This window comes from Lagopus leucura, unplaced genomic scaffold, assembly GCF_019238085.1.
Source record: "Lagopus leucura isolate 7727_CA_CO unplaced genomic scaffold, USGS_WTPT01 Super-Scaffold_100048, whole genome shotgun sequence".
Taxonomy (NCBI): Eukaryota; Metazoa; Chordata; class Aves; order Galliformes; family Phasianidae; genus Lagopus; species Lagopus leucura.
In genome coordinates, this window is record NW_024962294.1 from 2924043 (window position 1) to 2980870 (window position 56828).

At 53.5% G+C, this 56828-nt stretch overlaps 1 protein-coding gene across 1 annotated transcript; it reads right to left on the minus strand.

Moving 5' to 3' along the window:
- Nucleotides 1–7115: 7115 nt before the first annotated feature.
- Nucleotides 7116–50460, minus strand: RUNX3 (RUNX family transcription factor 3). Its single transcript, XM_042885117.1, has 6 exons — nt 50403–50460; nt 36593–36837; nt 35677–35833; nt 31755–31859; nt 18605–18769; nt 7116–10116 (listed from the first exon to the last, which is right to left on the minus strand). The coding sequence occupies exons 1-6, from the start codon at nt 50458–50460 to the stop codon at nt 9593–9595; spliced, it is 1254 nt and encodes a 417-aa protein (XP_042741051.1). The 3' UTR covers nt 7116–9592.
- Between the last annotated feature and the right edge of the window lie 6368 nt (nt 50461–56828).

The window sequence follows — 56828 nt, forward strand, 5'->3', positions numbered from 1 at the left end:
TGGTCACTGCTGCAGTTCATCTGCGGCGGAGGCACCGTCTGAGCCACATGAATTCGCCTGGAGAAGATGCTCAACTGCGGCTGCTGGGTGGTTCTATGGGGCTCCAGGCATTCTATGGGGCAACAGGCATCATGTTCACCCCAATGGGGCTCTTCCAAGTGGTTCTATGGGACTCCAGCTGTCTTTTGGGACTCCAGGCAACACGCTTACCCTAATGGGTCTCTTCCAAGTGGTTCTATGGGGTACCAAGTATCAAGCTCACCCCAATGGGTCTCTTGGCACCTTGGCCACTCTGCCCTGTATATCACTCCCAATATTTGAGCTCCTCCAGCAACCACGTCCTAAGCAGACCTGTGGAGCCATATCATGTACGAGGCTGGAGCTCAGTACACCAGCACTGAGGAGTCAAATCTCAGCCCCGCTGGGGAGACGGCTGCAAGTCGGGGCTTCATCTGTGCCAGCTCTGCGAGCAGCACTCGGCCAAGCACTGTGATGTAGCAACATCCCAGCACACATGTTAGTGGTTTTGAGGGCTAAATTGGACCTTGAGAATTAGCAGCCTTGTAAGTCAATAACAACATGTCCTAATGAATGCAAGATGTCCCTAGGAAATGAGGGCTCCTGCTCCCAACTGGGATCCTGTGACTGGGAGAGGACCAGTAAACAAGAAGGAATGCTTCAGCCGGAGATGAGCAGGAGATACAAAGCCGACATCTAGATTTCAAACTCGCCCTGAATGTGGGCGGTGGGGGGCACACAGCATTGTGAAACACAGCCCTGTGTCGGTGCCCCCTGCATCTCCCCTGGGTGGAGCAGGCTTTGCAAACCGCCCATTGGATGCCACATTTCCCCCTCACCATCCACTGGAATGCAATCTCCCCAGAGCTGTCCTGCTGAGCCTGCGGCGTCGCTGCTTCTTGCGTAAGGGTGAGGGCTGCGCTTCCCTCCTCTCCCCTCTTTGGGATCACGGGTGCTGGGCACTCAGCAAATGATTTGTATCCATACTGAGTCCTGCAGGCCAGCTGCCTCCAACCCAGCGTGTGACAGCATGCTGCACAACTCCTCGTGGACCCCCAGCTTTCCTCTGCTCTATGATCCCATCAGCTCGCTGCCAGGCTCTGCCTGCTGCGCGGTGTGGGAGGTGATGGCCCCCATCACACCGAGGGAGCATCAGGTTGGGTGATAGGAAACATTCTCCTGAAGAGTGGTGGTGTGTTGGTACTGGGTGCCCAGGGAGTGCTGGGGTCCCTGGAGGTGTTTAAGGAACGTGGAGGTGTGGCTCTTAGAGACATGGTCGATGTGGATGGGTTGAGGTTGGAGATCTCAGAGGTCTTCTCCAATCTGCATGGTTGGAGAAGAATGGTTCTGTTTAGGGTCGTGGTGGGATGGGTTGGGGTTGGACTTGGGGATTGTGGAGGTCTTCTCCAACCCTAATGATCTTACGGTTCTATTTAGGCTCGTGGTGGGATGAGTTGGGGTTGGATGAGAGGATCATGGAGCTGTTCTCCAACCTCAGTGATTCTATTGTTCTATTTGGTGTCATGGTGGGTTGGTGATCTCTGAGGTCTTCCCCACCCTTAGTAACTCTATGATTCTCTCTGGCAGCCCCAAGAGCTGCTCAGAAACAGATCCCTCCAGCACCCGTGTTGGTGCCCAGCTGAGCAGGGGCTGCTGCTGGGCTCACAGCCCATAGTGTGCCCCCACACTGGCTTGCATGCAGCCTCCTCCAGTTGGGTGCCAGCAGAACAGCCAACATACCAAACCTCGCAGCTGGTTTTCCTTGGGAGATGGGCCCTGTTGCACTTCTCCCCTCCAACCAGCTGCTCTCAGAACCCAAGATCTCTCCCATCTCCCCACCTCTGGATGTGTCCTCATGACATCCCATCAGGGAAGGGAGCGCAGAGCAGCGTCCCAGTGGGCGCTCACCCAATCCATGCACGTGGAAAGGAACTGCTTCGTGTGCAAAAAGAGCTGTCATTTTGCAGAGGCGATGGGTGTGTGCGTGTGTGGGCGCTCAGGCTTTGCAGCAGCAACCTTGAATGCCCGGAAAAAAATCTTCTTTGTGCATTTAATTAGTGGTAAATACGATTTACATGCGAGATGCCTCTTGCTCTGCATCTGCCTGCCGATCAGCAGTCGCAGCCCGTTTGCATTGTGCACTTTGTTAGGCTCAGACCACAGCGGAGCTGCACCAACACAACACACCTCTCTGCCTTTTTGCATTTCAAAGCCCCGCACGCAGCCTGGTGCCGCTCCATCACCACGCAGCCCATCTCAGGTACGGCTGCCCCAGGAGAGCTCCTGGGAAACATCTCTGTGGGCAGCAGCAGTGCTGCTCCTTTTGGGGAGAGGAGCAGGGAGGCACTGCTCAGTGCCCAGTCTGTGCATCCCTTCGCTGTGCCCCTATGCTCCCGTCTGTCCCGTGGCAGCAGCTCACACACGTGTGCCATTTCCTGTGGTCAAAGCAAACCGTTCCCACAAACCATCGCTGTGTGGTTTTGGTTCTGGTCCTTTCCTCCTCCTCTCCCCTCTCCAGTGCTGGTGCTAACACGGGCCCTCTTCCCATGCAGGGCAGTTTGCACCACATCCCCACGGCTCCCTTCTGCCCATCCCACATCCTTCTGATCCCTGTGCTGGGGGTAAAGCTGTGGGGAGGTGGGACAGCATCACCACGTGCCATAAGAGCTGACCACAATGTGGTCTTGAGCTTGCACCTTCCCCATCCTCCTCCTGGCTGCATAGAGGCCAGTGCAGGACAGCTTGCATCTGCTTATCTCCCTCTGTGCTCTCATGCTGCACCACAGGTGCACAGGGTCTATTGCAGCCGTGGCCCATTTGCTCCTGAATGCTGTGGGAGTGCTTCTGCAGGTGCATTGCATTCCTCCATGCTGAGTGCTGGCTCTGCTGCTGGCACCAGGTGCGGGCATCAGTGTGTCCAGCATCAGAGATGTGCTCAGAGCAGGAGGGGCTCGTGGTGCTCGGGAGGGATAAGCCGTGCAATGGTGAATTCTTTAACTTTCTGGCAGCTTCAGCTCCTTTCTATGGTGGCAAAGAGCTTGAAAGGGAGACTGGAATTTCCTCCGTTCACTTGGGCTCAGCCCAAGGCTTGTTTCTGTTATAGGGACAAGGCTGGCTCAGATTTGCACCCACTCCAAAATCCTGGACCAAAAAACACTGGTACTGAGACTTGTTTTATTTTTTTCTCCCTTATTTTCTTTTCCTTTTTAATCAGATGTTTATTTCTCCTGTGGTTTTGCTCATCACGCTGGGACTGGGCACCTATTGCTCTCCCTGAGCAAAATGACAGAGCAGCCCCACACGTGGGGAAGGAGAGACCTCAATGGAAAGGAAGAACTCTGAGCTCTGGCCAGCAGATGGGATGCAAAGCTGCCAGTGGTGCCACTGATGTTCATTCTGTGCTCCAACTGACCTGGACTCACAGCCCCCAGCGTGACCCACAGCCCTCACCTGGGGACCGTGCTGCATTTCCTTCCAGCCTTCATTTTTCATCTGCAGAGCTGAACCTATTAATACTTTTGTTGGCAAATGCGAAAGAAAAAAAAATAATAATGTAATCCTCTCCTGTAAAAACAGCTGATTCAGATCCGTGGTATCTTGATGTGGCAGAAAGAAATGAGTTACTGCACGTGGGCTGAGCTGCAACTGGGCTCTGGGTGTTCAGCACTGAGCAGCTGGGATGGAATGGTGCTGCGGTGCCATGGGGATGTGCCGTGGGGTTGCCCTATGGGGCTGTGCCATGGGGCTGTGCTGGAGGGCTGTGCTATGGGGCTATGGGGCTGTGCTGTGGGGCTGCCAGGAGCAGTGCTTGCTGCCCACTGCTGTCCCAGGGAGAAGTCCAAGCCAAGCATTCCATAAATGATCCCATAATTTCCATTCCTGAACTGGAGGATAAGGAGTAAAGGTTTAAAGCACCTGTGCATTCTCCCAGCCCTCAGACAGCATCCAGGAATGCAGCAAACACTGTGTTTAAGGGGTCAGAATTTGCCCAAATGATGCCACGAGTCAAAATGTAAAGCAAAGTCCACCTGCAGAGCTGCAGTTGCCGATGTCTCTCCCATCACTGGGTGAGGAGGCTCTTAGAACCTCCCTCGTGTGTCCTCCTCTGCCTTTGGAAATGATCAGGGTAGAAAGGAGGAGAGGATTCAGAGGAGGTGAGCACCAGCACAACCAGTTGGACTGGCACCAGGTGCTGCACTCCAGTACTGAGCGGGCAGGGATGGGCGATGCTGAGAGCAGATGGAAACGTGGACCCCCAGGTACAGAATGGCCCTGAGGTCCCCCTGTGCACAATGCAGGTCGATGAGAGTTCTTTTCCTGCACTGCAAAAGAAAGCATAGAACCGCCCCAAACCATGAGATCCAATGGGGTTTCCATGCAGAGGGTCTCGAGGGCAGTGGGGGGCGAAGCAAACCCGCAGCTCTCTGCAGATAGAGGATGGAGAAGGTGGGGAACATTTTTTAAAAACGTTCCGAAAACATTCCATCCTCTATAGGAATCAAAGCCCCATTGAAGGCCACAGAACCGCTCACATTCGAGGTTTAATGAAAACCAAACTTTTCGTGCCCCTGTGTTTTTCTTTGCGGGGATTTCCAGGGGAACACAACGGAACCGAAGGGGCGGATGGGGGGAACTTGGCTGCCATTCCTAGCATCCTGATAGGGCTCTCACTGTGCTTTTTGGTTCGGGGTTTACAGATAAGGCAGCCTCACTGCTGGGGGTCTGTCGGGGTGCTCTCAGAGCTGGGGGAGTGGGGGTGCGTGGCCAAGGGGGCCCTACAGCACTGCAGACCCCCCCTGGCTTTTGCAGCATGTTTAATCCCCTCGTTAACGTCCCCCCATTAGAACAATTCATTCTTTCACTCCGGCTCAAACACCCACCTTGGCTTTACAGCTCATTTCATTTATGACTGAGAAATGAAATCACGGTATCGATTTCACGGCAGGCAGTGAACAAACCCGGGTGTTCCCAGCTCTGCCGACCTCCAGAAGCAGCAAAACCCACCAACGGCGACGGGCAGCGGCCCTCGGGACCCATCCCCGTGCCAAACCCATCTTAAAGAATTACATAGATGTGCTTCCAGGGAGCTGGGGGGGCTTTGCAAGTCGCTCCGATGGAAAGGAAATCCTCTGCCGGGCAGCGCTGGTGAAAATGTTCCTCCTGGAGCAGAGCCAGGGGCCGGATGGGAGCCAGGGAGGGGCTGGAGGAGGTGGGGACACCAACCCGCTCCAGGCTGCAATTTATCCATCCCCAAAGGGCCACTGATGTTGTTCCATCCCTTCTGTTTTGCTGCATGGTGCAGCCATGGACACCACCGCTCTGTGCGTTGGGGCGGCTGCCCCACGGTTCCAGCAGGGCTGGGCAGGATGGGCCACGCAATAAGCAGTGATGTCCATAGCTGCATGCACAGCCCTGCAGGAAACCGAGTGCCCAGGAGGTGCTGGGCAGTGGCAGAGGGCTGCTGAGGGTGGCGAGGTGGTGGTGCTGCCCAGGTGTCCCCTGCCACATGGACATGCCTCGTCACATGTGTGTGCTCTGCTCACACAGGCAGGTGTGTGCCCACGGGTACCTTCTGGGCACTGCATACACACACACACACACACACACACTCTTCGCTGCCCCATCACCTTCCCTTACCCCAGACACTGCCTGCTCTCTCCATGCCTAACATGGGGTCACACACCCCAGCTCCCCATCCTGCCCTGCCCTGTCTCTTTGCACCCGGGCTGCTCCCATTGATGGCAATGGAGGAGTCAGCATCCCAACAGCACATTGCCTTTGTAGAGCTGAGCCAAGGGTGCAGAGTGCACAGATGTGCAGAGTGAGAGTGTATTTTAATGCAGAGCCTTGTGATCTCCCGGCCCAGCCCAAGAGAAAACACCTTCCCCGCGTCCCGCCCTGCTGCTGTCAGGGGATGAACAGTTATGCAGTTGGCTTTGTTTGCATGACTTCAATAAGAAACAGTGTCTGTGATTAAATTGCAGCCCTCGTGTGGAGCAGCACGCTGTGCGCTTCGGGGGAAGCTCAGGCTGCAGTTAAATGTGCCCTATGCAGCTGCTGCAGAACCGGTGTGTGCTGCTGCCCGAGGGCTTGGGGTGGCACTGAGACTCACACCCCAGTGACATGGCCCTGTGGGGCAGAAAGGGGCTGGGAGGGTGATGGGGATCCAGGGACATGGCATTAGATTTTGGGGTTTGGGGAGGTGATGGGTTCCAGGGACACGGGGTTTGGTTTGGCAATGGGAAAGATGCTGAGCTGCAGGTGTTGGGGGAGTAGTCACCCTGGCATGGGCATGCAGGGGGATCTGTGCTGGAGCCCTATTTGTGGTACAGCACACAATGGGTGATGGGCACTGGGCAGTGGGCAATGGGAGATGAGAGGTGAGTGATGGGTGGTGGGCAGTCAATGGGGTCAGTGGGTGGTGGGGAGGGATGGGTGACAGGGGGTAGGCAATGAGAGATGGTGATGGGCAATGGACAATGGGCGATGGTGATGGTGATGGGTGATGGCACCCAATGGGGGTCGGAGGTCCGAGGGCTCCTCACATCTGGCCCCACTGCTTCAAAGGGACAGGACTGTGCTTGTGGGGCACTGGCTGCTGCCTTGCACAAGGCTCATTAATGGTTTGATGAGGGAAAGGTGCGGCCCTGTGGCACGGCACCAAGGCGGGCTCCATCCCACCTGCCCTGCATCACATAAAAGCTTTGGGGAAGTGATTTATAAGAAGGGAGACAACACTGCCGTTCAAAGAGGAGCTGTGCTCAGGGTTTGGCGTGGAAGAACACAGCGCTGCGGGTGAGGAGTGAGCAGAGGGGAGGCACCGGGAACTTGTAACCGTACGTTTATTATTCCACATGGAAAACCATTAAAACGATTACACGGAGGCCTGACAATATAATCATGTACAATGGATAAGAACATTGACACCAATAATGGAAAAGCAGAACTGACCACTTTGCTATGGCTTCGTACCAACGGCGAGGAGGAACCCGGCCACCCTCTGGAAGCCAACGCAGCAGCGACGTCCCCAATGACTTCACCAGGAGCAGCCCCTCCTCACCCCCCCCCCCCCTCCACCCACCTCCCCCCACCCCAGTGACAAGTGCTACAGGTTAAAAAGATGGGCTACATATTAAATAGAGGGCACTGCCTTCAAGTAGGGCCGGTACGTTACACAACAACCACATTATTTGGTATCGCTAGCATTTCTTTTTAATGTCCATTGTAAGACACCATTAAAAAAAAAAACCACCACAACAGCTTTGGCCTTCTTTATCTACAGCGATCTCTGTTCTCATCTCCTTAGCTCTTCGTTGTCATTTTACCCTGCATGTACAAGTATTAGAAGCATTCTTAAGAATCGGATCCTTCAACACATTTAAGAATTATATTATTATAACAAATATGACTAAAAATTAGATTTTATAGTTAAATATTCTTTGAGCCGGACAAAGGGGTTCATACTGTACAAGCAATTGTGCATTTTCTTTTTTTTTTTTTTTCTTTAAAAAAAAAAAAAGCAAATTATAGTGCAAAGCAAAAAACATTGGCCTGTCTCGTGACCATCTGCATACCATAGAGGTGCGTATATTTACGCCTTCACATGACAATATGTCATAAAAACAACATCGTTGCTTTTCTTTTTAATTCACTACGAACAGTCATAAATTAAGCTAGTCCTACGAATGCCTTGTTTGCTTGTGCTTTCAATCAGTGGTGCGATTGGATGATCAATATAAATGCATCCAAACACAGGCTGCTCCGGTCCAGTTTCTCCAGCTGGGAGCACCCAAAGGTGCCTGCTGTTGCTTAAGGACGTGAACGTTGCAGTTTTGCTGGGGAAGGGATTTGGGGGTGGGATGAATCTTATAGAAGAGTTGTTTCTCTTGCTGCATGTTTAACTCACTGAGTGGTCATCGCAGCTTTCCAACTAAACAGGGACGCCTCGCTCCCATCTCTACATGGTAGTGCAATTAGAACTGATTGCTGATGAGCTACCAACTGAGATTTGGCAAGAGGTGTTGCGGCCATAAGGGCATAAATTCAGCAGGGAAGGATGGGGGGGCAGCTGCTGGGTTTATGTTTTCTTGCGCTCGTGCACAAAGAGGCACAACGAGGGTCATGGATTCTTTAAGATTGGAAGAGACCTCCCAGGTCATCGTGTCCAACCACCAACCCAGCGCTGGTGGGAATGGATGGAATCGTGGTGTGTGCTGGAGCTCAGGCAGAGCCCCCAAAGGTTCCACAGTGACTCTGAGTGCCGGTCCTTCAGCTGCTGAGCCGACACCAGCACCCCAAGACACCTGGAGGAAAGGAGGGGATGTGGGATGACAGCTGGCATTGCTTCACGACCTTCCCACCATGAGAGGGGCTGAGTAGGAAGCGCTCCTTTCTCCAGATCTCAGTTGGTGCTTTCAGCACACGCTGGTAAGTGCCGGTCGTTGCTTAATAAAACAAGTCCTCGTGTGTCGATCCGCTCCTGGTGAAAACACAGGAAAGAATCACAGCAGAAGGAGGACGCTTTGCCACCAGCTGCGTGTGCAGGCACTCAGAGAGGATCAAAGGAAGACCCACAGACCCACGGCAGCACAGTGCCAAAGGTTCCCAGCCCCACAGCAGCTCACGAGCCGGGAATTTGCATCTCACACATCTCGGCTTGCCCCCAACACCGCCTTCACGTCACACACCACCATCATCATCATCGCTGAGATCTGCTAAGAGGAGCAAAGAATTGAATGGTGAGGTCAAGGCGAGAGAGCAAACAAAACACAACGCATCGTGTGAAAAGTACATCTCATATGTAAACATAGAGGAGAGGGGAGGGCCTGCCGGGCACGGGATCAGCCACGCTACTGCTTAAAAAACGACGACAATGCACAGAAATGAACAATACAGCCTCTGTCGTCAGCAAGGAATAATCACAGCCCCATCACAGCTCCCGTTCGCGTGGCTGATGCCGACCCACGAGGGACACACAGCCTGTAACTTGTGCTGTAAACCAGAGCTCTTTGCTGGGCAGCAGCCCTACACTGCTGGGAGGGAATGAGAGGAGACAAAGGTTTCTTTCCTTTTTTTTTTCTTCCTTTTTTTTTTTTTTTTCCTTTTTTTTCAGTTCAGTCTTTGTGCTTCGGCACAGAGATGGCTCGGATGATTTCCTGCTCTTGTCTCTGGAGCGCTTTGCAGAAGGGCGAGCTTTCCCTGACTCCTGAATGCTTTGTGTGGGGATGAGGGTGCAAGTGAGATGACCGAGAAGTGTTCGGCAGTAAACAAACATCTGAATCCACGCATCTTTTTTTCCCTATGTACAATCCACATATTAAAACCATATGAAAGGAACCACATCAAGCGACAAATTCAAGCCTTGTGGACGTTCATCTTGAAATGTAACGTAGGTCCCAGCCCAGCTTTGCTTGATGTTTGCCCGTGGTTATGTGTAGAGGATTCCTCCTGCTTTGCTTTTGGTTTGGGAGACTTTGGTTTACCTTTTCCCTCAGCATCATTTCGATGGGAAAGGAGTAACGTCGCGGCGGCCGATCCGGTTAAAGCTCTCGGTGCCCAGCTGCCCTCCTCCTTCCTAGTAGGGTCTCCAAACCGACTCATCCATCCTCCCAGTAGTCGTCATGGTTGTTGGTGAGTTACTGTGGCTCCCGTCCGCATCCACCCCGTCGTTCTGATTGCCCAGGTTGGGGTTCATTAAGTTGTTCCCCGCCGAGGCGCTCGTACACGAAGAGAGCATCCGGGTGGGGGAGCGTTCACCACCCGCCACCATGGAGAACTGATAGGAACCCGACGACGTGCCGTAGTACAAATGGTAGGGAGAGGGGTTGGTCTGGAAGGGTCCGCTCTGGTTCTGCGTGGAGCCGGGGTAGGGAGGAGGCAGGTAGGTGTGGTGGAAACGCGTGGTGGTGGGCATGCTGGTCATGCTGATGCCCCCGATGCCCGTGGCTGAAGGGGTTGCGGTGTAGGGGAAGGCGGCTGACATGGCGCCGGGGTAATGCATCCGTGGGTCGGAGAACCTGGTCTCGGTGAGGGTTGGCAGCGTGGGGAAGGAGCGGTCGAACTGCCGCGGGTCCGAGAAGGGGCTCAGCTCTGATGTGCCTGTGGGGTGCAGGGAGAGAGCGGGCGGTCAGAGCGCCGCGCTGGCAGCGTGCAGCTGGTGCTGCAGCCACGCTCTGCGCGAGGAATTAAAGCCAGAGGGAAAGAACATCTCTAGGATCTGCTGGGGATGAGAGCTGGGAGACTTAAATACAAAAACCCCGAACCCATCTTGTTTGAGTCGTTCCCATTTCCTGTCCTGAAATTTGTTGTTTCCCATCCAAGAAGGGACACGACTAAGCTGACTCCTCCCGGGGTCTATTAGTCTCTGGTAGATTAAAAACAACAACAACAACAACAAAACCCACCTCATAAACAAAGAAAGAAAAAGAAATGTTTAGCCATTACATCAGCTGTGTAGTAAATAGATGGATGCAGCCCCAGACGGCCGCTCCCCAGATAGCCATGCTGTGTACACACGCACACACGGAGCCAGGGAGGAAAAGCTGGAGCCCAGACTGGGCTGCTGAGCCTTCTTGTGGGTGGCCTGTTCGTGCTGATACCATCAGGGGATGGAGCTGATAAACACACGGCTGAAAACTCCCAAGCTAGGAGCCACAACATCCCCCTCGCTCGCTTCGTTCTGTGTATTTTTCTCCATCCAAGAGGATAAAGAGAGTGAGAAGTTCAGGCTTTACTCTGCTGGGGGAAGGGAGCCCTGGGTCAGTGTGGGAGATGCTGCCCAGCTCCCTTCTCGGGGGGTATGGATGCACGGTGGGGCACAGCCCAGTGCTGTCGGGTCCTTCCTTTGCAGGAAACCCAGAGGGAAGGGGAGCCCACACCAGCAGCTCCTTTTGGGACCTGAGAGGTTTTCCGTGCCCACCCCTGGTGCCATGAGACCTTTTCCTTACTGAGCCCTCTGTGCAGGGGGCTCTCGAGGCAAAGAGTTTTGCTCTCCAAGGAAGATGTGAAATCCTGCTCCCCGCAGCTCAGCAGCCCTCACCAAGCTCTGGCAAAGGCTGTACAGGAGGGCACGGCCATAAATGCCACCAGTGCACTTTTCTCAGCCTTTCCACACCACTCGTGAAACAAAAACCTCCAGGAAGAGCAGTTCCAGCACAGAGAGTACAGCTGGCACACGGAGCTCAGAGCTGTGGGCTGTCTGGAGGCAGCTTTCCCTCACTAAAGGCAGGGAGCTGCACCTCGCTGCTTTGGGATCAGAATGGCCTTTGGCCGTAGTGACTTTTTCTCCAGGCTCACCTCCTCCCCGTGCTCTGCAGGACGAGACATGCTCTTCCAAACTATGGGGAAATCCCTGCAGTGTTTCCCCAGGAAAAAAACACCCCAGCTGCTTCCTTCTAGCTGAGCAAAGGCTGCGGCTCACGCTGCTGGTGCAGATGGGGGGAGATCAGACTTGCACCCCTCCTGGTCTGGGTGAGTCCTGCAGCCCTCAGAGGAGCAGGCAGTGCTCACTTCCCACGCAGGCTCCACACAGGAGAAAGGAGGAATACCTGCGTGGGGAACATGGCTGCGGCTTTGGTGTGAGATAAGAGAGGAGCAGCTCAAAGCCGTCACGAATTGCAACGCGCTGCCGCCCCTCTGCGCACTGCTCTGAGGGCTGTGTGCTTGGGGCTGGCTGGAAAAGCACCCACAAGTGAACAAACCGAGTTGGTTTCACACTCTGGTTTGCCTGCAGGATGCTCTGTCCCAGTGCAAAGCTGCACTGCTGCAAAGCACACGGGCTCCAAATCCCCCAAAACGCAGTGATGCTCAGCTGCTGCCCCAGAGACAATGATGGCCCCCAGCAATCAGACCGTGCCGCTCTGTTGGCTCCCACACACCCATAAATGATACTCCAGAAAATGGAAATAAAACACGGGTGCTCAGGGCACATTTCCCTTCTGCTCTGCCACACTCAAAGGGTCCTTTAAAAGCTCCGTTGTCTTGGCCAGAATTTGCAACACTTGGCAACTGGTACTTGCTGCTAATTGGGACACAAGAGTGTGAGAGCGCTAATTACAGCCGCGTTCTCATCTTCACCTTTGGGCTGAAGGTACCCCAGAACAAAACTCCATCTCTCTGCTATCCCCCACCTGCCCCAACCCCACGAGAGCTGCTCCAGAACGCTCGGACAGCGGCAGCAGCGGCCGGTCGGGCTTCTCGGGCTTCCCATCCCCGCTGGCCTCCGTCGCACCGCAGAGCAGGGAGCAGCCATGGGCTGTCGGTCCGACTGCAGGCAGAGGGACGGGGCCGCGATCCGAGGCGGAGGGGCCGCTAGAGGGAGCCGGGCGGCCGCCGGGCGAAGAGAAGCTCCGACCCGCTCCCCACGTCGGGGATGCACCGTCGGGGCTGCGCTCAGATCCGACAGCCGCCCCTATTCCCCACGTCCGAAGAGGGACTCCTAGGGGAGGGGGGGGACTTAGGGACAACCCCAGGTGGAGAATGGCCGTAATACTCATCGCATTCACTTCACTCAGCAATAAAGCAGCCCTCCAGCTACGGCTATGCAAACCCCAGGGGAAGCTGCACCCTCTGCCCCTTTGGCATAGCAGACAAAAGTCAGGTCGGGTTGTTCCCATCCCCAGGGTTGTCCCCATCCCAGCACAGCCTCGCAGGGTGCATGCAGTGTGCTCTGCTCGCTCGCCATCCAACCCCCATTTGCTTTTTTGGGCCCTGGCAATCCGAGCTTTGAGTATTTCAGTTGTCCAGTTGCCAATCAAAATATTTGAAGGAAATGTTTATTTTCTTCTCGAAATCGCACCAGCTGCTGCACTAACTGAATAAGCCCATTTAGCTGTAAGAATTTAACCATTGTAAGAAGGAATTGAGCCCCCCCAACTACTCCAAAATCTGACCCAATCTATCAGCGGAAATGTCAATGTTTTGGATGGGAGTTTGGGGAAGTGAGGAATGTGTATTAAATAAAAGCCATGTAAAGGTCAAAGCCCTGATTAGTAATGCCACTGTCTCCTCGTTAGGGCCGTGCTGCCCAGGGGACCGCGAGGCCGGGGCACACCCTGCTATGTAATTGTGCAGCTGTAATAAGCACTGTGAGAGGACCCCATATCCCCCCACTCACAAAGCCCGATGGAAACAGACCCTCAGCCCCTTTGCTGATATCACAACCGTTCTCAGGTGTCACAGCAGCTCTGCTTTCACCTCAGAGGAGATGTGGACTGAACTGGGTCAGGGCCGGTGGGTGCTTGCAGCAGTTTTGGGAGCCCTCGTGGAGCCAAAGCAATGTGATGCATGGAACCTGAGTGACTCCAAATCCCCCCAGGGACCGCTCTCTGGTCCCTGCTTTGGAGATGTGGAGAAGGTGCAATGGTTTCTCCCTTAAGTCAGCAATAAAACAGAGCTTGAGTGTAGGCAGCAGCCACAAACCCATATAGCGCGTGGCACGCAGAGAGAATAAAGGGAATCTGAAGGGAACCTGATAACGTGGAACTTTCCGTGTGTACAGAACACATAAATATCTGCAGCCTGGCCAAATATCACTGCTTTATTTATATGCATATACGTGCCTTGCAAAATTGTCATGAAAAATTTAGCCTGAGGGAAAGCAAGCTCCTTTCCTGCCTTATGCCATGATGATTGACGACAATGTAAACACTAATGATATTTTATGCTCATGTATATAATACGCAGTCGTGCGCGAGACGGAGCGGGGACAGAAATCCTCTCCCCATCTACACCTCCTGCTCTTTTTTCTCCCATCCTTTCTATGATGCTTGGATGGTTTTTTGGCATCTTTCTGACCTCTCTCTGCCTCCTTCCCCTGCTCCCAGGGCTCCATCCCAGCACAGCGGGGCAGTGGCCAAGGATGGGGAGAAGCAGCGCTGCAGGGGAAGGGGGATGGGGTGCACTGAGCCCCCCGGATCCAGCTCATCTCTAGACAAGCATTGCTCTCCTGCCACCCACACACACAGCCACGCTCCCACGGCTCTGTCACACATGTGAACAAGTTCATTTGTTTCCCAGTCAGAGCCAACTAAAAAAGAAAACGGCCTCTTCCTCTCACCCCGCAGAAAATAGAGCGGGTTTTATTTTGGGGGGGGGGAAGGGGAGGTGTTGAGAAAAAAAGAAAAAAAAATAAATGAGGGTGTGAACAGCATCCGTTGTTACACACCCATAGAGCAATTGTTCTGTATCTGATCGAAGCAGAGCACAAAGCCGGTGCAAATACTTCCTCTGCAGAGCCTGACAAAAAAAAAAACCCGAACCCAAACACGGCGCTTATCGCCAGGCACCACCTCGAGATCACCCAGCACCTTTGCTTCTTGCTTTTCTAACTGCAAGCCCAGCACCCTGCAGCACAGCTCTGCTTCCCCCCCCCACTCCCCCCTATTGCTCCATCTGGGGGCAGCCCCCAGTTCCCCCCCTTCACAACTCTTTGAGGTCCATAGGACGTTTGTACCCCTCACTGCCCTCCCCCTGCCCTCTTCTCCCCCCCTTCCAGCCGGCTGAGCCCCCCCTGTTCTGTGCCACCACTGCTTACATCAGCTCTCCCCATCCCTGCTGTTTATGCCCTGGATGTATTTACAGAGCAACGCACTCTGCTCCCAGCCTGCCCTATGCTAGACTAAACAAGCCTGCTGCCTGTCCTCTCTGCCCCCCAGCCCCCCTTCCCTCACCATCCCCGCACTGCCCCGCACGGCTGAGCCACCAGCTAACGAGCTAACAGTGCTAATTGGCACGGGTGGGTGGGCCGAGCAGGAGCACAGCCCACACTGCAGACCCCCCAGCAGCTTCCCTGCACTCTGTTCTTTACCTGCATTCAAAGAGCACTAAAAATAATAAAAACCAACCCAACAACGACATTAAAACAAGCCCTGACGACATAAAAGGAAGCAGCAGGATTTACAACCCTGCCTGCACCGCTCTGCCTGCACCCACAGCACGTGGGATGCTCCCAACCTGAGCCCCTCTGACCATCAGCCCCAGCACCCATCACACAGCAGAGGAGCTGCACAGACATGGGTGCATTCGGAGCCCGGAAGCCATCCTTGCAGTGTTCCTTCCTCCGAGGCTGAAGCCGAATCCCACAATATGTTTTCTTCCCACTAATGCTTGCCTGGCTTCCTTTGGAAACAATTTAGCCTCTGCCCACGGTAGAATGTTTTTATCCATTAAGAAACGGATATTTTAAAGAAACCATAAGTCGATCTGGACAGGGATTAGGAAGCAGCAATTCAGTGTATTTGCTGGGCCCATAATTCAGGACTTAACCTCAGAGCAGCCACGTTGCATTTCGGAAACAATGGGGCACTCGCTGGCTATGCCAAGAAGCTGCTTAAAAGTAATCTAATACTTTAAAATGTATATTTAAAAAGAAAGAATGGGAGAGAGAGAGAGATTTTACTTGAACTGCATATGAAGTGCTCTGCTGCTGAGCAGCCTGTGTTAAAAACACTGCATTTGAGAAATGGGTTGTTGAGAAACGGATCACAAACCCAACTGGTTCTACTGGGCAGCGTCCAGATGAGAGCTGAGGCTGTTCACCAGCAGGCACCAAGGCTGGGAAGGGAGGGATGCAGTCTGCAAAAGCATCCAGCAGACGTTTACGGTGCTGTGAGGTCAGGGGAGCTCGGTTTTGCTGCAGCAACATGAAGATGTTCAGCGCATTCATCACCACAGCTCACTCTAGTACTGCAGAGATCATATTCAAAATCACTTTGCAATTGGCCCCCTGTACCCAAGGCCCCTCTGTGCTGCTGAACAACGCACACAACTCCTCCTGAGCAATTGGAGATGTTTCCAGCACGAGGCCAGCAGGCAGGAGCCGGCTGCCTGGGCGGTCCTCTTCTGTTGCAATGGGAATAAAGTGGTTCAGATGGAGCTGCTGGAGCACAGGCAGGGCAGCGAGGCTGCAGGGCTGTCTGGGTGCTCCCAAAGGATGTGCCTGTCAGCAGCCCACTTCCCCAGAGCAAGGGGCCCAAGAGGCAGCCAGCAGCAAGTTCCTTTAACATCTCGCTTCACTTTTGAGAGCTACTTGATATTTTCTTTTTTTTAATATATTTTTTAAAATTTTATTTAAAGCTCAAAGACAACAGTGGCAATGAAGCCAGCACGCAAGGCTCTGGCATCGCATGCCCCGTAATCAGGAACCATTTCGGGCCGTCCTAATGACAGTATGGTGCCTCACTGCAGAGATGGGAGAGCCAGGATTTCAAAACCTCAGATTTCCCAGACCTCACTGGGGGAAAATTGGGCCAAACCCTCAGTGGATGCCAATGGCTCTGCCCAGCCCACTGGGTTTCTCATTTTCTCTCCCTGCACAGTGGATGTGGCCAACAAACCCAGCGTGTTGAGGGCTGCAGACGTCTGTTCCATCAGAACAAATGGCTCCCCGCTCAGCTGCAAGGGGCAAAGCAGGGCTGGAGCCTCTGCAATGAACTGACCCTGGGCAGTGGGCACTGGTGCTGCTGGGAGATGCTCAGCATCGCCGTGAGCACTTTGCAGGAGATATTTATAACCCCCAGGAGCTGCTGCACCCAAAGTCTGTGAATGGCTGAGGGCCAATTCCTTTCCCATTTACACCAGTGCCCCTGATGTGATCCCACTGCAGCACAGGGGAAGACAGGGCAAACATCTCCAAAGGACCTCAGTGGACAAACCCCATCTCCTGAGCTCCTTTCTGCCTCGCAACCTCCACGTGCCCTGCTTGAGGACCCAGGCTCTGCTTGCCCCTCAGTGGCTGAGGCTATTCAGAACATTCTAGCTCATCAGTTTGGCCACAAGCAGATCAGGGATCGCTCACACAGTGCACTGGGTCAGCAGAACCAGGAGGTCACCAGGTTACAGAGGATGGGGACAGGAGGACCTGCAGCACCCAGTGAGAGACAGCAGGGACTGGTAAACTTCAGCCTGCCTCATCCATCCCTCCTAACCAGCATCTCGTTATGCTTTTGCTAATCAGCTTCTCGTGTGTGTTACCTGAGAATGTGCCAAGTCGTGAGAATTACAGGCCTGTTAACTCCCGTGTTGTTCTTGGCATGGGGCAGCCTCCACTTGCTCGGGTAAAAATTACGATCTTTGTGAATAAGCTGTGTGTGTGAGAGCAAGAGGGTTGGGTTTTTTTTTAATGATTATTATTCTGCTTGGTTATAGCCAGCGCTGTGTCAAAAGGCTGAGATTAAAATCACTCGAGTCGATTCTGCTCCTGGTTTTTAAGACGGTTCCTCCAATTTGGAAGCAGCAGAGCCGAGAGCGGAGCGCGCACGAAGCGCAGCTTTGCAGCATTCCTGGTCCTCCTTTGGATGTGCTCTGCAGGAGCCATTTGGGATGGGCTAATTCTGTGCGTCTCCACTCCTGCTGTCACTGACATTTGGGAATCTGGCCCAGGCGGTGACTCGTGGCCCGTTCCATTTTTCTTTCTGCATTTGTGTCATCACCTGATTCTTTGCTCCAAATGATGCTCTCTGGGTTTCTGGCACTACAGGGGACTGTGCTAATTTAAACTATTCCCTCCCAGCCTCCTCCGAAGAATCTCTATTGCACAGCCAATGAGATGAGTCTATAAAACTCAGCCTCTCTTCTTTTAAACAAAAATCAAATGATAATCCTACACAAAATGTTCTTCTCGCAAACCGCGCTGCTATCATCGGAAATTCCAAGCATAGACTGAGAAATAAATTAAACGTTCATTGTCATTTGGAGTTGGGAGGAAAACCCTAATCGGCTTTTACAATTCAGGTGACATTTTCTAACATATCTTGGTGCCTCTGCCAACCCCCTGGCCAACAAAACTGAGGTCATCAAACATCTACACCACTTCTGAAAGCGCAGCTCTGGGGCTTTTGAGACTGTCAGCCCCAACCCTTCCAAGGGAGACGATTTCACACCAAAACTCAAAGCCCGCATCGCTTCAATAATACCCCATAGATCTCTGCTTGTACTTCTGCAGATTCTCAAAGGAAAGCAACACCACGATTAAAAACACACGGGAGGGAACTCGGGGCTACCGTGCAGATGAGAGAACAGCTCTCTTAATTACAGCGGTGCCGAGCAGTGCAGCAAAGCAGCCAGATCGCTTCACATGCAGCGCCTACACCTTGGGGACGAAACTCCAGCACACAGGATGGGCAGGCTGCAGCCCCAACCTCTTTCCTGGCAGCTGCCAGGCAGACACACGGAACACCTGAGGGCTCAGTGCCACTGATAGCACTGATGGGAAGAGCAAAGGCTGCGCGTGCGCCCATGCAGGTGTGCATACATGTGGGGAATGAGGCTGGAACAAGGCGGTGGATTGCTGGGCTTGGCATCAACACAGCTCAACAAGATAAGAAACCATTTGGATTAGCATGTAAAGTGCAATACACCCTTTATAGCTGATGCTTAACCGTCTGCACAGCGCCTTCATATCAAAGGAGTGACTGGATTCCAAGCACGTTGCTTTGCTCTCCCAGCATTCCGACTGGAACTGCTTGGTTTTACTGGGTGAAACCACTGGAGCGTGCAGCTCAGCAGCCATCTGCTCACCCCATGGGTGTGAGGAGGCTCTCAGGAACAAAATCCCAACCCCAACCTTGGAGATGCACGCCAGTCTTACCTTGGATAGGAGTCTGAGCCTGCGACCCAAAGTGGCTCGGGGTGCTGAGGGATCCACGGGGGCTGGGTGTTGTGGGGGTGACCCTCATGGACTGACGCAGCCGCTCCAGTTCCCCGTAGCGGTCAGCAAAGGGTTTGGTTTGGTCTTCTAGCTTTTGTCTGTGCCCTGGAAGGTGATAAGAGAGGATGGTGTCCAACCCGTTCCCCTTTGGTGGGTGGAGCACAGCAGGAGCCCCCTGCCTCCACAACTAGGGAATCAGTGAGGGAAATGCTTGGTTGTGTTTTCTACAGCATTTCCTCCATGCACCCAGGACAGCCCCTTGTCCCACTGCAGCCCCTGCCCTGCTCTGCCCATGGCACCGCTTTGCTTCGCTCTGTTCCTCTTCTCCCAGCCCTAAAGCAGCAGCTAACAAGCATTTGCAAAGAGCTCCCAGCTCCTTAGGTAGCAGCTGCTGGAACGGGGCAATAATAATTATTAAATTTATGCTAATAGGCCTGAGGCAAGAGGCACATGAAATACACTTGATACGTAACTTTCCCATTTTACTACATTAATCATTGCCGAACGGCTTCGCTCTCCCTGGGCTGAATTCCAGCCTCAGTTACAGCCGCACGAAGCTGAAGGGCCCCACATCTGCTTGGCGTGAGCACGGTGTCAGCTCATAGCAAAGTCACAGAAGGTCCCCAGACTTTCCCCTCCTTCAGCCTGGCATCTGGTATCTCCCCATCATGCCTCTGATTGGCTTGGGATGCGCTCCCAGGCTTGGGGAGCCTCTGGGAAGCTCAGCCCTGACTCCAGCATCAGCTCCAGCCCTGCTCTCTGATGTCCCCACGTTGTTCCCATGCACAACTCCAGCCCCAGTGCCAATGTGCTGATGCCACAGAGCAAGATGCTCCAAAAGGGCTGCCAGCAGAAAGGAAAACCTGGTGGTATTCTGAAAATGCAACTCCCTGCTTGGTTTACTGTGTGAAGTAAACCAAGGAAACCTCGAATCCTCACCAGAATCTCATCTCCCTGTGCCCCAAGACCTCAGGCATCTCCATGTTATTGGAGGGTCCTGGGAGACATAAGGAGCATATGGGGAAGAGATGAGTGTGCAATGAGGTGTCTTGCTCGGGCCACATCTCATCTGAACACACAAGAAGAAAAATAGGTGGAAATAAGTTTTTCCTCTAGCACTCCTCTCAGGCACAACTTAGCAGAGGAGCCAAAAGGACTGTGAAGACGAAGCTGCACAGAAATTCAATGGAAATGTAATTATCTGCCCCTACCTCAGCCAAAATCCCGTCCTGCAGCAGTATTTGGGACATGACAGAAAACCCTGAAGTTTAAATTAAGTGATGTTGTTAATGCATTTGAGCATTTTTCAGCTGCACGACTGAACCGAGGGCTTCACGCAGCCACGCTGTGCTGCACTGCAGTCCCTGTGCTGCCTCCAGTAAACAGCAGTGTCCTTTGGAACAGGGTTTGTGTGCAGGCAAAAAAAAAAAACCAAACCTAAAGCTGTCTTGATAAAAAATAATGTAGAAAACTCGATGTGGATGTAAGCCAAAGCAAACACTGGGGTTGGTGTAGGAGGTGAGCAGCAGTGGGGCTCACACCCTGGCCAGCTTCCCCAGGCCCTCCCCAGTGCGTGTTGTCCATGCCTACCTCCATCCATGGGGCTGAGTTGGGACAGCACTGTGTTGTACAGAAAAAGGAAGCGAATGAGTTAAAAACCAGCAGCCCCACGGACTACCAGCCCTGCTCGGTACAAGCTGTCTCCCCAGCATTTCCTGCTGCTTGTCACTGAGAGCTGGGGACGTCAGACTTTGTCACGCAAGAGAGAATTGCTATTAATGGGTTTCTTTCATCAGAACAACCTGAGCTTTTTTATTTCTGCAGCGGTTGGCTTCATTAAAAGCCCTTCCCCATCTGCCCACAGCTGACATGTAGAGGAAACCAGTGCCGTCAAATGAACAATAGCTCATACCTTAGAGAAAAGGAAGGTGGTTTCGAGCTTAACCCAGGGACTGACTCAAAGCCTCCTGAAGTCAGTGGGTGGATTTTCAATTGACTTCAAACAGCGTCAGACCTCAACCCAAGAAATCAGTCAGAGGAGGCTTCAGCGCCCTGAATCATTTAACGCTGATACTCAGCGTGATGACGTGCAAATTTGGACAGACCACCTCAAATCCTGGCGTAAGAACGCGATCTGCATCAGCCCAGCAAACAAGCAATCCCACCAAACACCTCCCAGCTGGGAGAGCTGTGACACTTAGGCCAGTAATAGGGCGCATCCTGGAAGTTTGGGGTTTTTTCTTGGAAAGCTGACAGCAAAAAGCCAGCGCTGCACCGAAGCTCAGGCCCTCCAAGCTGATTTAAAGGCATGCTTCTGCACTGAAAGATTCCAAACACCAAACAGACCCTACTCTACTTGCCAACAGAGCAACCTCTCGTGGCTGCAGGGGTGTCTGCAACGCCCAGCAAAGCACCCTGCTTCCCCAGATGCAAATACAAAGCTGACCAAAAGTAGAAAAGGGACTCCAGGACCTTCATAGCGTGAATGATACCAAACTGTCAGTGCTGCTCAATTGGTTTTGGCCCAATACAGATGCTGGGGAGCCCAGCCCTGGGTTTCTCTACATGTGGGGGCAGATGGAGCCATGGCCAGGAGAGGCAGGGGCTGGGCAGAGTGCAGCCCTGTGCTACCAGAGGAAGGGGAGCAGATGGTGGGAAGTGGCTTGTCCCTCCCCGGGCGCCTTGCTGTGAAGCACTGGCAGCAAGCTGGAGCAAAGGAAGCACAGAGCATTTCAGCTCAGAGTGGGGGCTGTTCATTAACACACGCATTTGCAGATCATTTCCTTTACTCCACTGAGGAGGAGATGAGAACCAGGAGATAGTAGCACGGCCAGGGCAGAACGCCTCAGCTGGGATGTGCTGTGGTTACTCCAGCTGAGCTCCAGCAGCTGTAGAGCCCACTGCGTGCCCACCAGCACAGCCACCTGCACTGCAAGGCCCAGCACGGCCACCAGCACCCACCTGCTTCCTTTCTCTGCAGCCCAACCAAGGAGCAGCCATGCAGCCTAACAGCTCAGCCTCTACACGTCCACGAGAATGGACTGGAAGAAAGCAACCAGCAGCGGATAAAACTCCATGTCAGTGCACAAAAACACCTTTCACATCCCTCCCAAAGCCCTCAAAAGAGGTACTTGGGAGAGATGCTCCAATCCTTTACAGAGGGTTGAATTTTTTCCCAGTCTGAGCCTCAAGTCCCAGCATGAGCTCTGGGAACAAGCCACATGAGAAGCACCTGCGTTATGGGAACATCAGGGCTGTCCCTCGCAGCACAGGGCTCAGAGGTTTCATCTTTGCATACCTACAGTGCAGGAGGTGAGTGCCCCTCCAGCCTTCACCCACACCTCCAGCTCGAGGCTCGCCATGGGAAATGCCCAGCCAAGAAGCACACAGCGGGTCCCAGAGCCACCAAAGGATGGGAGAAGAGGACGGGGAGCTCCGCAGAGCCCTGGTGAGCAGCAGCACCAGCCTGCTGCTAAGAGGAAAAGAGGAAAACGTTCGCAGGGACCATCTCTTCTGCTGCCTAACAAAGTCAAGCACAGATAACTCATTATTCACATGCCTGAAGTCGGCCTGCTTACGCCATTTGGAAAGAGAATCAGTCACGGCGAGGCTCTGCTTTGGTTTCCTCTGGCTTTCATGAGACACTGCTGCTACTGTCTTCCTCCAGCTTTGAGAGCAGGGCAGTGTCGCAACGCAGAGGATTTACACCGACTCCAACAACGAAAGGAAAATAATATTTAAGGGAGAAAATTAAAAAAAAAAAAAAAAGAAAAGAAAAGAAAAAAGAAAAAAGAAGCTGCTAATTTCTAAAGCTTTTTTAGCCAGTGGTGGTCCGAGATGAATTGGCTGCCTCTAAAAGGCTGAAAATAAATATCCCTCTTTTTGAAGAAAACACGCTGGCTCACAGCCAGCTGGCAGGAAGCACGGAGATACGTTGCACTTACAGTGGGTTTTTACTGTCTGAAGCTGCAGCAGTGGGAGAGATGTTCATTATATGCAGGCTGGTATTGATTAGCCGGTTTGCAAGCCCCTAATCTCCTCTCACTTGTGGGTTGGTCCCTTGGCTTCGCCTCTGCCTCTCTCCCTGCCCACCCCGTGACAGGAGGCCACGCAAGCACACAGCTTCCGATAAACCCCATCGTGCTTTGGAGCCCTGCTGACACCAGCACACCCCCAAACTCAGCCCTCTGAGAGGAAAACAAATCTTGGATGGGACTTCCAGCAGCTCCTAACGATGCAGGAGCTGCGGCTCATGGTCAGGTTGAAAGGAGCATCACACCCAAATCTCTGTGCAGGTTTAGTACGGACCCCTGAGGGACATGGGCTCCCCAATCCTAGGGTTTGCACAGGAGGACTGATCCTGTCTGGATGTGCAAAGGTATTAAAACACTTTGCTGTGCTGGTAAAGCTGGTGGGAATCTCAGCAGCAGACAGGGTAAAGTTCACCAGGTCTTCCCATCCTTAAACACCCCTGAGAAAAATCTGGCTCTGAGGCTGCAGGGTGGATCAGGAGGGATTTAAAGGTCTTGACTGAAGAACTGAAAACTTCACCCGGCACGTTTGTGGGAAATCCTGCAGCTTTCATAGCAAGGTGCAAAAAAGAAAACAAAACAAAACCCCACCACCCTCCCTCGCTGCTTCTGCTCCCACTTCCAGGAAGGCAGAGCTCAGCTATGGGCTGCCATCCAGTTCTCACGGAATTAGGCAAAAAAACCCCAATTCAAAGATTTCAAGGCTGGGTGCTGGGGAGGAAGCAGACAGATCTCAAGCACATCCAGCTGGTATTGCCTCAGTCGAGTCTGAGATCAGATTTCCAAGTGCATACATTAGCTGTCAGTGCACAGATCAGTGGAGTTCTGCCAGTTTGCAGCAGGCAGTGAGTTAATGCCTGCTATCTAACAATTCGAAATGGAACCTGTGTGGTACCAGTATGGCTGGTTTTTCCCATCTAATAACCTGTTCCATTAGGGCAAGCGCATCAAATTCCTTTGGGTGACACTGCTTAGGATTAGGATACTGTGCCCTGGACAGGGAGGATCATCTGCTGGGTTCAAATCCGTGCAAGGAATGTGCAGTGTTACAGCTAATGCATACGAGATGTGCCTGATGCTGCAGGGCCAGGCAGCAGCCAACTGGATGCAGCAGCTCTCCCCAGCCGGTCCTGCACTCCCAATAACACCACACAGATCAGATCCAAACTTTCCCAAGGTTTGAGGATACTGAGCCTTGGGTTTCCCCTTTGCCCTAGGACAGAGCTGGAGCAGAGCCCTGACATTTGAATGCTAATATCCCCCAATCCCAGGACTGAACTCTGAGCTCCATCTCCAGAGACTGGCTGGTATGTTGGATAATTACAGCTCCTGTCGAGCTTTGCCAACACTCTCAATGCAACACCGTGAGAGCCCCAAAGCAACGTTACCTGCGTGGCTCCCTTAATGCTCTGCACAGTGCTCCTCCAGGGAAACAGCAGCAGAGCTGTGTTCCCACACCAGCAGCCCTGACAGGGAAGCACAGCTTTGGCTGCATCCCGCTGCCAACATCCCTGGTGCCATGACTTGGAGCCTGCAGCACCGGGCTGCCCCCCATTTCTGGCTGCTCCTCTCTCTACCACTCAGTGCATAGATTCGCTGGAAAGAGTAAAGATAAAATCATACAAAACAGCATCGAAGCCCCTTCCGCTGCAGGATATGATTTATCTCTGCCAGATTTCAGAACAGGTGATGGGTCAGTGGAGAGTGGGGTCTCAGGAACTCAATTTCATCTCACTCTGAGTCAAATCCTCTTCCTTCCTCTGCCACATCATTGAAGCGATTGGTTGTGCTGATAAACCCTTTGAGAGGGAGAAACGAGACGTGTCCTGCCCCGATATCTGATGCGATCTTGTGGTTTTGTTTGATAGTTTGGGTCCTTTAGCTGCTATCTTCCCTGAAATGAAACTTGCCTTTTAGCACTGACTTTCTTTTCAATCGTCAACCCTTTGTGCTGTCCTCCTGAGCTTGCAAATCCTGCCCGTGGGGAGCAGGGCTGCACTGTGTCAATAAACACACAACCATCCTCACCAACAGCCCCCATGTCCACGCTGTGCTCCCACTCCTCTGCCCCTTTGCAAAGTTCACAGCATCCTCAATACAAACACTCCTCTTTGGTCCTCGTGTGTCCCAACACACACATCCCCTCCTGCCCCATCCCAGCTCATCTCTTAGCATGGACTCACACAGCCACATCCAGCAGAAATGCATTTTGCTATTTATCTGTACAATCCCTGCACACTGAACCACCACCGATGCTTCTGGAAGCATCCTTCACCAGACCTCTGCTCCCCAAACATTCCCCATTCATCAGATGCTCCTTCTGCTCCCCTACAATCTCTTCCAAATGCAATATCGATGCCCTCATCTCCAATCCCAATCCTTTCTGTCTTTCACAAACCCGGAGCAGAATCAGGTTATGCTCTCCTACAGCCTGGGGTTTTCCGAAGCCATCAAAAGCAGGAGGTGTTGCAACCAATCTCAACAAAGATTCTTTGTACACCAGGAGCAAAAAATAATTTCCCTGCTCTGCCTCCCGATGCTGCTTTGCTTAGAAAATATTGGTCGTTTTTAAGTGAAATGATTTTGCAGTTATTATGCGCCGGGTGATTATAAAAGCAGAGGTGGAACGCACTACATGCAGCAAATAAAATAATTAGAGGAGCCAATTTACCGGAGCCCGTATAATTTGGGTTGCTTTGTTATTGCTTATTTCAAGGCCTGGGTTACAGGAATGGGTGATGCAAACCTGCAGCCGGGGGACATTGCCTTCCTGGGAGGGCTGAGGTCCCTGCAATGCTCCACTCAGTGTTTGCCACCCCTCGAGCTGAACCCCGACTCGTGCCTTTGCCCAGAAGGGGTTAACAGGGTAGCAGTGCCTATAAGAAATTAGAGGAGGTAGTTTAACATAATTGCCTGCCATGCATGTATCAACAGCAGTCCCGAACTGCCTCTGCAAGAAAACAATGCCCTGGATGGTCTCAGCAGATACCAAAGGGTTCGGATTTACCCGCTGGGATCAAAACACATTAGCAATGGGAATACAAACAGAGAAACCCTGCTCCACAGCAAGTACTGATCTGCAGGGACTCCTGCATGAACTCGGCAGCTTGGAGCTTTGCACTGATTCCTTGCACCCCCAGCACAGCCCCAAAGGAGGGGGCACTGGGAGAGCCTTTGGGACACACACCACTGTGCTGCCATCGGCCCAGAACCTGCGTTTATGTTTCTCCACTTGAAGAGGCAAAAAGGGGCTCTCCACCAATGCCACAACGTGCCCAGAGCCCCTTCTGCTCCTGCAGGTTGGGAGGGGGTGGGAATAGAGAGCCAAAAACCCCACCAGGAATGGAGCAGAGGCAGCACCAGGCGGCCGCCACGCGCCCAGGGCCAGAGTGGAAGCAGGAAATGGTCACTAAGGATTTCCTCCTCTTCCTCCCCAGGGTCAGGAGAGGTGGGAAATTGGCACAGCTTAAGCGCCGCACTTGAAATTAGAACAAATCAAAGCGATTTTACAGTAGGCAAAGAACTGCCCCAGAAGCATTGAGGTCATCTATTTTTTTTCTCCTCTTTTATATTTCTGCTTTGTCCATTATTATTATTATTATTATTTAAACAGTTCCCAGATAAACTGGGAAACATTTGTTCATTTATATTTCGCTAAGGAGGAGCAGAGGAAAAACACAAAAGGCCCTCAGAATACCCCAAACTATCGCCCCACGGGAGCAGTTCAGCAACAAGCCTGGCTGGCAATGCAAGGACAGCTCAAATTCAAGTTTCACGCATCCCCATGAGAAACCCTCTTTGCCAAGATAAAGATCTGCAGTCGTACAACCCAGCTCACAGCCCAGCCTAAATGCAAGCAGAGAAGCAATCTGCATTTCTCAGAGGTAATCAGAACGTTCCTGGATGATCTTTCCCTTTTTTTTTTTTTCCTTCTGCTTCTCTTTTTTGCCTGGATAAAGGGAAGTCCCAAAGAGATGCTCTTTGTTAAAGGAACTGCCAAAGAGTCAGAAATTTCGCCAGAAATCATCGATGACTTCAAAAACTAGAAGTCAGCACACAAACAACCACCTCCACTGTACGATAATTGCACTTTTGTACTTTTTATGGCATTTAAGCCATGAAGGCATGAAGATAGGGTGTAAAGAGTCAGCTTGGCACAATGCAGCTATGCCCCAGCATAAGGCAACACAAGGGGTGCACCCACAGCCCCAGATGTGGGGGGACAGGGGCTCAGCTTAGAGCAGCACATCCTATAGGGACACCTGGCAGCTCCAAGTTGTTACCATCACACTGGGGTCTCTACAGAGAGCTTATTCTGATGAAGAGCATTGCTTCCCTTTCCTGAGTCAAGCAGGCTGCTGGTTTTGCTGTCTCTAGATGCAAATCTGACTCCTCTGCAGCTGTGGGGATGGCGGTTGGGGGGGGATGTGGGATGGCTGTCCTCACCAGCACAGCCCCAGACACCCTCCTCCTCCCTGCCTCGAACTGGAGGACTCACTGAGAATCAAAGGCAAAACCCCTCAGAACAGATTCACCAGAATTTGGAAAAGGAAAAAAAAATTCAGATCTTGGGAGACAATAAATAAGAAAAGCACCAAAGGGGCTTCCCTCTTTGGTGTATTTGGGGCAGCTTGGTGTGCACTGTTACCACCACTAGAAGAAATGGGGCTGGAGGCACCCACTGCCCCTTTGGGCAGATCCTCCCCATTCCCAGCTCAGCCTTTCCTCTATTTTGGGGGACCTTTTTCCCCACCTCTGCCTGCAGCCATGAGCCCCTCAACACATGGGCTGCTGGAGTACAACCTCACACCCCCAACCCCCCCCTCCTGGGTCACCAACACCTCCACCAACACCTCGCTCAGGCACAGAGAAGGGGCAGGAAGGAGGGTTTTCACCCCCCTGCAGACTACAAGCTTTCCATTTCGCAGCTGAGAGCGCGTGGCTGGGCTGCAGCTCAGCCTGACGTCGCACACAGGGGACAGGCAGGGAAGGGAAACCCTCAGCCAGGCTCTTGAGAACATCAAAGAAAAACCCAGCGTTCTTGGAAATGGCTCAGAAACGTGGGAGGTGAGAAGCTACGGGCGTGTGGGGAGCTGGGGCTGAGGCTGCAGCCCATCCCTTGTGTTCAGAGCTGTCAGTGCACACATCCAGCATGGCCCCACAGTGTACTGGGGTCAGTAGGATGAGGGAGCCCCACGTGTTGCCCTGCCTGTCCTCGCTTTTCTTCCCATCAGTGCAGGAGAAGAGAGCATGAAGCTGCAGAGCAAAAAGCACATGGGTGCCCAGGGTGGATGGAGCACCCTGCTCCATCCCTATGTGCTTTTTGCTGGGGGAGGGGTTAAATAAAATAATAATAATAATAATAAATACAACACATCTCCATCCCCCAGCTTCTCCTGACCTTCTACCAAGTGGTCCAGCATTCAGCAGGGAAGCAGAGGGCTCTGAGCATCCCCACCTCTCCAGCACCCACAGCCTGAGGGTGGGTGTGCTCCTGGTGACACAGCTGCACACGTGTGTTCTGCCCAACAGGGCTATGGGTGGGTGATCCACTCTGCTTGGGTTCTCCTCACCATGGTGGTCAGGATGGGGTAGGAAGGGAAAGCATGGGGTTAAGGGCTGAAAGTGCTGTAAAAAGCTGGGGAATGGGTGTTAAGAAAAAGTAAACAGCAGCAAAAAAATAAAATAAAATAAAATAAAATAAAATAAAATAAAATAAAATAAAATAAAATAAAATAAAATAAAATAAAATAAAATAAAATTAGAAAAGACACTGGAAGGAAGAAAGCAGGAGCTTGCAAAGAGTTCCCAGGAGATGGGCAGGAGAGGGGAGGAGAGGAGGAAGTGGAAAGGTTTGGCAAGAAGTGACAGCGAGGAGGAGGACAGAGCTGGAGGAAGGGGAAAGGGAAGGCAGCCAACAGAGAGGTGTGAGGGGAGGCCCTGGAGATGCTCTCATTTATCCAGGAATAGACTAAACAGCCCTGCATAGCTCCCAGCTATTCCTTCCTCCACATTCTGCCTCCTGTGGGTGGGAGAGCCTCTGCACGAGGACTGCAGTGCAGCAAAGTCAGGTTGCTGCTCAATGGAGAGCTGCAGAGAGGGGGGGGGAGGGAAGGAAATTCCACAGGAAGCTCAAATATTTTATTACTTCCTGTTTGCACAGAGTATGTCAACACTCGGCACCTGACACGCCATTTGTTTAGAGCTAAGGTGTCAACTCCAAAAAAATAAAGATGTCCTCTGCAGATCAAACCCACAGCAAAGCAGGGTGCAAGAGAAAGAATGGAGCAAAGGCAGCGGGGCCAAGGCAGCGCTGGGAGTTCATAGGACTCTGTGGGCTCAGAGGTGTGGGTCCCAGCACCCAGCCTGGTGCCCCCCAGCCCTGCCATGAGCTCCAGCTGCAGCCTGGTTTGCCATCATTTCTCACCCAACTCAACTTGATCTCCAACTCCTCAGATGTTTTCTGGGCACAGCTTTAGTGAAAAGAGTTGCTCAAGGGCTGAGATGAAGCGATGGGACAGGGGTGGAAGATGAATGGGAAGCTCAGAGGTGGGGCACGGAGAGGAGTCACGGTTCTGGCCAAAAACCCCACGAGAACATTTGCTGGAAGAATTTCACTGCATCTGAGAAGATGATGCCCAGGGCTTTCCCAGGATCCCAAGACAAATGGCCAATTCTTTCCATATGAAGGATGCTTTTCTGCACGGTCACACCAACCCCTCCCCAGTCCCAACGCTGCTCCTGCACCCAACGTCCACGTCCCTCTCATTTGTGACACTGCTGCCAAGAAGGGCCAAAAAGCACATTGTCACCTATATGCACATTGCACATCTACACAGATACACTCATCTATGAAGTACCTGCACCACACAAATAACCACAAGCCCTGCTGGCTGCTCTCACCTCCCAAAGCTGAGCAGGGAGGGCAATGGAAGCCTTGGTGCTCAGCCAAAGCCCTGGGGCTCCTCCAGGTGAGCAGTGCTGAGCAGAGGGTGCTGTGCCAGAGCCCCCCAGTGGCAGCCGGGCCAGAAAACCACCTCTGACATCTCCAGCCCAAACCACTCTGCAGGCAGCAGTTCCACATCGCTGATCTGCACACGGATGGATGGGGAGGAAGGGAGGGGCAAAAGGATTTTTTGTTTTAGTTTTAGTGGCAGGTTCATTCAAAAATGCAAAGCAATGAGTATAATGAAAGGAGAAAACTACCCCCCCATCTCCCCACCATGGACTGGATTTTCACCAAACATGGCTCAAATCGAGCATAGGTGAATTCCCTTTTCTGCCTACAAGTTTACAGTCTTCTGAAAAGGAGACCAAAAAAAGCCCTACAAAAGACAACATAGGCCTAAACTGCTCAGGTCATCAATCTGTGGGGGCACAGGGATGGGGTCCTGTGCAGACTGAGCTCATGGGGGCACCCAGCCCATGGTGGGGGCTGGAACTGGGTGGTCTCTACAGTCAACTCCAACCTCAGCCACTCTATGCAATTAACCCACAAGACAAAAGCACAACCGACACGTGAACACCACGCAGACCTCCTTAAGGAGCCGACATCTCCAGCACAGGTATGCAGATCAGAAAAAGCCAAAAGCACAGCAGCAAAGCGCTGACCTTGCATCCCAGGACAGCATCCCTCGGGCAAACCAAGCGAGAGGCAGGGCAGGCTGCTCCATGGCAGGTTTTGGCTAATTGTGCCAAACGAAGGCATGGCACCAACGCAAACAGAGCCGGGAGAGCTTGCCCACAGCTCAAAACCCACAGCTCAAACCCACAGCTCCTGCCCAGTGTGCCTCCATATCAGAGCCTTTAAATTAAAGATCGGCGGCGGCTGGCCCGTGTGTTGAAATGCAGGAGGAGGAGCAGCTGTGATTCAGCTGGGGTTTGGTGAGCGCGGAGTATCGGTGAAATCAGAGCAAACCAAACGCTAAGAGTAGTAACTATCTCGCCGTGTATTATTATTTATATATTCCCTGTGATGGTGATGATGATTATTATTATTAGAAAGGCAATCTGATGCAGCAGATAAGGGGCTGAGCAGGAGTCAGGAGGCCTGCTTGGTTTCTATTCCTGAGCTGGAGGTGTTGTGCAATTCCACACCGCCTGTCCTCGGGTTCTACAGCACCCACCACGACCTGCAATACCCTCCACCTGCAGGGCTGTGCTTTGGTTCTAAGAACCAACCGACCCAAAACCAGCAGCGCTGCGCATCCTGGGTGCCAGCTTTGCAAACAAGCATCTCAACCCTGCAGGCTCACAACGGACCCCCCAACACCCCAGGCTCCAAAATTAAAAACGAGCAAAGACAAAAATAATTAAAAGAAAGAAAAAGAAAGAAAAAGGAGAGAAAAAAAAATCAAGAAGCAGCAATGCAAATAAAACCCTCTTACAGAGGGAACAGCCTCAACCTGGCCTGACATCAAGGGGTGCCGATGGCCCAGTGACAGCATCAACAGAAAATGTTTTCTGAAGCATGTTTAGAAGGGATCAAACTGCTTCCCTTCCATTTGGGCACCGACAGCTTTACACGCAAAGTGAATAAACTGTGCTTTATGTCCCCGGGGTGGTGCTGGGTGAGCAGGAGGTTGGCGGGGCCAGGATGAGGGCACACAGAGTGCTGCTCACTCCCAACCCCTCTGAGAGTGGGGAGCTCCAACCACCCCGACCCCACAAATGGAACACAGAGCCCCACTGCCTGCACCCCAATCACACAGAGGGGTGGTTCTGCAGTTGAGCTGCCTGCTTGGTTTTTCTCATTCTCCACCAGGCTGCCAGGCTGTGCAACCCGAAAGTAAAACTGGCAGCGAGCAGCAGATGCCCCACAGACAGGCAGGAGACACGGGGCAGCCTGTGGGATTGGGGAGCAGCAATTCCACCTCAACACCCCCAATCTGCAACACCCTGCACACCCCCAGTGCACCAGCACCTCGTTAGCTCCATGCTGCTAACGAAGCTGTGTCCTTCCCCTATGAATGAGGAGAGCTCAGGCTGCTGGCAACCCAATCCCTCCTGCTGTTGGGACCCCCAAATCCCTCCCATGCCAAACAAAGCACAGAACTCACGTCGTGGCTCCCGGGGTCCATCTACAGTGACTTTAATGGCTCGGTGGTACGTAGCGACCTGGGTGGGGTTGGTGAACACTGTGATCGTCAGGGTGAAGCTTTTTCCTAAGCAAAGGTAAAGGGAAAAATAAGAAAAGAGGACATTCGCGTGGGTTTGGTTCCTTTGAAAGCAAATCACTCCTGCTGGAGCGTGCTCAGACATAAATATTCACATACACCAAACTCCAACACTCATAATTTCGTTTCAGGGATGTTATTGCTGAGCTACAAAGCTTGGCTGGCTCTGCCAGGGTTCCACGGCTGCAACAAAGAGGACTGGACTGGCTTAGAACAGCCCTGACCTTCCTGGACAGCCCTTTGTCCCCATATCAATCCTCCCACCCACAGCAGCCTACCAGTGCCTCCCCACCCAGACAATTCCTTTTTCCCCCCACAGGAATTCGGCCCCAAAACACAGCACTGGACACTGGACCCCCCTCCCCCCCCTCACTCCCCACCTTCCCCAGGGCCAGGTTTGGGTCCTGGTGCCCATGGAGCAATCTGCCAACAAGGCACCTTTGCATGTGTGACAGATGATGGGTAAAACCACACCAAGCTGCAGCATAAATGGGCACTGAACCCAGCCCAGCTTCACTCAGCCAGGAGCAGCCCCCCCCGTGTGACCCCCAGCCTAGGAGATGCTGTCCCTGTGCCCCTCTCTCCATCCCCATGCAGGCAGGGAGCAGGAACCTGCTGCCAGGAGACATTCCACACATCATCATAGGGGGCTGCAGTGATGCTATTCAAGCACCAAGCTCGTTACTTTCATTATTAAAAAGATAATAATGATGGGGAAAAAAAATACATAAATGGGAGGAGGCAAGGAATAAATGCTCTCTAAAGCCAGGTTCGGGAGCACAGCCCCAGCAGAATGAGAGGGGATGGGAAGATAGCAGCAGCCATACGCCCCCCACCCTGCCCTGCTCCCACCCTGTGCACCTTACAGCACCTGCAGCCCTCTGGGTCCACGGGGGCTGCAAGGGAGCAGCTCAAGCTGAGCCCCCCCCCCCAAGCACCCACTGCAGGATCACGAAGGCATCGGGTGCTGCAGAGCTGAAGGGTGAGCAGAATTCACCCCAAAGAAGCCACGCATCGCCCTCAGCCCTGCAGGGAGAGCCTCCCCCGCTCCATCTTCCCCTGGTTCAGGTTTCTCAGATCCCAGCCACCGTTTGAAGCTAAGGATGGACCCGAGAACACCCACAGCAAAAAATAATAATAATAATAATAATAAAGGCTATTCATATAGCTAGAAGGAGATAATAATAATAATCAATAATAATAATTTCTCCTTCAATCTATTCTTATTATTATCGTCTTGAGAACACTCAGCAGAAGCGGCTCTGCAAAAATCCCAACCCGCAGAACAGCACCAAGCAGCGCCTTCAGCTCATTCTCTACATAAGGAGGAATTGTGTGTCGTCGTCCCCCAAATTTCCCCCTTCCCCCCTCATTTCAGACGCGCTCCGCAGCCCCACCGGAGCGCCGGGATCCGCACAAACCGCGTCCGCAAAAAAGCCGACGGGAGCGGAGCTGTGGAACCCGAGCGTAAAGGTAAGGGTTATTAAGGAACATGATTTTAGGAGGTATTTCCACGTGGAGAAAGGCATCGGTTCGTTGCGAGTCCCCGAGCAGAGCTGCAGCTCCGTGCTGGTTCTGCCGGCTCGGATTTATTTATTATTCCTTTTTATTTTTGGTTGTTGCCGTTAAATGGATGCTCCTCCAGGTGATCTTTTCCCCGCATTTTTTGCGTCCTCTCACACAACCACGGCCGCGACCCTCCTGCCTCTCTACCGGCTCTCAAAAATCCCTCCCACGAATTGAAAACGACCATTATTACTCAGCACCGTTTTGAACTCATTTCTCTCCTTCTCGGGAAACCCGGGCTGACGTTCCTCCTCCTCCTCCTCCTCCACCTCCATTCACCGCTCCCGGCCCCGACGGCCGCTTCCAGCTCCGTCCCGCACCCCGGCCCCTCAATGGGGCTCCCCGGGGGGCACCGCACCCCCCCATCCCCCTCCTCTAACCCCGGCTTTCGTTTGGACACCGCCGTACGAGCAGCAAGGCAGGCTGTTGGAGCACAGCGAACACCCCCCCCCACCCCCCCAAGTGCTCGAGGTCCCTTCCTTTTGTTCTACAGATGCAGATGGCGATGGGGAGGGGAAGGATCTGCTCCTGCTTCTGCCCCCGGTGCGAACACAACGCCCAGAACCGTTCAAAGTTCGCAAATCGAGAACCTCCCGGGGCCGATTTGAGGGCACAGAACTCGCTGTGACCCCCTGGGCGTTTTCACACACAGTATTTACACGAACGGACACACAGAGCTCTGCTCCAACAAAACACCGGGCATTAAATTCCATCGATAGAAACAAAGCCGGAGCCGGGCTTGTAGGAATGAAACAGGAAGGTAAGAGCGGCAACCGGGATAAAAACCCAACCAGAACGATTCTGAGCATTAAATACCCCTCAGAGCCCCTCGGTTACAGGGGGAGCACAGCCCAACCACCGACCGAAATAAGGGAAGAAAACAGCCCCGATCTTTGCTCCTTCTCAAGGTGCAATGAGGACCAGAGGGAGGAAGGAAGGAGAGATGTGGAAACTGCTTGCTTCCAACACGGCACAGCAGAGCAGGAAAGTTCCCAATGCAACCAAAGGCAGAGCCGAGGTTGGGTTGAGTTTGGAAATTCGGGGAAGAAAAAAAAAGAAAAGAAACAACAACAAAAAAACAGAAAGAAAAGAGCCGAAGGGAATAATTGATTGCAGAAATGAAAGCTTAATTCATAAAAGAAAAAACATTTTCCGCCCATCAACCTGCAAGCAGTTAAGCGGGGAGTTTTTAAAGAAACGGCAACTTGGAGAAGGAGCCAACAGGAAAAAGGAAATGTATGAAAGAATGTAAACTATTCAAGTTTCATAAAGAGGAACAAGTAAACAGTTATTACATGCAAATAATTCCTAACATCACTGCTTTTAATTAATGCAGAGAAGTCAAAATATATCCGACGTCGTATGCGTACATCCAGAGATGGAGAAAATGCTACCAGATGGCCATTAATGTGTAGCATTCTGCTTTTTTTTTTTTCCTTTTCGGAGTGAATTAAGTGGCTCAGTCTGCAGCCTTTATTGGTGATGAAATGCTGAAATGCTATTGACGCTGTCGGGAATTCAGGTAGGACGCGGCTGGGAGGGGGGAAGGATTTCCTTCCAGCTGTTTGCAGGGGATTCGTCCTGCTCTGGAGATGGCACAGATTCATTTCCTGGATGGTTCGCTGTCACAAACCATTCCTTGAGATCGGTGCGGGGCTGAGCGACAGAGCCGGAAGGTAACATCGCCCTTCTGCTTTCCCATACAGCACGGGGAAAACAAGTGCGCCTCTCCCGCCCGGCTCCCGCATCTCCCACGGCGTTAAGAACGGATCTCCCCGCAACCCCACCCGCAGGACACCGCTCTTCCCAGGAGAACCGCACCGCCCCGTTTCCATCAGCCAACAACGAGTCTCCCCCTCTTCCGACACCGCACCGCATCTCCCTCAATACCGCAGCACTGAGATCGGGGCTTTCAGCCCCGCACCGGCCAGGGGCTGCTTTAATACACGCAAGCTTCGCAGTGAGGTTTTTTTCTTGCCCCTTCCCCCACCCGAACATCTCAGGGAGGAGCGGAGCACCGCCGCAGCCCCGAACGACCCATTGAGGAATCACTTCGGAGCCGGGGTTGGGGGGGGTTCCTCCCTGCACACCCCGCAGCAATACAGCCGCCTCCGTCGGTTTGCGAAAAAAAACGCCGTTAAATAAAAAAAATAGAGAGCTTTCTTTACCCCCTTTTCTTTCTTCCTTTTTTTTTCCCCCTGGAAGAAAATAAACCCCAAACAGGACGGCCGACACCTACCTCTGCCGCTTCTCCCGACAAATCGGAGGTCGTTAAATCTCGCCACTTGGTTTTTCATCACGGCGGAGGCGTTGCGGAGCTCCGCGGAGTAGTTCTCGTCGTTCCCCGCCATCACCGTCACCACCGTCCCATCGGGGACGTCTCCGAGAGCCACGACCTGAGGGCAGGACGAGGGGAATTCAGGCTGAGGTGACCGAGGTCTGAGCCGAACCGCTTCACGGCTCCCCTCCCCTCGAGATCGTCCCCAAACACAAAGCAAAACCAAAAGCAATTCGAGTTCCCGATGATAGATTAAAAAAAGAAAAGAAACGAAGGGGAAGGGACAAGCGAGCTTAGAATCGAGGTTTGAAAGCAGCGAGGGGCTCCAGAGTGCAGAGGCTCTGCCCTGCAGCAGCGAGGAGCCGCTGTCTGAGGAGGTTCGATTCGACAGAACTGCGCTGCAGAACTCGGGGCGCAGCGGAGGAACGCGACCAGGGCCGGGCCCAACGCTGCAGCCCCGCACTGCAGACCACCCCCCATCCCGCAGGGTCCCTCGGAACCGCCCCCAGCCCCGCTCCTCATCCCCGGCCCGGGCCGACCCGTCCCAACGCACCGCGATGCAGCCGCTGCGGCGCTTCGCCCTCCGCTCGCGGCTCGGCTCTCCCGTTCCTACCTTTCTCTCTCTCTCTCTCTCTCCCGGAAAGGTAATTAACCTCCGTTCTCATTACACTTCAAAGTTGCCTGAGAGCTCCTAACTGTACGAAATATCTTAGATGCCGTGACCGGAGGGCAACGCGGAGACTTGATTAAAAATAATAAGAGCGGCTCCCCTCAAGCTGATGTCAGGAGCGAGTTAAAGCGAGAAGGAGGGAAAGCGGCGAGAGAGGGGAGCGGCACCCGGAGCCCCGACCCCCCCCCCAAGAAGGTCGCCCCTTACCTTGAAGGCGACGGGCAGCGTCTTGTTGCACCTCCAGTGAGACGGCAGCACGGAGCACAAGAAGTTGGGGCTGTCGGTGCGCACCAATTCGCCGGCGTGATCCGCCAGCACGTCCACGACGGAGCGCACCTCGGGCCGCGCCCGACCGCCCGCGGCGGCGGCCCCCAGCGCCCCGCTGTTCTCTCCCATCTTACCGCAGGGGAACGCCGTGGAGGGGGGTGTGAAGCGCCTGCTGGTGCTCGGATCTACGGGAATACGCATCACAACGGAGGGCGTCAAGGAGCCGCCGCCGCGGCCGGGGGTTGCGAGGAGAGCGGCGGGGCTCGCCGCTAGCAACCGGGCCCCGTCCCGGTAGATCCCCACTCTCGGCGGGGCGGTGCAGGGGGCTGCTCGTTCCCGGCCCCGGGGAGCGCCTACGGCGGCCTCGCCGCTGTCCCGCCCGCCCCGTCCGGGGAACGGCAACGCGGAGCCCCGGCACAGCCACGTCGCGGCCGGGCTGTAGGCTGCTCCCCTCCGCCGGGCGGCCCCAACAGCAACTCCCAGTGCCACCGCGCCGCCCGGCACCGTATTTACTGCCGGCCCCGGTGGGGGGGCGGGCCGGCCGTGAGTGACGGGAAGCCTCACCAATGGGGGGCCTTCCCCCTGCTCCCCCGCCCGGCTCCCGGGAGGCAGGGGGGTGTGGGCAGCGCCGAAAGGGGCGTCGCCTCCCTTAAAGTGGGCCCGGCCTTACCGAGTCCCGCCCCGTCGGTGCGTACGGGCTGAGGGAGCGCACGTCGGGGTTTCAGGGGCCGCTCACCGGCCGCGCCCCCGCTGCAGCTCAGCCGTCGCGGGGCGGGGAGAGCCGCTATTCTCCGCCTCTGGACACCGTCTCCACTGTACGGCGGTCCCGGGGCGTCCGCAGCGCTCTGTGGGAGTGCGCACGGCCAGACCCTACCGCAGTCGTTAGTGGAGCGACCGCGTATTCGGGAACAAAACGGAGCCGTCGGTCTCTTCGTGGCAACGCCGAACCGGGAGGAGAAACGCGCCGGGGGCGGGTGGGGGGAGCCCCGGGGGGCGGCACGGAGCGTCTGCCCCTGTCTGGGGGGGTCCGGCGAGGCGGCCCGCGGCTGTGGGCACGTCGGGAGCGGTGCAGAACACAACTTCCCTTCTGTTATTTTTTTTTTTTCTTTTAAAACTTCTTTCCCTGAGCTCCTCCGTAAACGAATACAACGTTGTTCTCCCCAAACCGCAACGCGTGGAGGGGCCCGAGCCGCGCTCCCGTCCTGCAGAGCCGAGCCGAGGACGGGAACGAAAACAAAAATAACCCCGTGTTTGCTTTTTTCTGTTTGTTTGCCTTTTTTTTTTTTTTTTTTTTTAAGACGTTCTGTTAATAATAGGGAGCAGTGCGGGAGGAGCGGAGGTCCCCTCGCCCCGTTAAGCCCCGTCCCGCAGCTCTCCTGCCCTTTTTAGGGGAAAGCTCCCCGCGCACCGCTGCGCTCAGCGCTATTTTCTACCCCTGTTTACAGGCGGGGGGGGGGGGGAACGCTCTCCCTCCTCCCTCCCCTCGCGGAGCCCGGGGCACGTTACGGGAGGGCCGGTCTTGGCCGAAGTTCTGTTCCCCCCCGATCCCCGTGGGATTCCCCGGCGGTGGCACGGAGAGGGTGTGAGCGTGAGGGGGGGGCACACGGCGCCTGCGCAGTGCCCCGCGGGCGGGCAGCACTGCAGTGAGGCCGAAGCGCCGCTCGTTGGCGCCGCGGTTCCGCGACGGGGCGGGCGGAGGGGACAGCGGTCCGGCACGGGAAAACCCCCCGTTAGGCTCTCGCTGGCTACCGTTCACGTCTTACGGCCCTTAGGCGGTGGGACCGTGGTCCTGGGCTTCCCTCAGTCCTCCGTTCCCCTCCACACACCCGCAACGGGCCCATCCCGGGGCTGCGGGCGGAGAGGTGGCACGGAGGTTTCCCACCGGTTCTCCCTCACCGGAGCGGTCGGGCAAAGGGAGCAGACGGGACCGACGGAGCCGGTGCAGTGGGGCAAAGGGAGCATCGCTGCAGCGAAGCACAGTGCTGGGACAGCCCTGAGATCAGCACGATGCTCGGTTCCAGGTTTAGTGGCTTTACATTTCCTTCCTTTCCTGTCTCTTTTTTTCCTGTCCTGCTGGGAACCTGCCTTTAAAGTGGCTCCGCCTAAAAGCCCACATCCCTGCAGAGCACAACCCGTAGTGCGTCACCTCGGCCCCTTCCTCCCAGCCTGCTCCCCACCCGCTTCCCTTCCTCTACACAGCAGCCACCGAGTGAGAAGATGATCCATCCATGGGTGGCCAGGAAAGGCCTGAGCACCCGATGTGGGGCTGACGTGCTCACATAGGGCAGGGAGCTCGCATAGGGCAGCCCATGTCCTATGGGGCAGCCCCATCCCGCAGTGGGTCTCAGCCCTTCTGTACACCCCTGGGAAATCCTTGGGGGTTTCACAGCTGCTGGTGCGGTGACACACGGCTGTGCGCAGGGCTGGGTGAGCGTGCCCTCCCTAGAAGGCTCTTGCCTTTCATTAAACTTTATGCAAATGCATTTCATCGGGCCCAACTCACTGCACCTTTCAGTGAGGAGTGGCGATGCTGTTCAGAGAGAGGACGCAACCCTGGGTGCTTCCCTCATTCCATCCAACTGCTGTTCCTTCCTTGCACAGATGAGACAGAGATCAGTGCCCACACACAGCCCTGCTGCCCGCAAAGTTCTCCAATCCCTTTTTATACCAGTTTCATCACCTCCATGTCCTCAAGGTGCCATATAAGTAAATGCCATCCCCAAATACTAACAGGAGCCGGTCCCCAGGGGGCGAGTATTCCCAGGTGCTCAAGCTGCTGCATCCTGCCCTTCCCCAGCAGCCACTCTAAAGCCACCCTCTGTCCTCCCCCATTGGCTTTGTCCCCTTCAGAGCAATGGAGGTGGACTCATCCCCACAACCCAGTGCTTCATTGTGTGGCCCCACGCTTCCTCATGGCACTGATGCTCCCGTTCACATTGCGGGGAGGCCAGCGGCTCTTTAAATCATTACTTGTTGGGATTTGCTTCCCTCACAGCCTCCTCTGTAGCTGGTAATTCATTTGAGCTGCTTTTTAGCAGCAGAGCCTCTCGCTTCGACGGGTGCAGGGTCTTATAGGAAGCTTTCTATTAAAAATTCATCGCAAACTCTGTCTCAGGAGCACAGTGCTCAGTAGGGCCATGCGGGTGTCTGGATCTGTTTTGTAGGGAAGGGATGGGGATCTGAGAGCAGCATGCAGGGAGGGAGCGTGCTATTCATTCATAAATCAAACAGCAGATGCTTGATCCAATGGGGTGTGCGATGGTGACAGTTTTAACCCCTGAGTGTCACTGACAAAACGGGTTTCTCTCGAGGCAATTACGGGTGCTGCAACTGGAGGATCCTGCAGGAGGGAAGCTGCGGTGCTCGGGGGAAGAAATAGGGGGAAACTGTGGGGAGAAAAGGCAGCGTCTGCCCCAGACAGAACTCACTGTGAGGGCTGGGACCAGCTGTGTGCCCCGTCCTGCTGATGGCTCCAGGGGGCTGCACCAGGCTCTGCCACATGGCCACTGTGCCTTGGGGGCAGTGGGTACCCAATGCCTGCAGCAACCGCTGCCACAGCAACAGCTGTCACCAAAACCTGAGTGGGGACATCCATTAACCCCATCACACCTCGCTGTCTGCACCAGCAGCCTTGGACTGGGCAGGATCCTCACACGGAGAAGCTGGAGGAGGAGGAAGGCAATGGTGGGAGTTTTGGGCCAAAATGCCATCACTTGGGAAATCCAATGTGAAATTCAATGTGAAATTCAATGTGAAATTCCCTCCACGCTGCCTGGGGAGGGTTTTGGTCATTGCTGTGCACTGTGCTGCAGGGTGCAGCCTCAGCAACGCTGCTGCTGTTGGCACAGAGCATGCAATGAGAGCCAGGATGCACTTCTCCCCTTGCACCGTCCTGCAGGCGCCGCGTGCAGCATCAACACCCACACCCCCATGCACACCCTGACAGGATGGGCTGTGATGCACAGAGGAGCACGAGGGCCATTGACGTGAATCCTGTGGTTCTGAAGTCATGAAAGTACCGTTCTACATTGTTCAGAACCACGATTCTCTTCTCCCCACAATGGCAGCAATGAAGAGCGCGTCCGGGGTGCTCATCCTCGGTGCTATTGATAGTGCATGGCAGAGCCTTGTGAGCATGGGTCCCATCTGCCACTTCCACTCCTTCTTTAAAAGATCCTAATGACTGTCAGATCCTTTTAGTTCTTAATTAATTTCAGAGTTCAACTGCAAATAGGAAACAAGACAGCTTTTGCCCTTACGCATATGAATATTACTGTTCCATTTAATGTGGTTACTGGTGGAATGCTGTTATTCATTCCTGCCTGCAATAAAAGCCACATGTTTTTAAAACTTTGCACTTGAAAAAAACTTTAGGAAAGAAATCAAGTATGTTTTGTATGCATGGCATGAGATAAAAACTGGTCATAAATATTCAAAGAACAGTCAGAGCTTTATGCTTGATTTAAACAAGTGAACAGAGAAGCGCGATGGTTGAAGTGGAGAATGAAAGCCTGATGTTCCTTTAAGAATGTGCTTATGCAGAGAAAAGGATCCATTCATGCAAAGGTTACGGAGCACCTGAGGACATCCCATCTCCAAAAACGCCCCAAGGTGGGTAACAACTGGAAGCACAGGGCTTCATTCAGAGCTATTGGAGTCTCTGGGGGGGGGTCTTGTTTGTTTTGGAGGGGTTTTGAGGGATGCGACCCTATGGGGATGGAGGACATGTCTCACCCGTTCCCAACCAGAGGAACCATGGGATGGATGCACTGCCTGGAGCCCTTCATAACCTCACAGCACGACGGGGAGAAATAAAAAAAATTCCAAAGGAAAGAAAAAGGGGAAACGTCTGGATGGTGGAAAGCGGAACCGAAAGGCACATGACGGCGAGAAAAGTACGGCGGGGCCGATGCAAAAGAAAAAAGCACAGTGTGATTTGTGAGCTCGAGGAGAGCGGCTGTCACGGAAGGGCAGCACCCTCTCCCTGTGCTGAGCGTGCAGCGGTGTTTCCCTACACGCATTTCCCAATGCTGCTGTGATGTTGGGCATCAGACGGGCGTGCGGTGCTCCCCCCGGGCTGCTGGGGAAGTTGGATGTGAGCGGAGAGAAAGCGGCCGCTGGGAAGTGCTCACGTTCCCCACTCTCACCTACATCCCCACTGCAGGCCGTGCTGTTGCTGTCTTGGGGCTGTGCTGGCTGGGAATCCCCCTGGGGGTTGGTGCAGACATGGGGGCTCAGGGAGGTTGGGGGGCTGGCGGTGCGCAGCTGGCGCTGGTTGGAACTCTCGTCTCTCTTGGCTCAGGTCTAATAGAGCATCTCAGTGCTACATCTTGACAAAACCAGCTTTAGAGGCAGGTGCAAACATGCCATGGCTAAGCTGTAGCTTCTCTGCAGGACATCAGCATTGCACCGGGAACCTGCTCTGCTTGCCCTGTGGGCACCCCGCAGCCCTTCAAGCAAGCGGCCAACAGAGCAGCTGTCTGTGGTGGCCCTGTGCATCACTCCCCAGTGCACGCTGGGCTCCTGCTGCCTCACCCTGCTGACCCCTGGGCAGCAGAGATACCCTTGTTAATTTCCAAAGCCCTTCCTGGAATATCCTGGTGCTGGAGATGGGAGAGCTCCCCCTGAATTTCAACCACGTCCGGCCCTCCTCCCCCACCACCTGCTTTCCCCCATCCCCTCCCAGCAGGGAATTACTGCCTGGGTTGGGCAGAACCCCGATGCACAGAGCCAGCAGCTGGGAGGGATGCACATTGCAGGAGCTGCTCCAGGAGTACGCGGTTTGTCAGCAAGCCCAACCCAACTGCTTTCATCCAGGTGAGGGTTTCCCCACCTGTCTGCAGGCAGATGGCTGCAGTTAGCTGCACGAGCACAGAGTGGTGGTGGTCATCCAGCAAGAGAGCAGTTTGGAAAAGCCCCACCAAAGCAAAAAAAAGCAGAGGTGGCAGACAGGAAGCACAGACTGATTGCAGCAGTGGAGCCTGAAGAAGCTGCAAGGTGTGCAGCAAGCAGATCACATCCGGCTGCAGGAGTGCAACAGGAGGGCAGCAGCACATCTCTGCTGTGTGTTGCTCAGTGCAGCACGAGCAGAATGCTGCCAGTGAGCATCAGCTTGGCCCCAGGGGCAGCTCCCAGCTCTCTGCATTCTGTTGCCTCCTTCGGTCGATGTTGCAGCTCGAGCTGCTCGCCCAGCACCCCCACATTTCTGGGGTCCTCTCAAGGACGGCGCTGAGCACAGGGGGCTGTCCCACCTGGAGATACACCTACACTGGGGACACACCAAACCCCCATGGAGATGTCACATGCACTCAGAATCACAGCTCTTGGCCACTCCCTGCAGATCACACCAGTTACAAAGGAAGACGTGAAGTCACGGGCGAGCAGCTCAGTAATGCCACCCCATAGCTCAGGGCAGGCGATGCACGTAGAGCCCCTTTGCAATGCCACTGCCATGATCACGCCCTGCACGCTTCCTTGCAACACATTGGCCTTTTTTGCACAAAATGAGCAGCTTCTCCTGCACAAATTGTTCCTCGCCCCCGTGGGATCAGCTCCTGCCCTTGGCCGTGTCCACAGACTGGCATTCTGCAGTGGCAGTTCCTCACCAGTGACACAGCTCAACCTCAGACAGCCGTCAGTGGCCAACGCACAGCGAAGTCATTCAGAGAAAACTGCCCTCTGCTTCCAATAGCAAGTTGTCCTTCATGCTCAGACCGTTTTTTTTTTGTTGTTGTTGTTGTTGTTTTTTCCAGGCTGGTTTGCTTTCTGCAATTATTCACCAGTTTCACTTCTATGAATAAGGCCGGGTGCTGCGCTGTCACTGCGCTGTCACAGCGGGGCTGCGGTCGGACAGCTCTGACTCGATGGGCTTTGGGCAGCGCTGCTTCTGCTCCTTCCTCGGATTATTTTTTCCGGTGCAAACGCTCTCTGTTCGTATTTCTAGTAGAGATTCTCATTGCCAACAAACCCCCTGCTTTGGCTGCTAAAGTGGGATGGTGTAGAATGGCTGCAGAAAAGAAACCCCAAGGCGGGCTCAGACCGCACCTCGCCCTATGCAGGCACCCAACAAAACCCCCCTGACCTGAATGGAATTAGTCACAAACATACAGCTAGACGGAAGGTACTTTTCTGGTTTCTGGCTATGAACTCAGACAAATCAAGTGCAGCGCTGCTTAGAGGATGTTGTTAAGTCACCGTTTGCTGCACATCCATCTCCTGCAGCTTGGGAAGGGAACCGCTGCCTCCAGCCCTGCAGTGAGCTCCTTTTTGCAGAAGTTTCTTAGCAGTTTGGAGCTGTCTGTCTGCCTGGGTCAGCTGTCTGACACGGCCGAGGCCGCGGGCTGGGAAGCGAAGCGGTTCAGCAGCAGGTTAGGGCTGGAACCCAGAGAAATGGAGAACTTGTCCAGACAACTCGGTCGTGGCTTTGGGTCTCGCATGAGCAGCCAGCTCTGCGGGGAGAGCGGGGATCTTATCTGCGAAACGCAACCTCAGCTGTTTCCTTGGGCAGGAGCCATTCTGCGTCTGGCTGAAGGGACCGCCTGAACCTCCAAAACTGGAAGAGCTCGTGTGGTTTTGGAGAATATTTTTACATTTTCTCCTAAAACTGAACAGAGGGCCCTCGCTGGCAGGAAGCGTGGGCTCCCGGAGAAGACATTGGCGGAGGAAGCAAGTTGTCTGGGTTCAATTCGCAGCTCCACCGCAGCCTTCCCCAAGGACCCCAGACAAGTTGCTCGTGGGCTCCAGCAAGTGCTGCAGCTTCCATCTGCAGAGCAGCAGCGATGGTGTTTGTGCCATCCCCAGCATCACAACCTGCTCCACACCACTGCCCCGCGCACAGCCTGTATCTGGCCTCGAGGAGCACCCCGCTCCTGTTGGGGTGATGCTCCTTCAAGGAAAGCAGTGCGAGCCCCAGCAGGCTCACATTCTTGACATTTCAATCTGCTGTGCCGATCAAACACACACGTATGAGCCAACCCTGCCAACAGCGAGCGCTCTCAACTTCCATTTATGTCAGTGGGATTGCGTTCTCGCAGGATTGGGGCTTTTGATGTCTCACTGGCTTTGCTCTCCCACTGAAATGCAGCCACAGCCATGGTGAGGTGGTGGGGATGGGTGGTGGAATGTCTGCATACGAAGTCTGGGGACACAAAGTGCGAATTCCCCATTGCAGGAGTGCATCCCAACCCATTCCATCATCACAGCCCTGCCGTGGAGTCACAGAATGGCTGCGGTTGTAGGAGACCTCAAAGGTATTCCAATTCCAAGCCCTACCATGGGCTGGGTGCCCCCACCAGCTCAGGCTGCCCAGGGCCCCATCCATGGCCTTGGGCACCTCCAGGGATGGAGCACCCACAGTGCTGGGCAGCAATGCCAGTGCCTCCCCTCCTCCCTTCTTCAACATTAACCAAACCTATTTTTTTTCCAGCCTGTCAGGTCCGACCTTGTTTCTCAAAGCTGAGGATATCCCGTGCAGGTTGGGAGAACCAGGAACTCTTTCATTGGTGTCTGTTCCCCCATTGACCTAAGGAAGGCAATGGGGAGAGCAGCAGGTGGCAGAGCTGAGGACTGAAGCACACAGATTTGGCTCTCAGCGCCTTCAGGTCTCCCAACCACCCTCTTCATCTCTCGTACATCACAAAACACCTCTGCAACCCTGACACAAACAGACCCAAATGACACAAAGAAGCCTGTGTCAATGGGTTCCATCCACCCCAGCATCTGCAAAAGCAGTGAAGCCCCAGTTTGCCATCCCAGGGGCTGCCACACACAGCTCCACCAGGGGAGAGCTGGCAAAGCGGAGCTAACAAGGAGCAGACCCATGAATTTTAGGGGGGAAAATAAAACAAGCAAGGGAAGTGCAGCTCCGTGCCCAGCTCAAGGTGCAATAATAAACAGGCTGCAGTAATGTGGAGCAAATGAGGGTCTGACATGCTGTGCCACTTAGTAAGCTGCAGAGGCAGGGAGAGCTTGAAGCACATGCTTGGGACTTTACTGCCAGTGGAGCTCTCAAGTTTGGGGCTTTGATGTGGGAGGTGGGGATGGTGCCAGAGGAATCCTCACCACCCCAATAGGGACCTGGCTGCAGCCCCACCGCCGTGCTTGGGGCCGGGGCTGCTGCTGCCCGGGCTGGCACTTGGGCTGAGCTCATGGAAAAAGTGGTGGGCTCACTCCTTTTGTGAGATTTGCCAAACTGACCCAGGGCTAATGAAAGGAGGTGTTTAATTATAGGGCTGAAGGTAATTGGGCACGAAAGCGGGCAGTAAAATGCAGCCATGGTACAAAGGAGTTGAGGAACAAGGGCTTAATCCTGGAACAGCACATCTGATTTACTCTTTAAATTCCCTGGCCAATGCTTCCTCCCTCTCCTAATGAGGGAAAATGGCACAAATCCCCACTAAGCAGTTTATTCCCGACTTCGAGTCACCAAAACCATGGCACTGTGCTCCATCCCGGAATGATCTCAATGCATATGCTTTGAGTTTAAAGGGAACAGCACAGCCCGCATCTGCAGCTTCACGTCTGCCAGGCTGCAAAGAAGTGACCGCTGCAGCTTTCTATGCATGGGATCAAGCATCCATCTGCAGTGCAGCACACCATGCATCCTCTCTGTGCTGGTAACAGGACGACCCTGCAGTGATCAGCAGGGAGCAAGCGTGCCTCTCCCGTAACAACCCACGTTTTCATCCCATGGATCAGAAAGCAAATGCTTCCATCTGTAGCATCCAACTCACCCCACGTTGTGACCATGGGCACCAATGGCACATGGAGCCCATCTGCCCATCCCCATGCCCAGAAGGTACAGAGGGTGCAAGGAGCTGGGAGGGCCTTGGCCCCAATGCAGACTCTGATCCAAGGGCTGGTACAGGTTCAGGGCTGTGCTGCTAACATCATTCCTACCGTTTTGTTTTCGTATGTTATTATTTTTTGTTTTACTTTTTTAGGAGCTATTTTAACACAAACCATGCTGTGTTGTGAAATCACAGCCCGATATAGCAGACAAACACACACAACTGACAAAAAAACGCCCTGCCCAGCCCTTGTCTTCCCAAACTGAAATATGGACCCAGAGCATCTCCCCTGCAGCCCTCCCATCCAGGATTTGGCCATCCCAAAGGCAGAGGTTGGGCTCCTGCAGGTCCCTCCTGCACAACAGGGACTGTTGTAAAAAGCACATTTTTCTGTCTCCCTTCCCCACTGAGGACGGCTTCTTCTTTAAAAAACAATCTCTCTGCCTTCTCCTATTTTGGTTGTTTTTATATTTTATTTTACAATAGCTTGTGTAATCCATTCCTCATGTTCCAAAGGCACTCGCTTCTTCCAGCGGGAATGGAAAATCATTGTTTCTTTTTATTTTCCCTTTTCTTTTTCTTTTAATATGTTTATGTTATGGAAAATACCCCCAGACTGCAGACGCATTGACTGTCCCACTCTCTTTAAAATAAATTAAAAAAAAAAAGAATAAATAAGAAAATAAAATTTAAAGCATTTTCAGAAATGGAAAAGCCAAGGAGGATGCTGCGGTTGAAGCCCCCCAGGAGACCCCCACACTGTCCCACTCCCACTGCAGACATCTTGCGTGAGCACAGAGGAATTTCTCTCATCTTACTGCATAGAAAAATGCAAAATGCCTCCCTCAACCCCACAGCAATCCCAACCCCAGGATGGGGTGGGCAAAGCCAGGATGAATGGTGGTTATGCACCACATTGGATCCTGGAGGCCAATGGAAGAGGTCCAGGTGCCCCAAGGGCACACTGCAACCATGACAAAGCCTGTCTCTAAATCCATGTTGGTCCAGAAACAGGGCAAGGCTGATGGGTTTTGGCCAACAATTAAAACTAGATCTCTTGAAAGCCAACCAGACTTGGCTGGGAAGAGCATTTGCTCCAGCATCCAGCGTGGTTTCCCAGGAAGGCATTGCAGAGCAGCGCTCAGCTCACACCACTGACTTTCAGACTGAGTGATGCTTTCTGCATAGGACAGGAAATGTTGTGAGAAAGCGGCGTGAGCTTTAAAATGGAAAGAAAAAAAAAACTACCAAAAACAGCACCAGGGAACCCTGACCGAAGGGATGGCCAAGGCTTCCAAGGGACTTCAGCACTCAGAATGGAAGGGATGGGAGCGCTGGTTCAGCCCATTTTCAGCATGACCCCAGCAGTGACCCCAAACAAACAAACATGACCCCAGCAATGACATTTTCTCCCCACCCTGGCTGGACGTGGCCGTAAGAAGAATTGGGTGTGAATGCAGCACGCAACGGGAGGAAAAGGGAACGTGAAGCCACGAGACTGAGCCCAGGGCCATCCCACTGGGCTGCTCCACGTGCTCCTGCTATCAGCTCCATTTGGGGATATTTACGGCGTGGCCGTGGCTCAGCCTCACTGCTTCGGATGGGAAGTCACATTCTTGCTCCTAATGCCAACCATGTGTGGATCCAAACACACAGCTCGTTCTTTGTTTCCCAAACTGTACGCGGCCAAAACAGTGGACCGCAAACGCTGACGACGTATCAGAGGAGATCAAGTCTAAGAAATCATCATGAATTAAAGCTCTCAATACAGGGAAACGCCACTGTCTCCCTACCCCCGTTAGATCATAACAAGGTGACGAAAGACAATGGATTTATACCCGTTCCCTCACCCCAAAACACACAAACAGAAATATATCATATAAAAAATAATAAAATAAAAAATAAAGACATGCCACGAGCCAGCGGGGTGTCCTTGGAACAGGCAGAGCCTCTGACAGGCAGTCAGAGCAGCAAACAGCCTTCCCCAGGAGGGGGGGGATGAATGGAGACAACACAGACTTTGTGGCCCCTGCATGCAGCTCAGGCTCCCCAGATGGCCCCCAATGGCCCACTCCATTGGAGAGCAAAAAACGACTTTTTCTTACCAAAAAAAAGTGTTTTGAGCCTAACTAGGGGATACCTTTGGGGGGGTTTCTTTTCATTCCTTCAGTGTTTGTGCAAACAGACCTCCATTTTCATGGATATTACCAGAAAAGTTAACAAAAAAATAGGAATAGGGTTGAATCCAAAATAGCCCTGAGGCATTTAAGTGAACGTTCATGGCTGTTCTGCAGTGCTCACCCAAACATAGCTGTGCGCAAAGCTGGGGATTCAGGCTGGATGTGAGGAAAGACTTCTCTGAAAGAGTGCTAATGCATTGGCGCTGGGTGCTTGGGGAAGTGTTGGGGTACCATCCCTGGAGGTGTTCAAGAACCATGGAGATGTGGCTCTTGGGGACATGGTCAGTGGGCAGAGTTGGTGGCAGGTGAACATTTGGACTGAATGATCTTAAGGTCTTTTCCAACCTTAACGGTTCTGTGCAGGAGAAGATGCTCTGAGTTCCACATAGAAAACCATTTGGCCATATTCCATCCTTGGAGCAGTCATTTAATCCTCCCCCTTTTAATAAAAATTATGTTTGAAACAAAGATGTTTATTGCTTTTATGAGTTCCTATTTGTATGGAAATTGCATACAAGACGTGATCGTTCTGTTTCTTGCTCTCTCTTTTATTTCTGAATGAGCAAGCTCAGTTAAACCTCAGCGCTACTTCATCTGGCTTTGGAGGCAGAGAATACGGATTAAAAAGAGCCATGCAAATGTTTTTTATAAGCTTCTCTTATTTCCTTGCCACGGGACTGCCTTTAATTATCTCCATGGAGCACAAAGGACACATCTGTAGTGCCACCATCCCTGAGTGCAGGGCAGCAGGACAGATGTGGTCCGTGTGTCTGTTTGCCAAACTCTGGCTCCTCCTGTCCCTGTCCCACACTCAGTGCTCAGGGGGACACAGGGAACCTCTCGGTTCTGCAAGCTGACCCCATTGATCTGCCTCAAAAGCACACGTAACGTTTGGTATTCTCAGAAATAGGCCAAAATCCTGTCTATGTCTGATGCATTTCTTGCCACGTAGCCAGAGGGCCCCGCTGAATTACAGCATCTGCTGTTCTGCTCCTTCAGCAGGGATGGGTTTGGGATCACTCTGCCCCATTCTATTCAGGTTCAGTCTGACCGAACCATCTGCAGAGCCGTTGCTCAGGACCTGGTTCTTCCTGGCTATGATCAGCTCAAGATTTTGCTTGTACTCCTTAACTACAGCTGCAAAGCCAGGATGGCAAAAGGCAGCAGCTCACGGTGCTCTGCCCAACTCTTTACAAGCACTGAGCATCCTCCCAAAAAGGTCTCATCCCACGCCTTGCAGCCACGCTCCTCAGCTGTGGGCAGCCTGGATTCCTCACACTGTTCCTTCACTCACTGGTTTCAGACTCAAGACATCACCCAGTGCACGCCCAGCAGCTCGCCTGCACAGCATTCACACTCCTGTGAGCAGCATTTGGAATTGCCCCATCCTTGCAGATACCCCAGGTCAAGGGATGGGGCTCTGAGCAGCTCTGGGCTTGTCCCTGTTCACTGCATGGAGGTCGAACCAGATGACCTGCAAGGGTCCTTCTAACTCAAACGATCCTATGGATCTCAGCACAGTGCAACCTCCTTGCTGACCCTCCATTTCCCAATGGGAACACAACCACATGGGAAAAGGAAAAAATCGAATGGCAGGAAACCACACAGCAAACCTGCACGAGGACAGCAAGGCGCAACGCGTGGGGAAGCCAACAGAACACCACGACGAGGAGAAGGGAGAGGAGATGTGCAGCAAAGCTGCGGCACGGCCCAATGCTGGTTGGCTCCTCCACAAGATCAATAAGCAAACACAACCCCAGCAGCGTTTCCTGCTGCACTCACCACGCAAGAAAGTGGAGGAGTAGGCGGCGAAGGAATCGAAGACGCCGTTGGAAGCCATCCCCTCACCCTGATTCTCACCCTGCAGTCGGGCTCTCCTCGAGCAGCTGCAGGAAGAGGAGGAGGGACGGGGAGGAAGAGGAAAGCCTGACAGCAGTGCAGGTAGCCCGGCTCAGTCGCGGCGTTGTGGTCGGGAGCGCAGCATCACCTGATCTGTGGCGTCAATGGCCCTGATGGTGGATGTGGTGACCAGGCTGGGCTTTTTCCTCTTTTTTAATAATAATTTTATGGCTTGCATTCGTTGGTTCGTGGTGAGCGACAGACCGAGATGTTTTTTCTTTAGTTAATCATACGGCTGCCTGAGAATAAACAGAGGAGAGAGCCCATGGGTTCCTAATTGGGTGATTGAAGTAACGGCCCATTCACAGGCAGTGGTTTTCTCCTTTTAACTGCCTCTTCTCCCACATTCGCCACTCATCCGCACCGATGTTTGGAGCTGTGCTTTCTGACTCCTGGCCCTTGCAGACAATCACTGGTGCTGAGACTGCTTCCATATGTGTAGATGGGTGGTTCTTCTTCACAGGGATTTTATGTGAATTAGCATTAAGCAAAAATCTGAAGCACATGCGGCAGAATAAACACGGCTCTCCGCAGAGCAGGGACCTGATGGCATTGCTCTTGGGGTTTTGCATCTCTTTCCATGCAGAAAAAGGGTGGGAGGTTCAGCCCCCATCTGGCTCAAGGCCCAGTAAGGTCACGAGGGAGAAAAGTGAGGATAGGAGGTGCTTTTAAGGCTCTATTTCTGCCCTTCATCAGGTGCCAGCTGGGAGCTCTGATTTACACACATAGCAAAACATCATCAGCTGTGCTACCTGGGGAGCTTTGCAGGGGACTTTTTCTCTCGGTCACCTTCCCACCACTTCATTTTCCCTAAATCATGACTATGCCATCCCCACAGACACAGCACCAAGCCCCTCAGGCACAGCTGGGGCTACTGGCCTTGGTCATTGCCCCTCTGCAATCCACAAAACGGGTCTCTATCCTAAGATTTCTTTTCCAGCCTTTTGGAATCAGGACATTTTCCCCACAGGTGAGGCTCTAAGTGCTCCAATTTGCTCCCTCAGATGTAAGGGTTTATTCTGTGGCCTACAAAGCAATGGTTATTCCCTTGCTATCTGTACGCTGTACCTACACAACGCTGCCAGTGTGGGTCATGAAGATCAGCACTGCTTCATTGTGTGCACTGACTGCATTTGGGTGAGAGCAATGGGCACCTCCAGCAACCGGTATGGAAATGCATGGAAATCCAAAATCCCTCCCCTAAGACCTATAAGAAGCAATTGTAGGACAAAACCCACATGAAACCCTTCATCTGTTGCATCCATTGACAAGAAGAGTTTGGTATTCTTTTTTGGTAGCTGTGAAATGGAGCGGCAGTGAGGCGAAAATCCCACCCTGCAGGAAGAACAGAGGAACACAAGGTGATAGAGGGAAACGGCATTGCTGGTGTTTTTGACTGTATGTGCAAAGCACAGCCTGGGAGAGGGCATGTGATAACAAGAGCCAATTAAAAGTTCTCATGCAAATAACCCATCTCTTCCATGGTCTCCTCTGCAGAGCTGAGCACGCAGCTCTCCCACCAACATGCTCCTGCAGTACAGGAGAAGTCCCAAGCTGGCTGGAGGCAGCAGACGTGCTGCAAGGGATTGTTTTGCTTTGGTTCAGTGCTTTATCTCAGCCTCAGCTGCTCACTGTGCTGCCCAGCTTTGCAGAGATACAGCAATCCCAGCAGCTGCCCAAAGCCAAAGACCCAGTGCGAGTCTGGGAGGTCCATCTCTGTTTCTGTGATTCTGTGATTCCTGTGATCTCCTCCGAATGCTCAGAGAGAAGCAGCAGGCCAGGCTGGCAGCACCACCCCAAACCTCCCCACTGCTCCAAAGCTTCACATTCACTTTCCAGACATTGCTGCTCCCAGCTCACGTGTGATGCAGGAACTGCAGCGCTGCCCCAGTGCTGCAAGCTGCAGGAGCAGCCGTGCACTTCTAGGTTAGAAAACCCAGCGTTTTACCCTCCTCTGCTCGGAAAGAACTGACACTGACTGCTGCAAACAGGTTGCCGTAAGCACACTGACACAGGGGCTTTACCAGCCCATTAACTTCCTCTACGGTGCTGCTAAAACCGCGGCTGTCTGCAGCCGTCCTCCTCTCCTGCACCGCAGCTCTCACCTCTGGGAACAGCACAACCAAACCTGGCCCCAGGGCTGCAGGACAGCAGCCCCAGCACTGCTGTACACACATATATGTGCACCCAGGTGCTGAGCAAAAGGCAGAGCTCAGGGTGTCAGCACTTGCTGGTTTGGTCCATAGGACACCACCGCAGCATGCATGGTGCTTCCCAATTGCAGCAAGTGAGGTGGGATGGTGGTTTGATGTGGGAAAACGAGGCATGGGGTAATGGGGATTAAAACCCCTCTTCGTTTGGGCTGAGGGCAGACAAATCCACGCCCTTAGCCCTGCAGTGCGCCATCACCTTTTGGAAGGCTGCCTTTTAGCCAAAGCAGCTGTCAGATGTCCTGAAGCCACAGTTCAGCTTTGCTTGCCCCATTCCCCTGCCTAGTGGCTATGCCCGGGCAGTACAGCCCTTCCCCATGCCGGCTGTGGCTTCAGCCATGGGAAACAAGGCATGTGATCGCCTCCATCCCAGCTATCATCCTCAGCCTCGCCGGCGCCAGGCTGCTCTTCGAATGCCACGCACTGCCAGGACCCCCCTTGCATGCGCCCGTGGCCGAGAGGCACAATGCTGCCATTATAACCCCGACGCTCTGCTGATCCCCTGCAGCACGGACCGGCCACGCGGTCACTCCTTTCTCTGTGCGTCCAAAGGGTTAAAGGAAAGCACCCGAGTCTTGGAGCTATGGGGTGAGCTGCAAGCAGAGGGAATCTGCAGTGGGTCAGGGGATTGTCCAGAGAAGGGACCACAGCCCTGTGGTAAGGAGGGAATAAGGAGAGAAATGCATAAAGTGCTTTTAGGAAGGGGCCAGGAGTCAGGGGCAACGTGCAGACACTCAGTGCTGCCTTGAGGCACAGACCCTGTGCCTATGTGGGGCTCTCTGGAGCCTTGGAGATGGGTGCTCCTGCAGGACACCGCCTGGTCCTGGGGCCTCTCTCACCCTATCAGCGAGAGCACAGCCCTGCAGGGCTTTTATCTCTCCTTTCATTATCGCAGGATTGAGAGCAAAGTGGAGAAATTGCAGCTGAATGCACCACAAAGCAGAGCGCAGCCCCGCACCGCCGGGCACCCGGCTCTGCTCAGGGCGGTGATTGCACCATCACCGGTCACACCACGGTCACGCAGTGCCCTCCACCCGACCCTGGGATCACACGCTGCTGGCACCTCCGTGGACCACATCCCTGTCCTCCTGTGCACTCAGCTCTATAAGCCCCAGCCCCTGTGCACTGCCAGCACGGCGGCGATAGGCTGCGAGGTCCCTTCCAACTCAAACATGCTGGGATTCTTTGATTCTCTGATTCCAGGTGCAAGCAAAAAAAGCACATGGGCCAGCAGGCCCTCGTGGGTGCAGCCGTGGGGTCAGACAAGGGAGAGCAAAGTGGAATGGAGGAGATGAACAGCAGAGCTGCAGGGACAGCTGCAACAGGGGGTGCTTGGGATGACTTGGAGGGGAATGGCCCCCAAAGGGGAATCACACCCCCAGGTGATGACAAAGCACTTCAGCTGCCCGATGGCATCCCCCAGTGATGTCACACCATAGGCATCGTGCGGCTGCTCCCTGTGGGGCTGCATCCAACCACACAGAGGGAGAGAATCTAAAAATACGCCCGACCTCAACCCATCCACAGAGCACGAGGAAGGTCCCTTTTCTCCCCGAGTTTTCCCATTACAAAATAACAAGGGGAACATGCAAAAATCACTCATCCATTTTAACGGCTCCTCTCACAAACAGCGATGCAAAAACAAACAATTTATGGCAAACAGTGTGAATTTTTGTGTCTGGTCTGTGGTCTTAGAGCATACGTTACACAAGAAGAGCTCTCTGCAGAAGCCAAGGAAACCAAGGCAGCTGCTGGTGGGTTCCCACTCCACACGTCTCTCTGAAGGATGAGCAGAGCAGCAATAACCCCACGCTGACCAGTGTGGAGGAGGAGGACCATGGGAGAAGCCCCGAGGTCTGTGCCCCACCGCACAGCCACACCACACACATAATTAGCCCTGATGTGGTGGGATGCACGAGGTCTAAATCAGGGATAAAATGAGCCCCAGGGACCAAAGGATGACTGTGAGCCTGCACTGCTTTTTCTGTTGAACTCGTTCCAGTCCCACAGTGTTGCCACATCCATTCCCTACCAGGGCAGCACCTGGATTCATCCACACAAATCCTCTTCCAATCCCATCTCAGTGTGCGGTGCATCTCCTGCTTTGGGGAAAGACTTTTTCCTTCTTCTCTTGCCTCCTCGTGCACAGCAAACTGCACACCTGGCAGGATGGGAACCTGCTCTGCTGATCCCAGAACATGGCTGGATCCCATACAAGCATCACTTAAAGAAACAGCAGAGCAGCTGCAGAGCCCCACACTTCTCCCTGCCAGGCTGGGGAGGGCAGAGGGCTTCTGGGGTGGCCAAGTCTGAGGCTGGCAGGGAGACCTGGAGCTGCCCTTGCACCCCTTTGCATTCATATTCATTTTTATTTAGTTAGAGAGCACAGCTTTGCTCATAGCAAAGCAGCGGCGTGACCGCCTCGTGCCTCGGATGTAGGGCAGCAGACGTGGGAAGCTGCCTGGTTCAAAGGCTCACACATGCCCTATGGATCCGGACAATCCAGCCTGCAGTAAAGTGGCTCCGTTTGGGATTTGGCATCTTGTAAATCTGCAAAAGTGATGGGAAGAGCAGCACTTATTGATCCGACCCCAGAGCCTCTGTGATAAAAAGAGCTGCTCACTACAGTGTGAAAGCCACAGGGCACAGCCAGCAGCTGACCCGGCACCCAGGGAAGAGCTGCTGTGTCTCCCACACACCCTAGGGCCAGAAGTGAGGCTCTCAGGAGGGTCCCAGCACTGGGATGTGGCCCCCAAGAGCAGCGTGGGCTGCAGTGTGCCAGCAGGCGATTCCTGAAGAAGCTAGAAATCTGAGTGCTATCCCACAACCTTTGTGGGCAGAGTTAGGGTTAGGGTTCAACCCCCCAGCAGGGGCTACGCACCCACAGGAGAAAGGGAATCCCCAGAAACAGTGCTCATCCCATCCTCCTTCCCAACTTCATCCCATCCTATTTCTCGTCTTTATCCCATCCTCCTTCCTGACTCCATCTCAACCTACTTCCTAATATTATCCCTTTCTTCTCCCCCCATGCCATCCCACCCTCCTTCCTGAATTCATCCCTTTCTCCTCCCCAACTTCATCCAATCCTCCTTCCCAACTTCATCCCATCCTACTTCGCACTTTCACCCTTATCAAATCAAAGGGCAAAGAGGCATTAGGAAATACTTTGATCCTTCACAGTCCCAAAGAGTAGAAAATCCATGAACATCATCACAAGAATTGTAGAAAGGAGATCCTGGGGAGTCACCAAAGTCCTTCTCAAGGCACATATGTGTGATTTGGGATTACAAATTGGACGGTCAGCCCAATGCCTCACTGTGGCTCTAGAGGCACTGGGACAAGACCTGAACTGCAGCATCTCATGCTATAGAAGGGATTCAGCTCTGTTTTCCCTATATGTCCCTCTCCATAGACCTGTCTTCCCCTTAGGTACACAGGGACCAGCAAGGGGGGCAACTTTCTTCTTTCCTCTTTCCAAAGGCAGAACAAAGCTACAGACCCCAAGGCAAATTAGGGCTGGCATCTGCCTCTCCAGATCATTTTTTATCCTGATAGCCCAAGAAGATCCTTTTGCTGCAGCCCACATTTACTGAGAACAGTGCTTTTCAGTGGGACAAAGGGATGCATCTGATTGAAATCCAAGGGCTGGCTGCGTCCCCGGGCAGATACAGCCACCAATTTGGTGCAGATGTGTCAGATCCATCAGCTGCCACGCGCAGCTGTCAGCTCCTAAAGAATCCATGAGAAGAGATTTGTGCCCAAACGTGGGGAGGGACAACTACCAACACCCCGCAGCCAGGTGAAGTGGTGGATGTTTGATGTCTGCCATTCAATTTGCATTAAATTGCTGTGATTTCGGGTTCCTGCCTTCTCCATCCTCAATCTCAGCCCAAGGCAGAAGCACCACAGATCCCACGGCTGCAGGGATCAGCTCTAAATACAGACACTGGGGCAAAACCTGCGAACCAAAGGCACTGAAGAAGCACTTCAGAGGGGAAGGCAGGGCTCTCTCCCTGAGGTTTTGGGGGGAAAAGAAATTGCTCCTGTGTGCTTTTAGTATGGGAACAACCTGGGAGCAGAACCGTCCGCGTGCGCAGGG

Coding starts and splice junctions, on each gene's coding strand:
- RUNX3 (XM_042885117.1), bottom strand. CDS start 50,460: ATGGCTTCCAACGGCGTCTTCGATTCCTTCGCCGCCTACTCCTCCACT. Junction 31,860..35,676: donor TGTCGGGAGAAGCGGCAGAG/GTAGGTGTCGGC, acceptor ACCTTTGCTTAG/GAAAAAGCTTCACCCTGACG. Junction 18,770..31,754: donor TGGACCCCGGGAGCCACGAC/GTGAGTTCTGTG, acceptor ATCACCTTCCAG/GGCACAGACAAAAGCTAGAA.